Raw genomic sequence first — 72,089 nt, 5'->3', positions numbered from 1 at the left:
ACCAAAGCAGCCACAATACACACTTTTTTGAGTCACATCTGTATACGACATGCTGAGGTTCCAACAAATTAGTTGATGATGAAGGATACAAAGTTGGACCAGATGGTAAGGCTTAATTAAACGATCAGGAAAAACTGAGTCAACTTTCAACAGAAGCCTGTGTCACAAATGTCTCTCTCTTACAACCAAGGCTACCAGGGTGATAGAGCTAGCTAACTAGCATTAACTCTGGCTTAACAGTTAAAAGAAATAGATGACATGACAAAGATGTGCTTCATGAAATCACCTGATGTGTTATTCTGTGAGGATGCTCGGAGGATTCTCACAGATTGAGACAATAAAATACAGCATGACTCTGAGTCTGCGTCTTAACCCTTGGTGTTGGTTGTAGATTAACAGGTAGAGAAAGGTGAGCGTGCCTCGTTAGAGGTTAGCAACATTTTGGATTATCAGGTGCTGTACGTTGACTTCAGCTGTATGAATGCAGCATGTGTGCAGTCAGCATCACATTCAAGGCTGACCCTGATGACTTCTGTTGTCTCTTTGTGTGTACACAGATGATTGCTGTTAAATTTATGAGCTGCTACACGATGAGTACTGTATATAATGTAATTTAACCAGCTGTGTGTTTGTGTCATCTTGCATAAGAGCTTGTTTAGCCTATACTGTTACTGTTGTTGTGTCTTTGGATTCAACAGATATTGTGGATTAGCCACACATACACTCGCTCACTCTCTCCTGGTCACAGCCAGCTAGCCAGACAACCAATCCTGACACAGTTTGTTGTGGGGCCAGCCAATCAGGATCTGGCTTTATAGAGCACTTTTAGGATGATTCAGATTGACGCCCGATGAGGATGTCTAATCTGTGATTAACACACTCACCCTGGATCTTCCTTTTTCTCTGAATGTTCTCACATCTTTTAACGTCACCACTAATCCTCCATCCTACCTTCATCTGTCTCACTAGCCTTTTATGTTTTTTGTAATTTTGAGATAATCTGCTCTTTAACGTGAAATAAATACATTCCTAATGGAAGCTTCCGGTGTTTTATACTGCTTTTTGCTGCTGCTTTTTACCCTATACATTAAATAAACGCTGTGGGTTGGGTTTATATATGCTGACATATTCCATCGACAAAGCTTCAGGTCTAAACTCTTCTTCTCTCGTTTCTCAGGCCTTTAAGGAGGAGCTGGAGAGCCTGATCCAGGAGCAGCAGCGGAAAGGGAACAACCCCACTGGCCTCTTGGCCCTCAGGCAGATTGCAGACTTCTTCATGGCCAGCTCGGTGGCCGGCTTCAACACTTCCCCCCTCAGTGAGTATACTCGCTGTCCTGTGCTGCCCTGTTCCCCCGGGCAACCAGACACTAACACTCAGCAGAGCATGCCACCCTCGCCCAGGGTGCAACAGAAGAGAAAAACAAAAACACAGCATCAGCCCTGGAAGTCAGGAGATCCATACACAAACACGAGCTTTGTGCGCTTAAAGGAATAAATACTGTGAGACAATCCGAGCCCAGACTCCGGAAGAGCCGTGCATATTTGAGCAGGGTTTTGATCCTTTGCAAATTCTGTCCAGGAGTCCATATGTGAAGCCTGCTTCTAATCACAGGACTTGGAATGCACAGCTAATGCTGAATTACACATCAGTGACACTATGGCAGCTCAGTTAAACTCGTAATGTCTGCATCTGGAAGGAAAGACGGAAAGTTATTTGTAAATTAGGAACTGATACGTCATTAGAGAAAGATCCAGGTGTCGCATACAGATGTCTGCTCCTGAGTGACTGCCAGCGAAGTTATCAATGCTGTTTGATCTGCAGTTTTTTAATGTAAAAGATTGTCATATTTCTTATTTTTGCCTCGAGTCACCAGTCTCTCCTGCTACATTCTGTTTGTGCTCCCTTTGATCTTTTAGGTCTGGGTATGGTCACTCCCATCAACGATATGTACGGAGTGGAATCCACCACGATGGTGAAAGGCGAGAAGCTGACACGCTGTAAGCTGGCCAGCCTCTACAGACTGGTGGACCTGTTCAGCTGGGCACACTTCGCCAACTCCTACATCACAGTGAGATGCACACAAGCAAAAACACAGACCTCTTTACTGTTTTTACATTTAATGTCAAATGTATGGATGGGTTACCTCTATTAAAAAAAAAAAGTTGCATGTGCACTACTTTCTTCTACCAAACCCTCTGCGTCACCTTTTAACATCAGTTTTCTGATGATTTCTAGTTTCTGTGTCCAAAATTACACAGTATATTCCAGCCAGGAGCTAAAAGAAACAGTTTTTAAAGGTCTGATGGTTCTTGAATCCTGTCTGTTTTATGCTTTTGTTTGTACAGAAATTGTTTTCAAATGCGAGTGAAATGTTTGATCCGAATGGCTTTATTATTATGTCTTGATCAACAATATATCTATCATTTATTTTTACAATCTTACTTACATGTTTTGACCTTTTCTTAGGGTCGAGTCAGTAAAGAGCAAGACCACATCCTCATCATCCCCAGAGGACTCTCCTTCGCAGAGGCATCTGCAGCCAACCTGGTAAGAAGCTCGCTGTCTGCCCTCTAACTTCATTCCTTGCAACATTTAAAACAGGTTGTAAATGTCGGTCTGTGTTAGTGTCCTTTTTCTGACTATAATAAAGCCCTGACTGGAGTCGGATGATGCTTTTCCACTTTGCTTAATCAGACTTTTACTTCCTTCAGTGAAAGGGAAAATAGCAGATGAACCTGATTTCAGTCTAGAAGACAATGTCTCTCTCTCTCTCTGTCTCTGTGTACATGTTCAGTGTCACTGGCTCCTCTTGTATTGACATCAGTGTCGCTGTAGCCTTCGTTCTCTCGTAAGCAAATATTGTGAATGTCTCGGTTGTTTCTCTGTGAGTGTACAGATGTCACATCACAGGATGTAGATGTACAGTTAGGTGTTGGCGACACAGTTTCTTCATGCTTTATGTGTAGCTCTCTTCCTCACCTGCTTTTTCAGAATGCTAAAGACAAGGATATTGAATGAGATTTTTCCTTTTGGCAGGGTTGGACATTCCTTACTTTATCCTTATTTGTGCAAACACACAAGCACTTGTGTATCATGGCTGCAGGTGTGGAACAACGGCTGACAGGGAATTTTCACCACCTGGCTGGCTGGAGTAGTTGGCAGCCAGGAAGGGATGTGAATCTCAGCTGAAGTTCGTGAACCTGCCTGCTAGTAAAGCCATGTGTGGCTGAGTGATTTGTACGTTTTTCATCTTTGTGTTGGTTGTCAATCTGGTGCTCAACAGCGGTGTTATATGTAGGCTCAACATGGCCAAGTCTTTTAGTATTTTTAGTTTGTGTGTCTGGACCACATCCATCTTCTCTGTGGCTGACTGGTAAACTTTGTCTGTATGAGAGGGATGACCACAATGTTGCACATTCTGAGACACAGGACAAAATTAGGTAGAGTTTCCCACACTGTGTTTTAGTCTGTTGGTGTTTTGAAGCCAGTGTTTATCTGCCTGTCTTCAGCCTCCTCCCTTTCTTCTTCTCCCTCTGCCTGCCTTTCAGATCTATAGTTCCATGGTTGAGTTCAAGTGTTTAGAGAGGCAAAGTGATTGATTAAGAGGAAGTCATCCAGAATAAAGAGCATGAGAGGTCGCGCTGGGGCCAGCGGTTTTATGGAGAGAGAGGCTAGACTCCAGTTGGTCAGTTTCCATCTGCCTCTCCTTTTCAATATATCTGAGCTTTGAGGTGAGGGAGGGGTCATTTGAGAACAGAAAAATGTTGATTCTTTTTGTTTGAAGTATTCTAGTGGAGTGATAATACAGACTGAAGCTGGTGGATTTGTTAAAATTGAATTTTTCCAACATGAATCTGCTCACATGTCTCCTTCAAGCCCCACTCTGCTTATCACCGTCCAGCTGCATCACATTTCAGATCCAGATTCCTGACACGTCCTTTGGCATGTTTTTATAATTAGAGGTGCTACATTCGTCAGAAGGGCCTCTCAGCTGTAGTTCTGTCAGATCTGTAGACTGACAGGCAGCTGAATGTTGAAGGACACAACGGGGTGAACTGTGATACTGTGCATGGACATGTGATGTAACCCAGTCGATGTTCGATCGTCCCACAGCTGCAGACAAAGATGGCGGTTGTTACTCACGCTTGGTTTGTGCCATTCATTTTCCTGTGCCAGGGTAAAAGATCAATAAACAGTCATCTGTCCAAACATCCATGTGGGCTGTTAAAAGGCACAGCAGCACTCAGCACTCATATCTCGGGATTTTCAGCATGAGGTGACCCAAAGATCACCAGCCAGCTGTGGATACCAATGTCAAAACAGAATAGATTTCTAAATCAAGATCCGGCCCCAGTTGGGCCTGTTGTTGTGCTTTTTGGTGTGTGTGCATGCAACCATGCTGGGCAATACTTTGTCGATCCTGCAGATGTTTACTGGACAGTTGGACTAATCCATATTTTGTACTGAGAAGCTAATATATACATATTTCTTTTTATTTTAGTAAGTACAAACATGCCAGTTAATTAGGTAGTTAGCGAGCAGCTAATGCTATCAACAGATGATTGTGTTTTATTCTGAAATTTAACTTGTTGAGGTCTTATCTTCTGACATTAGTTCAATAGTTGTAACCTAAGTAATGTATAAATATGCTAATTTGGTGGGTCTTTAAGGATTTCACTGCAGCGCTTTGAGTTGAACTGGGTGTGTTTCATTAGCCGGAGACTGGATGATGAATGCCCTTTCCTGTTGTGATAACACACACTCGGACTTTGAATTGTGGAAGAGAAATGCGAGCCGGTGCGTTCAGGCTTATGGCACAGAATAACATGTGGATTTTGCTCTGCCTGATGTCTGAGGCAGAGCAGAGTTTTCTGTTTATTAGGTTTTACTGCACAGACTGACATCTGCACTCAGTTTTGTTATTGCTCTTCCTGCAGGTTTTATACCACAGTTTCTCCACCCAGTTATTTGTCTGTATTCTTTTATTTTCTGACTTCCTCACTCACCGTCTATTTCTGCCTTGCTTTTTTCGCTCCTGTCATGTAATTTAATAAGTGCTAACTGGCTGGTAATGAAGTTGTCACAGGACATCATGTCCACTCCCTGACTATATTATGTTTCCTGGTAACGCTGCTATTCATTTCCTGGAGAAGAGCAGAGAGAGAGAGGAGGAGGAATCATTGATAATGTGATTTATGTCATCACACTCATTGATTCTGACTTGTGTTTATGCCTTCTTATTCAATGTTGGAGTTATTGTTAGCTGTGTTTGGGTGGATCTGGGTGGATGTTTCAGTCTTTAGCTGTGATTTAGTGCCCAGGCGCATTAGATTTCACTGATTGTGGCATGGCATGGTTTTGCATTACGTCTCTCTGTCCAGCTGTCTGTCATGCACCCATTCCATGAAGCACACACTGACTCTGATTCTGCCCCCTCCCCCTCATCCCCCTCCCAGGTGAAGGTCAACATTATTGGGGACGTGATCGAGCAGGGCTCCACCACCCTGAGGATCGACCCTGCAGGTTTCAGCCCCCACGCTGCCATCTACTCCATGCGTCCAGACATCCGGTGCATCATTCATGTGCACACTCCTGCCACAGCAGCTGTAAGTTCACTGCAACCAGATGACATTTCATATGAGAGAAAATAATTACCTGTATATACCTCTGCTGTGCAGCCATGTATGTGACAACAAAGATGCTGGTGTCTGCAGTTTCTTCACATAGAAGCATGTCATGTCTCACATGTCTTCTTTCTCTTGCTTTAGGTATCGTCTATGAAGTGCGGGATTCTGCCCATTTCACAGGAGGCATTGCTCCTCGGTGAGATTGCCTACTACAACTACCAGGGCAGCCTTGATGACCAGGAGGAGCGCAGAGAGCTGCAGAAGGCTCTGGGACCAACGGCAAAGGTGGGAGATGTACAAAAACAGAGATCTGAATTGTTCCTTTTAAAATAATGACCAGTCAAGCAGCTAATCAGATGTATCTATTCTTTAAACATTGTCCTTCTTTAACAATACCCTCTTTGATCACTCAGGAATCAGGCAGTAATATAAAAAGAAATAAACACATTTGGCCCTGAGGGGTACACATGATATTTTGAAGTAAATTTCAAAATAACCAAAGGAAAGGTCTGCTGTATGTCATCCTTGAAGTCAGGAAACAAAAATGGTCTAATTATTTGTCAGGGTGTGGTGTATTTAACATAGGAAGCAGAAGCAGGACAGTCAAACCAGCACATCCTGTAGAAATGTCCACCATGTGACTTTTCTGTTTCAAAACCAACAAAAAAAAACAAATAATGAGATTAACTGACTTTAAATCTGCAAAGATTTGAGGAATTCAAGGGAATTTCCACTGCTGTCATCATCCGGGGGCCAAACCTTTGTTGCAACCTAAAAGCAGAAATGTTACGGTGGGCATGTGATCGTCGAGACATATCAAAAGCCTGTTGGACACTGTTGATTTGATGTCCGTTGTTTCCATTTGTTGCAGGTTCTGGTGCTGAGGAATCACGGCGTGGTTGCTCTCGGGGAAACCATCGAAGAGGCCTTTCACTACATCTACAATGCCCAGTATGCCTGTGAAATCCAGGTACACACAGAGAGCCAACTGCTGCCCAGCACATTCCTTTGCTTCTGTACACTAGGCAAGCATTAGGCAAGCAGGGCGGCAGATTTCCCTCTAAATCTAATCTCCCCACAGCTGCTTTCACAAACCCCCCCCCCCCCAGCTCTGACTTTTTAACAGCACACCCTAACTCTTAATCTCGTGCTATGTGGGTGGAAAATGTTGGCTAAATAGAGTTTAATAATCAGGCTATTAGGGGCTTGATGAAGGGAGTAACAATCTGATGCGTTGTTGTTGACGTTGATCCAAAGCAGCATTAAAAGAAGGGTGTTGTCCCTTTTTTATTATGACTAATTAAGAAAGCTGTAGGGATTTAGGAGGTTGAAACATGCAGGAGAAATAATTACTTATTGGGTTAACAATAATCTGGCCTTAGTCTGATTTATTATACATATGTATTAAATATATAAATAACATTAAATAATAGCCAAAATATTAGAGATAAGGTGGGCTGCTTTAGCCTTAGTGTTTATAATGTCATATAAAAGAAATCATAGTGTACATTTCTCAGTTTTGTTACACATCTTGTGTGTCTTTGTGTTTCTTTGTAAATACAGAGTAATTTTTGTAAATATGATGAGTTGCGGCCCCCTTCCACTGTAACAGGCATACCAAATCTCCTGATTGACTCTCCCTGGTCATGCAAAAGAAAACATTAATCCATCCTGCAAAGCCCAGCTTAATTTCTATAAATAAATCCCCTCAGACATGTTTGTTGTGTCCCTTGCTGTATGTTGTGTTGCTGCTGTGGTGGAGGTAGATCTCATTTTGGTTTTGGAAAATGGTTGGGACATTTGTTCCTGCTTGTTTTCATTTTAGGTGGATGATCTAATACCACAGATGTTCAGTAAAGGAGGAAAAATAATGCCTTTTTGTGCGTTGCATAAGCCATCAGTCGTCAGTAGAAGCTCACATGTGTCTCCCCTCTGTCCCCACTTTATGGTTTTAGGTAAATGCCATCTCATGTGCTGGGGGGGTGGATAACCTTATAGTGCTGGACCAGGAGAAGTACAAAACCAGAGTGCACGACCTGGCCTCTGCGGGTTCTGTCAACATGAACAGTCAGTACAAGTGGAAGGTCGGCGAGCTGGAGTTTGAGTCTCTGATGAGGATGCTGGATAATCTGGTGAGTGTGCAAACATCAGAGGTGATAAAATGTGCACCAAAAATGCACCTCTGTGCCTTTAACTCGAACTACAAAAATATACCATATAACATATTATCAGGGGGCACAACAGCAGAGAGCCATTCACCACCAGCCAGAGGAGAGGTGTTTTGGTAGCACAAAGATAAGACGGGAGCAACCCCAGTGCATTCTGGGTGTTAAAGTTTTCCTACCTTTTGACATCCTACCTTTTCCAACCCTTAATCATGCTATAAAGGTGTTTTTAAACACACTTTTCTTTCCAAAGAGAATTCATTTATGCTCAATTTTATAGTACATTTCTCAAAATAAAAATAAGGAGGACCACTGGGTCATGAGCATTGGTGGTTGAACAGTTAGAAAAGGACGCCATCTACAGTAATCTAATGTGCACTGATTGAAAATGCAAAGAAAAAAGCTATAATAGTCACAGTGACACCAACAGAAATACATAAAAGAGTAGAAGAAAAACAATCTGCTGTCCTCATACCGCCTGTCCTCCTTCACGCCTTCTCCTCTCCCACCTTCTCTCTTTCTCAACTCACTCCCATCACAGTGAATCACCCGCCTGTTGAGCCTCCCTTCTTTTCTCACACACTTCATAAACACTGTATTTCTATCAGATAAGCTCTTGGATTTAGTACAGACACAGTGATGGGAATGAAAGGGGGGGGTCTCTCCTTCCCTCCGTCCCCACAGCCAGTATATAAACGCAACAAGCCTCCAGCTGTGAATGTGCAGACACTCTGAATATAATGCAGGAAAGATCAGGCCAGCTCAGCTGACTGCATCCGGTTCATTTTTTCTTTTTTTAAAAAAGCCTGATGAAGTCAAGTTGAAAGGTCAGGTCTTTGACCACAGGGTTCACATGAAAAGAAAAGCTGTCAGGCCTGGTGTGGAAACTTGTCTCAGCAACACAGAGAGAAAGGAAATGGAAATGTGAGAGAAAAGGATAGATGAGGATAAAGAAGAGGCTGAGGGGTGAGAGAGGGAGAGGGTCAGACAGGAAATGACTCTGTGACTCCTGCCAGAAACCCTGCGGTCACAGCACTGTGCCTCTCTTTCTTTTCCATTTAACTGACTGTAAAACTGGCAGCAATACAGGAAGGAAATGTCACGGAGTAAATACTGTTATTAGCTCAAAATTTTTCAAAACATTTGATAATTGGTGCTGAGGAGGGACAGTGAATGAAGCAGACATGAAAGCATCATCATATGCTGCTATATTGCAAATCTAAAGTAAACCTGTGAACTTCTTGTGCTCCACAGGGCTACCGGACAGGTTATGCCTACCGGCACCCCATTATCCGGGAGAAGCCGCGACACAAGAGCGATGTTGAGATCCCCGCCACGGTCACAGCGTTTATGTTTGAGGAAGATGGGGACAGCGCCACGCGGCTGCCCTTCAAGTTCCTGCAGCAGCGGCACCAGAGGGAGAAGACACGCTGGCTCAACTCACCCAACAGCTACACAAAGGTCAGCGTGGAGGGCGGAGAGGAGCGCTACAACAGCCGGACGACCATGGTGAGCTGAGTTTGAGCTTGCGAAAAACATAAAAGATCTGATTGTAACATGTAATAACAAAAAAACTGATGCTAGACTGCCATCTAGTGGCTGAAGAGAGAAGAACAGTTGATATTTATGTTTTGAGGCATGTAGCTTGCGGTTAACGTTGGTCTTACTTTTACAGTGGATGAAAGCAGATGAGACCGGAACCCCAATCCGGATCGAGGACCCCAATCAGTTTGTCCCACTTAACACAGACCCCAGTGAGGTGCTGCAGAAGAGAAACAAAGTGAGTCTAACCCTTCCCTTTTTAAACTGTGTGCATTAAGCTGATACTGTGACTGACTCTTAAAGCAGTAGCATGTAGCAGGCTTGATGTGGTCCTTGTAAGACTGTTCTCTTGACCAGCCTGTAAATCAACATTTAAACGTGCCAGATTTATCTCACCATTAGCATAATTGAAATATTTGGCTTCTTGTTTACATTGTCGTTTGTTTTGTTCTATTACAGATCAGAGAGCAGAACCGGCTTGATGTGATGACATCAGGGCCACGCTCTCAGCACCTGGCAGGGATCCCTGTTGATCAACCCAGACAGGTAAGAAACTCGATTTCTGATCTCAGAACTTCATTTTGTTCTGTTGAAATGCTGAAGCAACACAACACGTTGCAAAAGGAAAAATGCTTTGAGACAATTTCTGATTGTAAAATGTGCTATATAAATAAAACTGAACTGAATTGAATTGACAGCAACACATACTTATTGTTTTCTATTGTTTAAAACTGCCTGCTGCATCAAAGAGTGTGGCTGATTAAAGAGTTCTTAAATATCTATTGATCACGTGCCAATTGAGCCAGTAAAAGGCTTATTTCTTCTAATGTATGTTTATTTATCAGTTCATCTTAAAAAAGGTACTCAGAATAATAAATACAATGTCTGTAGACCCGATGCTACACCTTTCAGCAGGTCCATTTTTGAAGGTGTGTTGAATATTTTTCCTTCTCTTAAACATTTGTTTTTTCACTCAACATTTACAAAAAATGTTGTTGTAATGCATTTGTTTTACAACCCATTTTTGAGAATTTGCCTGTGTAACTGGGCCCATTTTAGGTTCTATTCAATGACACATATTCACCACTAGATGGAGGCAAACATGCACATTTTACAGAGGGCAGTTGAACCTCTTAGAAGTTGAAAAAACAGCCTAAATGAAATTCTCTGCTCCTAATGGTTTTGTGCTCGGTGTCTTATTTTTGAAGGACATGGTGCAGATAAAAGTTCTGGTAAATATTCACTAGTGTTTCCCTGTTGTTCCGGTTTGCAGTGTTTTTTTAATGTATTATTTTACTGCCTTCAGAACATACTGCATGTGTTTATTAGAATAACATTGACACCCGTTTTTTAATTTATCTTCATTAGTGTAGACTCATTTTGCACTTTTATTATTGTGAGTCGTTTAAGAGCGATGGTGTGTTGGAGCATGCCACATGTATCTTATGTGGATATGAAGTGTGTGTTGTGCATGAGTATGACTTGTTGCAGCATTTTCCACAGTGTGTCACAAACATGTTTCTGTGCAGAGTCGGTGATTTGATGTGGTGTGTGTGGTGTGGTCAGAGCTTTTGTTTCATCTTCATATGAGCAGCTGTTATTTATGCTGTGAGCTGCAAGCAGAGAGAGAACTATTGTACACATTGGGGTGTGTGTGTGTGTGTGTGTGTGTGTGTGTGTGTGTGTGTGTGTGTGTGTGTGTATACGCACCTCCTGATCATTTCTGTGTGTTTGAGTGTGTTGCATGTGTGTGCGTTTGTGTGACTCTGCTCCCATGCTCACCCCTCTCCCTGTCTCCTCCCCAGCCATACGTTCCCACAGAGGAGGAGCAGATGGCTCCCTTGCCTCCCAACCCCTTCAGCGAGCTGTCAGAGAAGGCACTGGAAGAGTACCGCAAGAACGTGGAGAGGAGGCAACTGGGTCTCAGCGGTATGACGAACACAAATGTGCAAAAACCAAATGCTTACGTAAACAAAAGATGCACGCACACATGGTCAGCTGTTCTCAAAAAATGGGTCAGCAGCAGCCAATTTGAAAAAGAAAAACTTGGATCAATAATCAATATGCAAGCCATTTCATCCTTAGACAATACATAGACTTCTTTGACATCATAGCCATCACTTCTAATATAATGATTCTGGTTAATGTTAAAGTTCTTATTAAGCTACACATGTTACAGATTGTTCCTTTAGTGGCTCATTGTGCTACTTAAATTTAAAATACAGATTGGTGACTATACATTTTCAATTTTCCAACTCAGCTGGTGGTAAACATCCATAAAATCCAGGTGTGTCGCTCTGTCTCCTTAGTAACAGTCCCACTGGACACTCCTATATTTTGCATAATGCTCAGAGTAGTAAACACATGTACGCACACCTGTATACCTTTAACATAGGGGATTTCCCCTTGCTACTTTCAGCTGTGTTAACCCTGTGTCTTCATACACACACACAAACTGAATAATCACTGCTAATCATATTAGCTCTCCATAACACTGCCTTTCCGAGTGAAGTGGGGGTTTGTCCAACATCAGTCCGGAGCTCCTGTCACATTTAAAATGTTTATTTTTATGTGGGTGTCTCCGTCAGTAAGGGCATGTGTTCATGCATGTGTATGGACGGTTCTGTTTGTTCTAATGTGCATATGAAGCACGGTGTAAATGTGCAAGGCCGGTGTGACTAAGATGGCAGACCGAACTGACAGCAGGTCTTCACACCCGCCACATGAGTGGAGCCCGTTGCTATGACACTGTTGCCCCCACAGCCCCATGAATCCCCGGTGACCAATCTGGATGCAAGCTGGAGACCGTCTGGAAGGGCCTGATACATGCTTCGCCAACACACACGCACACACTTATAGATTTAGCCTGTGATTATTTGTGTCCAGAACAGTGTGTATGTTAATAATAGAAAAACATAATTGCTTAGGTTGACATTCATTGGGGAAACTGTTGCATGCACATAACTGTACTTCTGCACACAGAACATATGAGCACTTTCACTGCACACACAGTCTGTTATGCAACCCACATCCTATATGCTGTGCTTGAAATGGCTGTGACAACTGTCAGCTGAATGTGTAACTCTGAATGTGTTAATGAACACGTTAAACGGATATGGGAAATGTCATTCATTCTCACCAATTGGTGTTTACCGCTGGACTAATGAGGCTACTAATGCTGAGCTGTAATATTACGTCAGACTTTTATTGTATAAAGGGTATTGTGTATCTCATGTTGTGACTGAAAAGTTTAATATAGTCTATATCTTACTTCATAAATGACTGCTTCCTGCAGTGCCTTGCCCCTGGTGATCCAGCTGTGCAGTGCTAATCTATCTGTGGAGTCTCTGGGATATTACGGTTCAATAGTGCATGCTCAGCCACCAATACAAACGGATAACAAATCAGAGAGGGCACTTCCAAGAGCCTGATGATCAGTAGGATTTTGGAAATTTTGTGGAAAAACAGCTGTGCATGGCCTGATTCTAACATGTGTGTGTTACCACTAATCTCTCAAACCCCCTCCCTCCCTCCCTCCCTCCCTCCTGACCTCTCATCCCACTCACCCCTGCTGTCGTTCCTCTACTTCAACCCCCTACACCACACTGCAATCCTCTCATCCATCCATCCATCCATCCCATGCAACCCCTCACCCTGCCCCCCACCCCTCCCTGCAGATGGCGAGCACGAGCTAACTTCTGACGACGGCTCCACACTCTCTCAGTCTCTGTCTCTCACCCAGTCCCCGCAAAGCACTCCAGCGAAAGAAGGTATTACTCACTTCAGAGAGAGAGAGAGAGACGTTTTTACAATGATCTTCACTGCTGTGCTGTTTGTTTGTCTTTAAGATTACATCAGTTACTGCATGACGCTGCAAACTTAACTGAAACGCACTAAAAACCTAACAAAAAATGCTGAAACTACCACGGATCTGTGTCACAAGTGTATGTTGTATCAACACCTTTTTACAGGAAACAAGCCAATGTCCATCATACATATATGACAATTTTAATAGTCGACAAGTTTACATTCCAAACGTGATAAAGCAAACTGTTAAAATGCTAAATAATAATTTACACATGTAAGGATACATTACTTCCATTACCAGATATGCTTCACTGTAGCTATAAGAAACATCTTTGAGATGAATGAGCATGACAGGAGAGAAAGGAAAGCTTCCTTTGTGGTGCATTCAGGGTCATCAGCGATTTCACAGAGATGGCTGCTAAAAACTTTTGAAAGTTAAAATTTAAAAAACAGCTTCAAATGGATAATCCCACAAGCATCTGTAAAGTAGTTTTTGACCATATGCACACATAAAAGCAAAAAAAACAACAGAGCTACAGGATTTACATCCAGATATTTTATAACTATCAACAGTTTTTCTGTCCACACAGCACTTCTGTCTCACTTCAGTCTAAACTAAGCCAAACCCCCCTTCTGGCAGCAGATTCATACTTAAGAGGGGTTAATCTTCTAATTTCCAATATGGAAAACAGAGTGGCCTCCACATTATTGTCTCCGTCTAACAACTGAAAAAAACATCCATGTCCAAATTAGTTTGGAAGACAGTGCAGCAGTATATTTGATGGAGAGCTTATGGCCATATATTAAGTTTAATTAAGCTCACCAGGACCAGCTAAAGATGTTTATCATCATCATACCTCAAATATGGTCTTAGATTTCTGGAGTGTCCTTAAATGCAGCAGTAACTAAACTAAATCATCCTGTGGTGTAAAACATCACACACCTGCTGGACCAGTAACATGAGTGTGTGATAACATCACATGACATGCTTTCTGGCTTCTTGCTGGCATGCGTATCTATGCTGTTGTATCTTTTAACACACAAGTTGTTGTGTTTGATATTTGAAGCCAACTTGGTGCACGTCCAAGAAACACAAAGATCACACAGACCACTTTACAAGTTGTAAATAATGAGACTTATGAGATTGACTTCCTGTCGACTTCCGTCCGGCACAAACACGCAAGACCACACAATAACAATTAACCCACAACAACAGCACAGCGGCTCAGGGGACCTATATTTTGTAGAGACACTGCTATGAGGTCAGCCGGTCGTTGTGTTGAAACCAGGTCAGTTGTTGTGCGGACATTTTTTTTTTCTGTCCTTTTTTTTAATAAACCGAGAAGTCATGGCTGTTTTGGCGTTTTATTTTTTAGTGTCGTATCATGACACCAGTGGCCTGGATTCCCTTAACCTGCATTTGCAACCCAGAGAAAAGGGATATGACACTATAGCAGGCCAGTTACGTGAACAGTCATTAAGGGAGTGGGTGCAGTCTGCTGCTCCAAGCCCCATTTTGTTGAGTTGAAAGGAGGACAGACACTCTGGGCTATCAGGTCACCAGGGTTTTTACGCAGGGATGTTATGAAATATGTAGAGCATGGGGACAGTGTGTGACTGTGTGAAGCGATAGTTCATCATGTGCTTTAAATGGAATTAGTGCGTTTGTTTTAATCAGACAGAAGCAGAGCAGTGGACACACGCAGGAAAGGAGGTTTTCCTGCAAACATGTAACAGTGCAGTGAAGGTCATGAAAGTTTAATACTGAGCACTACAACCTGAGTGCTATCTAGTTCCATTAAATCAGAGAAGACCAAAATCTCTTTCACAACTCTAAAATTCACTATATATATAGATGGATAGACATTACAGCAGGACACAGGAAAATATCAATATTTGATGTTTGGGTGAAATGCCCCTTCAACACATATTTTCTCAGCCATGTCATTGCTTCCATGTCCTAACCCTGTGTCCTCCTACTCCCTCTGAACACAGAGAACCACACGGGCCTGATGAACGGCAAAGACAACCACGGCGACGTGGACGAGGAGCTGTCGAGGCGCGTCAGCCAGCTGACCACAAGCGTGGAGAGCATGGAGATCACCGTGCGCCCCGGCGAGAAGATCGAGGAGGCCCTGTCCCCCGAGAGCTCCCCCTCCAAGTCGCCCAACACCAAAAAGAAGAAGAAGTTCCGCACCCCGTCCTTCCTGAAGAAAAACAAAAAGAAAGAGAAGACGGAGGCCTGAGAGCAGACAAGGCCATCTGCACGGAAGAAGAAGAAAGAGGGGCCGCCGCCGCCTTCTCGCCTGTTAAATGTCTGCGTTTTTATTTTGTCTCTGTTTTCAATGTCCTTTATGTTTTTAATTGTATTTTGATTTTTCTAACAAAAGGTTTTATGTGCAGAGCAAAGGATTTAACACAAACATAAGATGGTTTGTAACAAAAAAAGTTAAAGAGAATGTTCGGGACATTTCCTGGTGGGTGTGTGGGTCCGTGGATCAAAGCAGGCGGAGGGTGGGTGTCACTTGGGCAGGTGTTGGTGTGTCTGCACCTATGCAGTGCTCTGAACAGGGCTCCTTGGAAGTGTAATTTGAGGCCGTTTAGAGCCTGATTAACTGGCTCCTCCTTGTTTAAAACCTCCAGTTTTATAAATAGACTGGATCCCAGAGTGCACAACTGCACTTCTTCTTCTTCTTTTAAATATACTGATCACCTGACTCTGCATAGGAGAACTTAGAGGCCACATAAAATTTCAAGTCACACTGGAAAAAAAAAACAGGTCTCAGAAAAAAAACAGCCACAGGGTGCTGATTTATTTACTGTGAGAGGAGCTTTTCTCTCCGTCTGGCTCTCTCACTTTCTTCTTTTACTTCAGGCGCTGCTTCTCTTCGGCTGAAACTACACACGAGTTAAAGGTTTACTAGATTATAGATAGTGAGGCTGGCAATCTATCACAACAATTATCTCAGAATATTTATGTAGCATCTTCATACTTTGTCCTTTTCATCTCAGTTTTTTTTTTGCCAAATTGAATGAAAGAATGAGACAAATCTCATTTTAGTAAAGCATCTCTGTCTGTTTCTAGCTTTTCATCTCATGAGATTTGATCTTTTTAAGTCATCTCTGTTTTGTACTCTTAATCTTTTTAAGAGAATTCTGACGCATGTTTTTTTGCTGACTTTACGTTTTTGTAGTGATGCCCGATTGCTCAAAGTATATTCTAATCTTCAGAGTTACTATATAACACAGATATATGAAAACTGGATATAGATTTTTTTTGTTAACTATATATTTTTATTTTTTATTGTGCAGCACTTTTCTTGTGGTGTATAACATTTTAGTTGCAGGTGGCTTCACCAGTGAAGGAGATTGTGATGTTATTGGGTAAAAGTTGTGCAGGTAGTGAGCGAGGCGTGGCGTCGGAGAGCGATCAGGACCCCGAAAGTGAGTCGAACGAAGCAAGAAAGAATCTTTCATTGGTGTCACACGTGGAGAAAAAAACAAAAACAAAACAAAACTCATTTTTCAATCAAACCATAAGCCAGCTAAAGAGTAATGGGTTGTGGAGGGTGGAGGAGTTGCGTCTCTTGTTTGATGTGTGTGTGTATTTTTTTTAAAGCCATATTTTTTTTTCCTCTTATTATTTTTTAATAAGACAAGGGTTGTGATTTTCATCTGCCTGCTCAGGTGTCATGGACCCTAACAAGATCTCTGTTAAATCACCCCCAGTGACTGCATCCACACCCCTCAGGCTCCCACAAACAGTAGCTTTTCCAGTAGCACTGCAGCTACATTTCCTTGCTGAATTTGCCGTTTATTTCCTCCTTGAACTGGAAAAGAAACATTTTATGAACATTTTATTTTCTAGCCTATTTGATCGCAAGCCCGGTTGTTATTTCGGCTTCTAAAAGCCTGCCCTTGTGTAATTTCTCTAGTAAACACGATCATGTTGTAACTGTCAGATGACCCACAGTTGAACTCTGCAAAGCCAAAGTGTGATGGGTTGCCACATATCCTCCTCCTCCTCCTCCTCCCCCCGCAGGTTTAACCACATGTACCAATATCCCAGCTAGCAATGTGAAGTATTGGATTTGGAGGGAGGGCGGGAGGGTTCAGGGACGCATCTTTAGCTGTGTTAAATGATAGCTTTTGGCTCCGGGCAAAGAGCTGACGTCACACAACTGAAAGATAGAGAGAAAGGGAGGTGTGAGTTTGGAAATGGAAGTGCATATATATATGTGTGTGTGTGTGTAGTAGAGAGGGGCAGGGGGAAAGGACGACACTAACACACCATGTTTTTATCACTCAGAGTTTCTTTTCTTTCATACCACCTCTCCTCCTGCAAAATGTATCTTTTATTTTCATCCTCCATCTGTGTCGCGGTTTTTTTCTTTTAGTTTGCAGAGGGCGCTGAGCTTTTTTCTTTCTTTTTTTATTAACTTACTATTTTACGAGCTCTCAGATGAACTGAATGTGCATTGCATCCTTTTTATTCTCTCCTCTTCTGTTTCTGACTGTTTGCACCTTGCTTTACTAATGCCTCTATCCACCATTTTTTTTCTCTGTTTTTAAAAAAGTAAAAATTCAAAAAAAAAAAAAAAAGTTTTGGTTTGGCATGCCAGAAATGAGCCAAGCTACTTTTGTGACCTGTGAAAATCCTATATAAATGGTTATCTAATGGAGTTGCTTTTAGATGTATTGCTAATCCGTGTAAATTCACAAATAAAAAAAGAAAACAAACAACTGTATGTTAAGAAATGGAAGCTCATTTTTCACATCGGTGCATTATCACAGTTCATGTCATTCTCCAAGTTAAGTTCAACATAATTCATACACTCATTTTATTTTCTCATTGCCATGAATGAAGTGAAGGTCGTTGTATAGAGGGGCCTGCTGACATGCAGGGCTGCAGTGTTGAATGAGCAGGAGAGAAATCACTAATGGTGCCTTTGTTGCATTTAATCTTGATGCTGGCAAAAGAATGTATTTTAGTGTAAAGTTTCAGGACAGGCAGAAAATATGAAAGGACAAATGAGCTGACACTGACTACCACACTGAGATATGCATTGCTGTGACCGTATGGCCAAAGATTATAGAGAGAGAGGGGGGGGGGGACTCGATGAAAGGTGATCTGTCTATACAGAGTGATACACACAAGAAAATTAAGCCATTGCTGTAAGAACTGCTGTTACTAAGGTGCTATTGTGAATCTGTTTACCTGTAAAACTTTAATTATTTTTAAACTTGTGGCTATCAACCTGTGGTCAGAGACAGGATATATCTACCCATAATGCACCCTGTGAGGAAGAGTTACACCAATCGACTGCAACTTTAAAACCACAGACACGTGACAGGTGAGGTTATTAACACACTGTCCTGATGAGGTGAAATCTGTCAGAGGGCAAAGCGACAAAGAACAGTGACAATATATAATATATAATATAGAACAATTAAAATCTGCTGCTGACTATGATGGAGGAGCACATCACATCTGGCTGTGTATGGGGCTCAGAGAGCCAATGCCAGGCAAGACACTGGGACACAGATGTAAGGCTGCAGACCATTTACATCCCTTTATGGCACAAAACCGGTAGCTGTAATGTTGGTTCTAATTCATAACCACTAATAAGGTTACAGCACTTATTTGGAAATGCATGGAAGTCAAAAACTTGCACTTACTTAAAGAAACGACAGCTGTATTAATGATTGATCACTTTTATTACGTTTTGCAAAGAGAAACAAAGTTTGCCATGAAACATTTTGTTTCAAAAACAAACTCTGGGAACGTATGGTTATGTCAGAAGTGTCAATATGACTCCTTGGTTATGTCTGCAGAAGCTCATGTAAAGTTTGCTTTTTTTGCAAAATCAAATGGACACCAGAAGTGTCCAAGCATTCAACCCAGCAGAATTTGTGCACACAAGCAGCCACTGTGCCTTGACTCCATATATATAAGATGCAAACCACAATATGCAACTCTAACACCATGATAATGATAATGTCCTCTAATCTTTCAACTTCTGTTGCTGCTTGACTGAACATTTGAATATTTGAACCTGTCCTCTCCTTTTTTTGTTGCGACCTCAGGTGGTTTTCAAAATCTTTGGATGATAAGCTGCTGATGATATTATTGGTGCAGACTGTCCACAACTATGATGTCTTTTTTTTAAAGAGAGCTTTCTCTCAACACTTTACTGAGTTTATAAACTGAACTTCCACTGGGTAAAACAGCCTTGCAGCCATACTGAAGCTTAATGTTTGGCACTTTAATAACTCTTTAGGAAAAGCTGAGCTTACTATAGATATAGTGAAGAAAACCAGTGCTTTGAGTTGCCTGTTAATTATTGAATGAAGGGAGAAGGGGGGATCGGATGAACCCTATATCTTTTTATCTTGCATCCTGTTGGATCGTTTACATTTACATACTGCTAGCGTAGCTTCCATATATACAGTATTTACCGCAGTGTAATCCTGTCCTGTTGTGGGTGATATCAGTATGCAGCACTTTATTTGCCAACGGTCGTGTTATGAACAATAAAACTGTACAAGCGGTCTCGTGATGTTACATTTTGTGCGTCTTACAGTTGAAGAAGGTGATGTGTGATACAGATTGCATGAAGTGCTGAATTCTTATGCTTATTCTTCATTTTTAAAGGTAAAACAACAGCAGTATGAGAGAAAATATTGATCTCCCTGGAAAAATAGGGTCCCAGATCAATGTTATAAGTGGAGAATGTATTTACATTAATGTTTATGTTCTATTCATTAGAAAGTTAATTGTTCCAAATACAGACATATAATGTTGAAAAGATGTAAGAATTTATCTAACATCTGTGTTTGTTTAGACTAGAAGCTTTCAAATCTATCTACACACATACTGTACACACACTCATACATTATACAACATCCATCCGATTGCATCATGTTCAACACAATTAAAGGGGTGAAGAGGGATTTCTCCTCTCCTCTCCAGACTGCACCACGCTGTGAGTGTCAAAACAATGAGCCTGCTTGCGTCCAGATGGATGCTCTGCTAGAGGAGTATGGAAACAATGATACGCCTTTTTTTTAAGAAGGACAACCCTCCCTCACACACACACACACACACACACACATACACAACAACCCCCATCCAACTCCCAAACACTCAGGCTAGACACCCCACCACCTCAGCAACCAGAGACTGCAGCAATGCCCAGATGCCACTGGGATGAATTAGGGACTGATAAACAACATAAGGGGTCAGTTAGGTCTGAGCACAAATGCACACCCTGTGGGACCACCCACACAGACGCACACACATAGTCATGCAATAAGATGGTGCTGCATTTTTTCATGTGTGATTTGTCCACATGTGAAAATATGATACCTGAAAATCAGGAGTAAAGGCATGCTAAGAGATCATAATTTAATAAATATGAACAAACATTACCTGTAAGATTCTGAAGAGTAGTTGAGTCTGTGTGGCAGTCATGCTATGTTGGCAGCATCTGAGTCTGCTTTAATTCCTGGTTAATCCAAATACAGGCAGAATTTGTTTGGGTTACAGGCAGTCATGTACATGGAAACCTCAATGCTCAGTGATCTGCTGTGTTTTGTAAGCTTACATTTAGCTCTTAGTATAGAGACCTGGCTACCTTCCAGAGACAAAAAAAATAAATAAATCAATTCTTATTCATTTGGTTGCAATCTACAACCTTACCACTAGATGTCACTGCATCCTACATACTGGTCCTTTAAAGGATTCAGGATTCAGGTTATATATTGTATTGTTATTGTTATATATATCAGTGAGATAACATCGGAGCAGCCTACAATGTTAAAAAGGTGCAATAAGTGCTAAGAGTCCATGAAGTGAAAATGTATAGCAGATTGTGAGATGTGGTGTTGTAGGAGCTCAAAGCTGTTGTCACTGTGCGCACCGCCATCTTTCTAGGACTCAAGGCTAAATCCTCTAATGCTACTTAATAGCCATTTACAGTCATACATTAATGATTAAGCAAACTACTGAAAGTCACAGTTTTCATAGCAACAGTGGGTTAGCTAGCTAATCCAGCTAAAACATGTTATGATTGGATTATTGGATTTTAGATATCACAATGAAATATACCTTAATTATGTTACTTTTTTTTACATTTGTTTTGCTGGCTTGAAAGTGGTTCTCTATTAGTTGGCAGGTCAAAAGTGAAAGTCACTGTGTGTGTGTGTTTGTTGAGGGCAATTGTTTTGTGGAGTCACTGTTATTGATCAACTGCTCTATCAAATCTTTGAAGATGTATTGTGTTCATTTGGTGCTGTTGGCCACTGAGGATCTCACTTGTTGCCCCTTAATCTCTAATTCATCGATGTCTTTGGACTGACATAATAGATGTTGTTGAAACCAAGACAAGGAAATTTGCTGAGCGACACTATCTCAGGCATTTTATCATCGTTCTTCCGGGGGCCTTTTTTTTTAGCATTAACATTCAAGGACAGGGGACACAATGGAGTCATTGACAATAGCCTGATGGATCAAGGAACAAGCTTGTGATTGATATGTTGGTGGTCTCAATGCCAGTGGCTGGGAATGACGGACTCTGCATTCAGACTGAACAACATGATGACAGACATGTGCAACAGGTCAACAATGGGTAAAGAACATTTCACAAACCAACCATGTTTCAGCAACAGAACTTGCAGGCATAGATGAAAGAATGCACCTCCAAGACTAGTTGTATGCATATACATTTTTGCAACAGCTACTAACACTGGTGCGGTGGTTAGCAGTCAGAGGGTTCCTGGTTCGATTCTAACTGGGGCCTTTCTGTGTGGAGTTTGCATGTTCTCACTGTGCCTGCGTGGGTTTTCTCTAGGTACTCCGGCTTCCTCCCACATTCTAAAGACGTGCATGTTAGGTAAGTCGGTGACTTTAAATTGCCTGTAGGTGTGAGTGTGAATGGTTGTTTTTCTGTGTATGTTGCCCTGTGATGGACCGGTGGCCTGTCCAGGGTGTATCCTGCCTTTCGCTCATTTATGCACCTAATGCTACATTGCTGCTGAGCTAATTATATCTCCATGCATGTTATCCACAACAGAAACCAAATAAAAGAAGAAATGCATTGGTCTATTGAGAAGTAGCTACAGCACAGCAGTGGACACTCTTTAAAGCAGATCCTGAGAGATTCCCACTGATTAAACTTGGGTCCAATTAAATTCAATTTGTTTCACTTTCTTAAATGTGCCTAAAGTGAAATCTTCAGACTGTGATACTCCAGAATGGCTTTTGCCAAAAGAGCATACAGACAAAGTCGACAGAAAGACCATAATTATAATGTGCAAGTACAATGTAGACAATACAATCAAGATCAGTAATGCAACAATGATAATAACAGCTAACAGTAATGGACCGTGCAGCAGCTGTTACTGACTGCAGCTCAGGAAACAGAAGGAAAGCTGCTTTATACTCTCACAATTAAGAGATCTGTGTGACAAATGTGGCAATTGCTGAGAGGAATTAGTGGCATGGATTGCAGTTAGCCACAGTATCATTTGTTGTCTTAGCTATTGATTCTCTGCTATGGGTTATATATAGGCCACTCTGTCATATGCTCCTCCCACTGTACAATGAGACATGTATCCTTTCCCTACTGGAAATCTAATCCTCCATTGGAGATCAATAGCATCCTATTTCCTCTTTGCTTGTCAAGGATTCAATAGAATAGTAGCATGGATTGGAATTCTGCTTAGTACTTTGTTTGAATCCCAAACACACATGATACTATAAAGATCTTATTGCACATAAAATTCAATCATGCCCTGACCTCTTTAGTATATTGACAGGCGTCAATGCTATGTCCTCCCTCTGACCTGATCACCTTTTAATATTGCTGTTTTAAGGGTCAATGACCTTCTACAAAAGGGGATGTCAGAAGGGTGTGTTTGTGCATCCTCAGCAGAAAAGTGAAGACGAAGTGCTACTCATTGTGATCTATAGTTCCTTGTCAGCTACACACACCCTACACACTACATATAACCTCCTTATCACTGGAGACCAGGAGGGAACAGGGAAGGAAGAGAAATAAGTGTTCTGATCACTGCATCACTGCTTGTGCTGTTGTGCAGGTTAAAATGAGGGAATCAATTGACAGAAATATTCTAAACCAAAGTGGGCCACACATCTCTAAAGTAGGATAAAGCAGGCTGAATTGTGCTGGATTTGATCGCCCTGGGCATGACTCCATTCAATGAAACTGACCAGAGGAGGGCTGGATTTAGACTGAGAGTGCAGCTGAACTGGCTTTGACTGGACAAGACAGGAAGTTATTTGACAAAGTTGGTCCAGTGTGACTGGGCGGACATTATATTAGTTTTAGTATATGGAAAAGGTTTTTTTAAGTTAAAAAAAATCTTCAAAAGTTAAAAAAAAAATTTGAACATAATAGCTTAACCATAAACTCTTGCCTGACGCAATTGAATTAGCTGGTGACCAGGGACGAGACATCCTAAGCCCTTTTGGCATGGAAAGAAAAGGGAAAAACAACGATCCCTGCTAACCTTTCTGACTGTTTCGCATGTATTTATCCCATCTATCTCATCTCTGTTTGCAAAGACCTGGCCCAAAGTTTAAGTTTAAGGCTTGACTTCCGTGAACACGACAGCTGCACATCTGAATTTTTCTTTAAAGTTTTGCAAACAGTGCAGACCAAGCAGTCCAAGCAGAATCAGAATAAAGTCTGGTTCATGTCCAATGAAATGGTATTATACTTTTGCATACTCACAAGCACAGATGATATCCAAGCAATGTCAGGAATGCAGCATGTTTGAAAGAGAGTCTGGATATATTTGGATATTCCTGCCTTAATGATTTTTAGTCAACTCCTTAACACTTCCTTAAACCTTAAACTTAGTGTAGTGTAATGTGTACTTAGAGTGTTTTCTCTGCAGTCCAATTTGTGTGTGTGTGTGTGTGTGTGTTGAACCGAGTTATATCGCCTCTGTGTCAAATTCCAGGTTCAGGAGGCTCCTGAAAAGAGAGTGATGTACACGTTTCCTTAATAGAGACACTGCATTGTCTTCCATCTTTCTTCAGCCACACCCCAGTGAAGGAAAAAAAGGGGATGAGGGAGGAGGGGAAGAGACAGCCAAGACAGACACCCCAGCTCCTTTACAAAAGGGGTGCATCTGCCATAAAAAGGGGTCAATACGGTACAGCCAGTGAGTTGTGTCTTGTGGCCCGATCCTCCTCCTTTGTGTCACCCACTATCTCTACAATAGGAGGCTTGGATTTCCCTAAGTGACACTGATTAATGGCTGAGAATGCAGGCACAGATCCTTCTTGTCCTTATCAGTATGAGAACGTACTTATCTAGCCTTCAAGTATAAAGAGAAGTGTGCCTTTGAAGGAATGTTTTGACTTTTTGGAAGCTGAATTAAAACTCTTTAAAGTGCAGAGTTACAAATCACGGTGAGTTAAAAGAAAAAGCTGTAAATGCAAAACAACACATCATGACTTCATAAACTTTGTTTGCTACACCTGAAGAAAATGTACCTGTTAACTTTAGTTACTAAATTCTGTTCACCTATTTGTTTACAACTTGGTCTTCTATTTTGTCCCGGGCTGTTAGCTGCTGGTAACAGGCTGATGTCAGCAGGCTGTAAAACCAAAACAATGAGCTAAAAGGCAGTGAAATGCTCAATAAAGTTAAGGGATGTCAAGTTGTTTGTGACTCTAACCCTTTATACTGCATATCTGGTCCGTTAAATACATGTCCAGATGATCTTGTTTGATGTCCAATATCTTACTTAAAGGAAACCCTAAGGTTTTGAGCTGTTTTTAAAGCAACCCAATCATTTAACCTCTGATATTAGCGGTTGGTGTGGATCTCATGCACACAGCACATCAGCTCATCACCTGCAGTTCAACCGGGTCACCTGTTAATCACAAGTTCACTGCTAGCATCAAACTTTGTACTTTACAACTCAACAATGTCAAACTTACCTCTTCATCTCTTCACTTTCTGCTACTCCAGAACTCCACCAGTCAGCTTTAAGCACTAAACGTAGTCTGAACCCACTGCCAACCATGTGCCCTATTTTAGGGTTAAAAATGTATAATTGGCCTTTTTATCCAAGAGACCAACACACTAGGCTAAAAGATGTTAAACTGGAGCTTTTTCTAATTGGTTAAAAAGAGCACTTGATTACCACCACTATGCAATGATACCATGAGAACGCATATTTAGAAAGACTACATACCCAAAAGTCTTAAAGCACTTATCCTATGTAATTGATTTAATTATTGGCAAAATGGTGCATGAGAGGAACTGAGGTGGGCAGGCAGATCTATGATGGTGCCCACTTGTCATAGTGGTTAAATCACCAGTTCTGCCTCAATGTAAATAGTTGGCAGACGTAAAATAAGTGTTCATTACAGTACACAAACTACTCAGCCCAGTCTCACCCCATGACGTTAAAGCCGTTGTTTTGTGTACAGTGACAGGATTTGTTTGTTTGTAGCAGCAGGCACAAATTTACTAACTACTGCATTTTAACTGGAATTGTGTTTTGTATTGTTTTGTTCAGACTGACACAAATAATATCCACAAGAGTACGACAACCTTCACTTCGCTTTACCTTCCCCAGTTGGATTACAATGCCTAACCACAATTGTAGGTGGAAAGCCAGATGGAGGTGACAGTCACAAGAGTCATGACGCACTCCACCAACATGAAGCAGCAGTGGCATAAGACACGGTGTATGCAGACCCAGGACTCTTGGACCGTCCACAGCCGCTCCTGCCCTGACTCTGAACATGGACTTTTCTATCTTCTTACCAAGAAATGGCTGATTTTCATATGTGCACAAATTACATTAGGTGAAAATTTTATTATTATATGAGGAAAACAAAAAGGTTGTACTTTTATTTTAGTTTTACTTCAAAACTACTACAAAAAACTAGCGAAAGCAAAAAAACCTCCTGACAAAAAGAACAACTTAAAAGCCCGTTCATGATATTCATTTCAGTGAATACAGCCATACAGCCATACAGACATACTGTGTAAGCCTCATAATGCTATTCATTTCCAGCACTTGAGATGTGTGTTATGTATACACAGACATCATATCGTCCCCCTGGGAGCCGCCAATCGTTTTGTCTGGCCTGGATCCCTCTTTTGTCTCTCTCTCTGTGCACTCCTGAATTCTTATCCTCTCCCAGCTCCTTGTCCCACAACCCGATATTAAAAAAGGATTACCGCAAACAACATGAGTAATTTCCTGCCGTCCTGAGAGCCATCCCCCTGTTGAGAATACTCTCCCTCTTCCTTCTACCTTCCCTCTCTATAGACTGCCAGGAGAGATTTGGAGGGGTGACAACAATAACAACAACAATGGGGGATGGTGGGGCAGGGGGGGGTGAGCAGGGAGATAGAGGTCTATTTCCTCCTGTCTGTCTCTCTGCCCCTACATAGTCTGCCAGCAGAGATTTGGAGAGTAACAACAACAACAGTGGGGAACACTGAAGGGTGGAGTGAGGAGAGACAGAAGTGTGACTCCCAGGTGGCCGACTCTGCTGAGGAGAGGAAAAAAAGGAGGGAGGTGGACGGTGGATGGAGAGGATGAAGGGCAAAGGTGATGTTAGAGGGTTATGCTACTGAAGAATTTAATGGTCTCATAACCCAATATTGTATTAAGAATTTCTTTTTGTAATTCTAACAAAATGCAAGTTTTTATGCATTCCATTAAAAAAAGTATCTCTTGTTTGACAGAGACTAAAACTTCTTTTCATATACAAAACACTTGTGTATGATGTCACACTCAAGCTTTCAAACCACATCTGGCCAAACCTCAGAACGGTTGTCTTACACGCTCATACCACAGCCGAGCAGTATGTTTCACATAAAACACAGGTGTGGTCAAGGTCAGAGGTCACTTTGAGTGTTGACCTCCGGTGTCACAGCTCGGGTTGTGAGTCTGTGTTTTCAATCAGGTTTCTTGCTGTATCATTATGTATGTATTGACATTTCTGCACTCAGTCCAGTAACTGGGGAACATGCAGATCATTTCTTTGTAGACATCAGTGACCTTCAGAAAGTGGTCCACAGCAGCAGTGACATCATCAGAGTATAGTCCTGGTGAAAGATCACTAACCCTGTCAGCTTCATGTGGTCAGGCTTTTGATTTTCTCCTGTAGCTGTCTCAACAGATCAGTGCTGTAGACCTTAGTAATACTGTGCTCCTTTCTCAGGTAGTCCTCCAGCACTTGCTCAGCTCCTCTGAAAACAGTGGCCTTCCTCTTTATGGAGCCTCCTTTGATTACAGCTTTCTTTAAGGTTTAAACTTTAGCTGTTTGCACTCTTGTCTCAGGCTGGAAATGGTGAGTCCAGAACTCAAGAATGATAATAAATTCCTCAGATTCTGCCTCAAAACAGACAAACTGTCCCATATCTGCCCTTGTCCCTTTTTCTGTTTGTATCATGTTTTTCTTTCTCCCACTAGCCTGCTACTCTGTCACACTGACCTCCATTCACAAGGCCTTCACTGCTGCTCACTGTAACGCTACACTCTGAGACACTGCACACACGACTGCAACACAAAACCTTGTCTTATGTACTTCATTCCAGTTACACACAATGTTTTCATGCACATAATCCATCCTTTATCCACGCTGCTTCACAATGCATGCACACAAACACAGGCCGTATAGTACCAACTATCCTTACAAACATTCCAGGCGTACATATGCACAGCTGTTTAATATGTATGGATGTGTCCCTCTCTTTACCTCCGTGGGAGTTTAAACAAGATTCAGACATTCTTTTCACTCACACTCCATCTTTCTATAGTTGAGAGGACGCTCATTGATATGATGTATCACCACACTATCTAAACCCATTCTTACTTTTAACCTAAATACCAAGAGTTAATCCCCACAAAATGTCTTACATACATTTACCCTTACATGCCCCTACATACACACACGCTGCACATGCCTCCTCCTTTATCCTGCCTTTTCTGTCCCTATAACACACACTTAGGCTTGCAAACCATCCTCCCTACCTCCTTCACACACACACACACATTTACCTTACTTTCTGTACAGTGTTTGGGAAAGCTGCTAGCGCGCCAACATACATCCCACACTGCCCATTATAATGCACACATTGTGGTCACATCCCCCCTGGATCAGCAGTGGGCTGACAAGCGGCTCACTGTGCCCGAGGTCCCTCCAGATAAGCCATTGTAAGCCTTTCAGTATCACAATATAGGCCCCCTCTTCTACAAGACGGGATATGGGTCATTGGGTCAAAGGGACTAAGTGCTGCGTATTACGTAGGAATTATGAATGTGTCTCCCATGTCCTCTTCCCTATCTACCACAGATAATCACCTGCAGATTATCCCTTATCGAATCCTGCCCTTAATCAAACTCCTCTTAGGGAAAGTAGACGATGTATGTTGACATGTTTTAGCATAGCCTAAACACGGGTGGGGACGGCTGACTGCTAATCAGTTACTCCTGTGGATCTGAAGCAGAACAGGCTATCTGAAGTGGGTTAAATAAAATAAAAAACAGGCAGCCTACTCTGGGTCAAGTTAAGAGGGGGGTGATCTGACATGAATACGAGTACAAAAAACAGATAAAACTCAGATATTTCAGATAGCATTGGCATTTGTTCCATGAGTTTATCAGTTATTCTGATTTTTTTTAACATATTGGTCAACATTATGATTTTTCTTTTTTACAATAGGAGTTAGATGAGGCTGTACCACATGGCTCCTGTCTGTACACTCAATGTGGCTAAATGCAGCTAAAGCCAGCTTAGCTTAGCTGAACATAAAATGGTAGACTAACAACTTATATCTCATTTGTTTAATCCAGTAGGTTCAAATGTAAAATAAAAAAATGTTTTAACATAAATTTACACGCTGAAGCTATTGCTTGGCCAGCACAGCCAAGTTAAGCTAACCACCCACTGGCCTATGGTGCATATTTAGACCTGTATTGGTGTAACTTTCAGCAAGAGTGTGGCCAAGTAGTTGTGAAAACACTTGTGTATAGAAAGTTAGATACAGATAAAAGGTGAGTACAGCCTGCTTTTGGTCATCTGCTTGCTTTAATCACAAGTGTTTTTCTTGTGGCAGGCTAGTTTTAACATCGGTACACTTATTACACAAATCAAAATATATTGTTGAGTTTTAAAGGTAACTGGTTTCCTAAGCCATCAATTCAACATGTTCAACAGGTTAAAAAGCCCCTTAAACGGCCAATCCAGACACAGAGGGACACAGTGGAGTCTGAGATACTCACCGATGACCAGCCCAAAAAACAAACAAACAAAAACATTGGTTTAGTGGTTTGGGCTGTACTAGAGTTTACTTACTTGTATCACAGACCAAACCTCTGAGATACAGGCCCCCTGTCATTTTGTATTACCAGTATCTAACTAGTAGAAGCTCATTTGTCCCCTCTCATTGGCTCATAGACATCCAAACATATGGTCTGCCCCCCTCTCAATTTTGCCACTGCACGCCAACATGTCTCACCACATGAATAAGGAACTTCTTAAGAAATAGATAGTGAAACTTACAGTAGTCTGTGTTTGTTACTCTTTTGGTAAACCTCTCTTACACTCTAGTACCCAATTAAGATGATTAGACTCTGTTACAACCAGTCCACTCACACAGCACAGTCTGGTCTCTTTTCATGCACAGGTTGGCTCTCTCTCTCTCTCTCTCTCTCCTTCCCCTGTCTGTGTGTTGGCATTCCTCCCACCTTCGTATCTGTGCATGTGACCTCGTGAGGACCAAGGGGTCATGGGCCAGTGGGTGTCGGGGTGTCGAAGTGGGGGTGAGTTCAGGATCTCTAAGCTCTTCTTGTTATAAGCAGGGCCCCCCGTCTGCCGTCTCTTTCAGTGGGGAACTGAAATGAACTCCATGGGAGGGCATGGTGCTCCGTTTGCAGGCGTCTGCTTGCACCACCCCACCCCAAAGCTGAGGAGGGCCAGCCATCTGCGCCCTTTGTCTAAGGAGGGGGGGGTGGATAGTATACCCTGTTTCTTTTCTAGTCACATGCACACAAAAAATATATAGGACAGCTTGCGAGTAGAGGGTCAGAGTTAAAGTGGAGGAGATCTGCAACATTTTCATGTCTATGAATTCTTCTCAGAAAGAAAGAGTCACTTCTTTTCCTCTGCAGTTGGCTCTGTCCCTTCTCTCTTACTCATATCAACTTTTCTCTCTTCTTTTTCCCCTCCTCAGTTTCTCCCCATCACACTGGCACACAATGAGTGGCTGTGTTTGCCTGGGAGTTGCCGATTGACTCGCTGAAATTGTTCACATAGCTCATTGTCTCTGCCCAGACTTTTTGGGAGTAAAAAAAAAAGACCAGACACCCCCCTCAAAGATAATGTTTGAATTATTCAACGAAGCAATAACTTCTCACAAAGTCGTTTTCACCAATAATCAGTCAATTAAGAGTTGTACAATTAAATTTATGATGTGGTCCAAAGGGAAAAAAAGAAGAAGACAAAATTCTTTGGCTTCTTTGGTGACAGCTGTGGCTTAACTCATAACTCATTTTAATGTCCAGCAAGGAGCAGAATGGACCAAAAAGTGTGGAAAAAATGTGACATCTGACATGTAATCAGCCATGGAAATGGGACACTAAAGGTCCATTTCACTTTAAAAAAAAAATCTCCCTGGGAGTAAAATATCACAGAGCTGGGTTCACGACCAGAGGGCTGAACAATACACATCAAATCACCATTCAGAGGCCACAAGAGTGGGAGATGAATAGAGGAGAACGTTTGCTTTGGATAAAGCGCAGATGTCCAATAGGAAGACATATTTAGACTGCAGAGGGCTGCCTGGCCCTGCTGTTGGGGCTCCTTCTGTCTAAACATAAGTGTATTCCTTTAGTAGATCGGTTCCTCTTGAAAAAAGGAGTGCACTCACATGCACACACGCCTTAAACATTCATCCATGTGCTTGCCTGGCAATCTCAACATGAGCATAAAAAAGTCTTCACCCCCATCCAGTCCCATTGTTTGTTAAGAACAACTCAGTGAATGGAAGACCTAGTTTTGGCTGCAGAGACCTTTCCCTTTGGCTGCTATTGTTTGGCTTGGTCTCTGGCTTGCTCGAGGCCCATCCTGGACCTACTTTTGCAGAGAGAGCCAACTGCTAAGGTCACCCTATTTATACTGGTGGTCAAGAGGAGGATATCTCAGTTACAGATTACATAAAATATTCAGTTTAATCTATACAGTCTTGGTGAAATGATACCATTTTAATGACAGTATAACTTGGCTTAAAATATGTACATGGGGCTGCCAAACCTTCTGTCAGATTAAAAAAAAACATTTCATTTTCATTTCATAGTGCAGCTAGAAAGCTCAGTATGACTCATTCGTGATCAGCATTCTCACAACAAGTATTCAGTGGCTGATCTGCATACTGTCTTTACACAAAGGAGACAACTGTAAAGACAGAGAGGAAAACAAAACATAGCAGTAAAAAAGAAAGCACCATTGCCCTAAAGTGTGCTGTGGTGCTGTGGCTTATTTGTTTTAACTGTTTTGCAGCCACTGGGTGTCTCTAAAGTGTCTGTATGCTTGGTTAAAAAAAAAAAAACTATAATTGAAAAGCAGAGATGTTGTTGGTTTCACACTGAAGTAGAAAATGAGCCCAGAGTGATCTGATGTGATCAAAACCACACTCTAAAAATCTGTTTAGTACAGGCAGCCATATTGAATGCTCATCAGAGGACGATGAAGAATTAGCAGTCAGTCGGACCACAGAGGTGGCTCATGCTGTGATTAGATCTCATCCAGGTGTAAATGTGATCAGTACAGTGTGAAGACATTCTTAAGGGGAACTGGAAAGGTTAAAGGTCACCAAACACTGCCTGCACCTGCTGGCTTAGGGCAACCCAACAAATGTAGTAGTGATCTGGCAAAAAAAAAAGTAGTTTAGAACTGAAAACCCACACACTGCTGTCAGGACAGGCCATTCAGAACGGCTCTAAACATTTGTTTGATTTCAGATGTGTGTGGACTTCATACGAAACAGTTCTGTTCAAACATAACCAATCCCAGAGGGGCTATAACACATGAATCGTTGTCAGGGAAAGATCCTCGGGAGGATAGAAGTGTGTGCTGAGTAGTGACACTTGATCTTAAGCTCCATGGTTACCAAAAGGATAACAAACAGCATGCCATGGGCTCAACTCTAAGTGCAATATTGGAATTTTATCAACAAGTTATTCAATCTTGTCCAACCTATTTGTGTGTTTCTTTAGATTGCAGATTGAAACACACACACAATTCAATACAGTTTCTCCGATCATAGCTTGCGTGACCCAGCCACCCTGTAATACCCGTTTCATGGCAAGATGGCCATGTAGTTTGCTGACAGCAACATTGAAGTATTAGACTTATAAGGATTTGGCAGCTGCGGTCATGTGTTCCCCACTCTGTTTGTGCCAAAGGGCCTAGTGAGATTATGTATACTCTGTGTATTTTAAAAGTGTTTGTAGTCCATTCCCTTTAGGTTTAATTGAGGCTCTTCACCCCTCCACCTCCTCCTCTTCCTCCTCTTCCTTCTCTTCCTCCTCCTCCTCCTCCTCCTCCTCCCCCTCACATACTCATGCAGACTACAAAAAAGGCTGCTAAATGGGGGTGTTTAAGCTGTCAGAGTGATGAGTGCTGGGCGGGAGATCGGCTGCAGATGATGATGTTGTGAGGAGGCTTCTGAGGTTCCCATCCCCTCACTTCAGTGGTGATTCATTGGCTGTTACACTTCTTCTCTGCTCTCTCTGAGCCTCATTGGAGATGCAAAGAAACAAAGGGATGCAGACTTCTAAATATAAACTTATATTAAAACTCACTCTCAGATTCATTTAGTGGAGTCTGCAACAATCTTTGTGAAACTTGCTAAGAATAAGAATAAAGAAGAGGTGTTGGTAAAGATATTCTGACTATGAACATCCACCAGATGCCAGGCAAGCTACAAGGTGTACATGCACGTTCTTGTGTGACTCCAGGTGAAAGTTCATTGTGTTAATAGGATTACACTTACATGCAGCACAGTGCTAACCTTGTGTCACCTGAAGCCATAGAGTACACAGTTGTCACTTGAGTTATGGCTCAGCAGAGGTTTAGACAACTGCTAAAGTAAAGCACAACAAACCCCACAAGAATGAAGGAGACGTTTAATAAGCCCCAGTCAGCGCAAAATGTTAGTGTGCCCCATTGGTTCAGAGACACTGAGTACACGCTAGTATGAGGTCACCCAGAGGTTTCATATGTAATCTTGTGTTCTCTTTAACCTTACTCTGCAGGCACACTGTGAGCACCATAATAAAATGTCACCATGAGTCATTTCTTTGTCTGTGGAGCTTACCAGCTACTGCTGGCTCAGGAATAGAATTGCCACTGCAAGAAGTTTGTACTTTAGTTGTTCTTCAATTCAATACACAACATTTGTGTAACTCCATTTCTTAGTTGTCGCTGTGTACTTTTTTCTGGATTAAAAGTCTCCTTCCCCTTTCTCATGGCCTGCTTAATCCAGGGTTGTTGCATCTTTTATGCACCTTGTTCAGGTAGGTTGGCAGTGGAGGTAGCATGAGTGTCGAATCGGCCTTTGAAAGGATAAAACATGTTGCCTTCGATGACACTGCTGATTTCAGAGCACTCAAGTAGCACCATTCCTTAGCTTGTTGTTTGTTAACCAGTTGTGCTCAAAGAGTCAACATTCATTGCTGCATTAAATCTCTGTGGAATAAGCAATACTTTCTAACACACAAACTACATTTGCGAATTTGGTAAGAACTGATTAATTCAATTAAATTCTTTTGCCTCCAATGCTGCTACAATTCAGTGCCTTCAGTTTAAATGACACTAACCGCTGTAGGAAGATCTGCAGGACAATGGAAGGTGAACAGGTTGTTGGTGTTTCTGATGTTTAGCATTTCCTGCAGACTTGGGTGTTTTCTACCAAAACACCAGAATCCTAATGACACCCACACTTATTTTGGGTGTGGGTGGAAAGTCTCGCTCCATCAGTCATCTCGTCTGACGTTATGTTGCTGCTTCTTTTTCCTCGGTAATCAGGTGGATTCTCGCCACTTACAGTGGAAAAACTATGTAGAAATTTTGGATGTGAGGGGATGCCTGTCACTATTATGTCTTTAACTGTTTCCAACCTTTTTTTGGTAGGAGTTAAAGGGTGGCGAATAGCCAATAGGATCACTTTACATGCCTGACAATACATAAGCAGTGTCTGTCTTATAGACAGTTGCATAAGCATTTTCGTGATTTAGACCCCCTGAAAATCTGGATAAATACAGCCATGCTTAAGTTTAGTCTTTTATCCTACAGGACATACACACACACACACATTCAACAACCCCAGGCAGCGTGCCCTCTCCTGCTGGGCCTCGTCTTATCCTAATGGGATTGTCATGGTGGAAGTCTCCCAATAATGAAAATAATGAAATCAGCAAGGACCCAAAGAAAGGTTACCGCAGTATCCCCTAGCCAGACTAAACCCCCTCCAACTACCACCACCACCACTCCCCAAAAAACAGACAGAAAACCACAGAGGGAAGGAGGGGGGAGGAGAGGGGCATGCAGACAGACCCTGAGGGGAGGAAGATGCAGGAGTGTGAAAGGAAGAAGTTAGTCAGAAAACAACAAAACAAGAAAAAGAAGGAAGATAGGTAGGAGAAAAGGTGTGTGACCCAATCAGATCAGTGATTTGTTCTGTAACAGTGAGAAGGATTATAAACATCTGAAAGATCATATGCATCAATGCACACCTTTTTCTTTTTTCCTCGTTTTGTCACTTCATTTCTTATACTTTACTTTTGATGTGTTATTTAAGGGTTGAATAAACTTGATTTTCTCTTTTCACACATGGTTTCACACAGAAAAATCAGGTAAGACAAAAAAAGAAAACCACTTATCAGTCCAGGCTGGTAAACAGAGAGAATTTTGGGATGTGTGAGGAGTTCCTCTGGGACAGGAAATGGGAGCAGTAACAACAGGAAACCAGTGTGAAAACGACAGAGGGAGGATTCCCAGAGCATCTCCTCTCCTGTCTCCCCTTGTTTCCTCGTTGTTTTCTTCCTCTCACGTGGGTTCTCTTCTCACCTCTCCTTCAGCTTTGCTGAATGAGTAAGAATCGGATGATGGTACCATCATCTGGTGTCTCGTGGGGTCTGAGGCTACATGTCTTCAAGAAAGATGAGAGCAATAGCTGTGCCTGCATTGATGTGTGTACTGGGGAATAAAGTCATGTCCGTGTGATGTTCTGTGGGTTTCGGTTGAGGACTATCCGATGTTGGTATGGTTAATTACTTTCATCTCAAGATGAAAAAGAGTCATTTAGTGACTATGAAACCACAACTATCAGTCCATACACGAAAAAACATCCAACAGTTTTGTTTGACAGATGTTAAAATCCAACTTAAACGCAAAGAATTTCCAACCTGATGTGTTCCTCCACAAGAAAGAAATCTGCCAACACAAGTGATTGCTGCAAATCTGGACTCATGTTTTCCACCCAGTGACCAGGAGTGAATCATCACAAACAAGATTCCAGTAGCACCTGCTAAAAAAACCACATCTGAATTCCACTATGTCGCTTTCTGGTCTGATCAGGCTAAACTAGTACCAGGGGTGAGGTCACGTCTGTTTCTTGTCCTCATTCTCCGCTGCCTTCCATTATTGCCCACCTCCTAAGCAGTTCATCAGCTCTTTGAACCTGTAGTCCCCCTCTTTCTCTTTGTCCCATGCACACCCTTTGTTTCTGATCTTCTTCTGCCCTCTCTCCTCTCTAATTTGCAGAGGAGACACACTGCCTTAAGGCCCTCCTGGCTAATTTGGCAATATCCCACATCAGAGACACAGGGTAAGAGGTGGGAGACTGCTGGGAGGGTTGTTTTAATATTTTAAGGGAGTAAAGGTGCCACACCTCCAGTGGAGCTGCAGAGACAGAAGTCTGAGGCCCCTGTGGATAAATGACAGCTTAGGATCTGAACTTTTATCTCTCTGGCCCCATTGACAGCAGAGAAAGGACACGCTGGATGTGTGTGTTTGTCTAACTTTCCCTTTATAATGTCTATGACGTGTGGACATGTACAGTATATGCCGGTTTTATGCAATCTCTTAAACTTTTAATAAGTAACCTAGACATCTGTCTGCGTTTCATTTTATGGTGTTCTCCATGTACCAATGACTGTGTCACTCTAAACCCCTCTGTGTCTTGCCCCTCCCATTCCTGAGGGATTGTGGGTGTAATAGTCTGCAAATGTGTGTTTATTTACATTATCTTCCTCCTTGTGTGTGTGTGTGTGTGTGCGTTTCTGTCCACACATGAGAGTGTCTCAGTTTCTGTCCTTTGTTTGAGTTTTGCCTGCGTGTATGTCTTTGTTGCCTGTAAATGTGTTTGCATGTATGTATGTGTGCACTTGCTTTCCTCTTTCTCGCTATGGCTATATTCACCAGATGTCAGTGCCTGGGAACAGAGGCAAACAATGGTCACTAAGAGCCAAAGGGCAATTGCCCGGGGAGGGGCGACGCCGGTCTGTCGTCTAACAGGTTTATGTTTCAGCGATGCTGTCATTTCACCTGCATATTCGTGTGTGAAAGGGTGCTATGTGTTTCAGGTGTGTTCTCTCACACCGGGAACCCTGAAGTGACATGTTTTTCTGTAAAAAAAAAAAAAAAATGCCGGGGGGAAGGAGAGTGTTGAGACAGGAAGTGAGAATTGAGATTGAAAGGTGCAGTAGTAGCTACATCAGCATTGCTGATTTGAGGAACAGGGAGGGGTGGAGCAGTATAATGTGTTGTTTTGATACTGTATCACAAGGAAGGGCTGAGAATATCCTGGAATGGAGATAATACCCAGGAAGCTTTTCCCTAGTGGCTGCACGGTTCAAGCCAAACAAAAGAGAAGCCTGACTACAATCTTGATGGAAGACAGATTAGTATCTTGGCTAGAAAGTCCTGACAAAGCAGAGAACCACACAACGTGTGGCCCTTGGGGGGAAATAAGCACATTGACAGTGGTGTAGCCTGCAGTGTCAACATGAGGTCAGGCGAAGAGGCTCCCAGGAAAAAGATGCTTCGTCACTCTCACCCAGTCATTTTCTAACTGACGGACAGAGCTTTGAACAACTAGTAATTATAAGTGGGGGGGCTGTGCTAGCTTGCTGTCAGCTTGCACAGTGAGTTTTGTAAATACAACCTAACACACATGAGTAGATATTTGTTGCCCAGCTAGTACAATTCAACCTGGGATTTGCAGATTTGTGTGTGTGTGTTTGTCACATGTGAGCCAACGCTTACAGTAATTGATCTGTGGAGGGGGAAAAAGTCAGCAGGCAGGACGTATATTTAGTGTTTGTGTGATCAGGCTTGACCTCCCATGGAGAACAAATACCTATTGTGGCTGACGAGGAGAGGACATAAAGGTTAAGAATGAGGGTCTCTTTCAGAGGCCTTGTTAACCAAAGCAGTGGACAGAGGCCAAAACAAAAGAAAGAGCGGCTGATTGAGGGCGGTGCTGCCCTGCAGCTGACACTCACATGCTCTTTGGGAAAATAACATTTTATAATGTACTTAATTGCATATCTTTTATATTGCTAAGCCTACAGTATTTGGTATTTAAACCATGTTGCTGGGTGTATTAGCATAATCCGCATAGTTAAAATTAAGTAAAAAAAGACAGTTGGTTGTGTTTTAAAAGTGAATGGTGAATGGGAAGCAAAGGGGTGCTTTAGCTGTTCTGGAAAGCAAAGCAGGCAGGAAGACAAGGCTGGAAAAAGGTCAGCAAAATGAATGGCTACTCTTCAAATCTCTGTGCTCCACTGTGGACTAAAGTGTCACTCAGGAGGGCCGTTGATGTTTACTTCAAACTGATTCATTAATATTTGCTCAGCCGTTACTTCTTTCTCATCTTCTTTATGTTACTGCCATCATCCCTCTTTATTTCGGTCCCTTTTCTCCCACTCTGCTTTCCTGAGTGCGGAGGTTTGCATAGTGGATGTTGCGTAATTACCCATGAACAACACCAGCTGAAGTGGTCCTCCGAGAATGATGTAAATCTGTGACATTTATGAAAATGTCAGTGAGTTTTCAGAGGAAGCAATAATGTTTGAGAGAGGCCCATTGCAGCAGGCATTTTTATTGTGGCCATGTGTCTACTGTCTCTGTGTTAAAACCTTCAAAAGATCTGAGAGTTTCATTGTGCCGGATGCTAATACGGCGCCAATCTACAGAGACTCGGGTGATGACGTTGATCATTAGGGATGATGCACAATGGCTCTTGCAAACCCTGAAATTTGTCCCGTGTTGATTAGATCAGTGTTCAGTACCCCTCAAAGGCCTCAAAGTGTTTTTATATCCTTTGAAAATAGAGCTGATTATGAATCTAGAATACATTTTACTAGTTCTAAATTCAAGCCCTGCTTTTTGTCGAGTATCATGTAACAACACTAAGAGACTACACCTGTGGCTTTAGCTTGACCATTACAGCTGTACTCAAGCACTAGTTGGACATCACCAGACAAGCATGTTCACTCTGGACATTGTTAGTTTGACTGTGTCTGATTTCATAGCTTCTGGCTAATTCAAAAAGATGGGGAGTGGTGGTGCTGAGGCAGGAAGGCAACTGTAACTGTATGCACTGTAGACAGCTCGCTACCTGGCAGCACCACCATTAAAGTGGTCATGCCCTGATGCATGAACAGAAAGCTCAACTACAACATCTCTTTTGGGGCTGTAAACATGTTTATTTCTGCTATAAATTGGATCTTAGGAGTAAATTATTTAGGCCTATAGTCTTTAAATGTGTAACATAACCATCTCCACACAGTCATAGGATCAGACTTGTCCCAACTAATTCCAGGGTACACACACAATCACACTGCTTAAATGCATGTTTAATGTTTAGCATGTCCACCTAACACATGCTAATGAGCACTAAACATGATGTACAACACAAGAATTTGGCCCCGCCTTGAGAATGTGAATCCAATCATACGATATAGCTGAGATATTTCTGGACTTAAATGGTGACCCAGCTGCCTCAGCTGCCTCACAGCCTGATGTTGCTGCTATCCCTAAGCTGTGCTATGTGTAGAGGTCCAGTAATCCTGGTTTTCTAATGTGAGGATTAACAGATTTTCTATCATTTTACATTTTTTATGACAATTGATGAGGAGAAGGCATCTAGAGAAACTTTAGCATTGTTTTGCCATTTATCTGATTTCCCCCGTTTCACTTAGGAGCTGGTGGTTTTTGTAGTTTGTCCCTTAGGCCTGGAAAAATGAGCTTGCCCCCTTAAAATTGCTTGACTCCCTGCCTCCTGTCTGGATTGGCGATCTCAGCTAGTTCAGTGTGGCTTGGTTTCAGAATGATACAGGGATGAGGATCATTTGACCTCCCTACACAGGAGGGGGCCACAAACAATGTGTCTTAAACATACCCATCCATATCCCTGAGCTATAGTCTCTTTAAAGTGTTTACCTACTGGGACACATGACTACCTCCTGCTTTGCAGCATTCCTACTTTTTCCCTCTTTGCACCATGTGACCTGGGATTGGCCAAACAATGACTTGTGACCATAAGGAAAGAAAAGAATTAATGATTGAGTCTTAACAGCTTTGCATGCTGCTATATTTTTATTCTGTACTGTTACACTTAAGTGTGTGTGTATTGAGGAGAAGTTGGCCTGAAGTGATGCACTGCAGGAGGCCACAACCTACAAAACTGTACACACTAACCTAAAATTAGGAATCTGGCCTAAAATACATGCAGCCTTTTCAAAATCCACACATTTTGTCACATGCTGGCAGTGGCACCTTTTTAAACTACAAACAGGCTCACTCTCGGATGGGTTTCCTTCCTCTACAGCTACCCTGTGCACTAAGGGTGGAGAGGTGGTGGGGCAGGGGAAGGAGAGACCTTCAGAGATTCCCCTGTGCGTTGGACTTGAAAGTTTCTGTTTCTGTGAACTTTACATCAAACGATCATGGGCTGCTGCTGGCCCTTTGAAGTGGCAGAGTGGAGGGGGGGGTATCAGGGCTGAATACAGGCCTCTGCCTCGACATGTTATGGTTCAAAACGGACTCTGCTGTGGCTCAGCTAAAGGTCTACTGAAAATGGCACAAGATCAAGGCTAAGAACTTATCTCCCAGTTCCCTTTCACATGGCACATACTGGAGGATCTATGGACGCACTACACTAGACACAGAACTCTTCCTTCTTTTTGTGTACCTCCCTGTTTAAGTCTCAGATGTGTGTGTGTATTAGTGTGAATGTTGCTTTTTAGTGAAGTAGAGTACCTCATATAAATTGAAAACAATACATTTGTGGAAGTAGTTGCAGAAAAAGGCTTATTTGTCAGTACAGAAAAAGATGTGGTTTCACTACTAAATATAATGTCTAGGTTTCCCACTACAGGAACTCTGATCTGAACCTATCCTGGTAATTTTACATGCCTAACCACATAATACATGAAGGGATTATTGGTAAAGTTGGTGGACAAAAACATTAAAGATAACTCAAGGTCTAGGACCACCATAGCACTGATGATATTAAAAAAATCTACGACTAAACAGCAATGACTGAGCACCTTCACCTTGGGTAAGAGGTAGTAATAGTCTGATGGTGCCAGTTTTGGTAAACAGGGCAGGTTTGGATAAGTTGCACACCATGCTGCAGGAAGTAGTCTAGATTAGTGTTGCCACCACGTCCCCATGTCCTCATTGACAGACCTTGAAGACTGAGGAGGATGACTGCATGATGAAGGCCACGTTATCATTATCTGACCTGCGATTTTCAGTTAACCCAGACATACAGTATACAGACTTCAAACTTTGTGCCAGATCAGTCCATTACGGTGTTACATGTCCACATAACACTACACTCCCTCTGCCTTAGATTGCAAATTTAATAGGCTAATCACTTGTAGTCATAGCTTATCAATAATAAGTCAACTGATTATATTTCATGTTTTCAGTACATTCTCTGATTGTAACACTGCTATTTCTGTTGTTTGTTCTAAGATTCCATATCATCATAATTACAAGAGCTAATAGAACTAAATCAAGGTTGTGCGAATAGTGTTTCATTCTGATAAGACACAGCTTGTCTTGTCTTGGCGGGCACAAGGACCATGCGGACTCCTCAGACACATTGGGGGGGCGGGCTCTTGTTTCCCATGCAGCACCATCCACTGACATTGGCCGCTGCTCCACATTAAACACCCCGCATTCATAAAAAAAAAGGAAAAAGAAACGAGGAACCATCTGACAAGAGCAGCGATCACTGGTAGCTGCCTGCCTCACTGTGTGTTTGCACGTCGCCAGAAACCAGTTAAAGTAAGAAGAGGGGGGGAAAAATGGCCAAAAGTGAAAGACAAAGAAGAAGTTTGAAGCCTGAGGAGTTCTTCTTTGATTCCGGGGAATCTCTCTTGGATCAGCAAGATTTCGAGATGTCTAGTTGTCCTTTCAATGACGTCTTCAACTCCAAAGACTCCCACATGGAGCAGATCAACACTTTTCTGAAAAACGTACAAGTTTTGCTGGAGGCTGCTAGGTTTCTTGACAGCGCGGAGAGAAAGGACGGAAGTGAGTTTTATTTGTGCTGCGTTTTTTTACTTGCATCTGATTTTCAGGAAAAAAAAACACAAGACTTCATTGTCAACAGTCTCAGACAACAAAGGGCTGAGTTCATTCAACTAAGCACCACTGCCTGCAATAAGCATAGCCTTTGACAGGGCACCAGACTTAAACGAGTGATTTACTCAATGCAATAATAGGAGAGGGTGCAAAATATGAGCTTTCAGTATTTTTCCGGACTATTTTTATCTGCATTATCTGCGCGTTGGGCACTGATGTCGCTTTTTCGCCTCCACAACTCTAGGAACCTGCAGTCTGCTGTGTTTTTTTATTATTCCTGCAGCATAGATGAAGAAACATGACATAATGATTATGTGTGTGTGGGTGTGAATGTTGGCTATCATGCCGATATAATAAATCTGACCACATTGCAGCGCCCTCCAACTCAGTTTAGGATGATGTCATTCTGCCCCTGCAGACTCGATGGATGGAAAAACCCCGAAAACTTTATAGATAAAACGCAAAGAAGCGCACAGAGCAATGTCCAATCTGGCTTTTATAGAGCCTCGCAAGCCTCCCTGTTTAATTTGCTACTTTATAAGCCCATTATGTATTGTGCCACACTAGATAAGGTTGATTGCAGATGGCATGATCTCGCACATTGTAGTGGACTCCGGCCTAGGCCTGCATATATTTTAATGCCATGACAAGTAGGTCGTGCAAAATTCCACATGTGTATATATAAGACTCTTTAGAGTAATGATTAATGCACAATACCAACACATCATTTTTATAGGCTACAGACTGTGAGCAGGCTGTTTTCCTGTCCTTTGCGTACACGTCTGTCCGTGCCGGGCTGTTTTTTGTGCAGCTCACACGTGCTAAATGCGCGTCGCTGGAGTCCTTTTTAAAATAAATCGGATATTTTAATCTAAAGTAGGAATTCTCTGTAAGTCGCAGCTCTCCTCCAGATTGTTTGCTTCCTGCAATTTGTGGGCGTGACGCATCGCTCTCCACATGGCGCAAACTTCCTATACGGTTGGTCAGATGCGAGCTCAACCCTCCAAGCCCCTCAAAGCCATCAACCAATCAGATCCTACCCTGCTTGTGACGCCACGTGTTGCTGGGCCTGGCTTCAGCCGGCAAGTACACACCCACGGTCCTAGTGTAGGACGGGACTTGTAGTGTCTTATTTTGTAGTGACAAGTGACTGGAAAGAGCTTAATGTCGTTAAGTCATTTGTGTACCTGCTACAATTATATTTGTATTATTTAAAAGTCACGGGTGGCACTGTACTTGCTAAGCGCAGTAAATGTTGGCCAAATTGTGATGTTTTAATTTGTGTTTGGATGCATTTTGCCATTGCACCATAAGACTCATATTCCCAGAATGCATTGCGCGTAGACCGGCCTCTCGCCGTCATGTCCCCGCCTCTCAGCTGGGCAGCTAGGTAAACAAACAGGAGAGGAGAGGAAACGAGCAGCAGCAGGGACTTTGCTGGCTCCGAGCTCCCTCGGGAAAATTTTATATTCTTTATATCTGTTTTTGTAAAAATTTGATACCGTGTTTCCTAGATACTTTAATACTTTGATACACTGGTTTCGACATTTTCTAACAACGAAGCTTGTCAAGTATTGGCTGTAGCTTGCTAGCTTGCAAACACTGGATTTTTTTCCCTCTTGCCTTTCGACAAAGGCTTCTGATGAGCCAGCAGAGACACTAAAAGTGTATTTTTTAAAGTCATCCAGTGTAGAAATTACCGATGTACTGTCTTCCTTGTATTTAAAAGCGAGTGGTCGCTGCTGTTTGCAAAGCTAACGTTAAACGTCAAAGACAGGTTTGCTAACGTTAACGGCAGCCAGCCTCGGGATAAAAATGACGGCTGTTCAGCTAATAAATATCCAGCGGTTATTGGAAGCAGCGGAATATCTAGAAAGAAGAGAAAGAGGTAATTGTATGTTCAAATGTTTTAAGTTAACAACGCCAAAAGATTTTAATGAAATGCGCAAAAAAGGGAAGTGCTGCCAGAAAACGTTGTACACCATCTATAAAGTGATTAATTACTGGTATCACAGGTATACGGTGTTGAGGAAAAAAGTGTCCAAAGTTATCCACGCTTGACATTTAACCAGTAATTTTTTCTTCCAACAGAGTGTGAACACGGATATGCCTCAACATTTCCTTCAAATCAGAACACAAACTACCAGAGGCAAAGAAAATTCCGAAATAAGAAGTTCAGCAGTAACCACAATAGGTAAGATATCGCAGTTTTATGGTGTAATTATGGTGTTTTAATAATAATACGATTCAAACGTGAATTTCGTTGATAATGAGTCGCAAACTCGCCTTACATGCACGCTGTCATCGAGCGCAGGCAGCATTACTGATCACAATACTGACCTCCTTCGTCAAGAGAAGTTTGCATGATTTATATAAAAAAAACCTCTGAAACTCGACGTTTTAGAGGTCAATGCAAAAAAATGTGAGCGTCCACCGCGCTGTTTAGCTTTAGAGGGCAGCAGCAACGGCTCTGCTAGCTTTTCATCAGCTGATTGTTAAACGGACTGCAGTGGCCGAGGTTAGGGATCGTGGAGAACGTGACGACTCGACAACGAACAATCACGTGTGGAGTTGTGCCATCGTTTTTTAGTTTATGATTACAAACATTTTAAAGAATTGGCTGTGGCTTCAGTGACGTCTTTAGATTTTGATGAGACGTGCCAGATTTTCATCCATGTTAAATGTAATTTACACGGTGAGAGAGAGAGAGAGAGAGGGATGTTTAGTCCGTCACCCTAAAGAGGAATTGCTGCTATTTATGGCTGGTGTTGTTTGCAGACATCCAACAGTAAATAATGTGCAGACTCTGTTAGGACTAAATGTTGTTAGTGTAATCAGTAATCAGTATTTATATTCTCTAAAGATACACAAAGGTACACTTGTGTAACACATGTTTAGTAATCTGTTCACTAGTTCAGCTTTGATGTAAGACTGTCTGATAATCACATCATTATCTGCCACAAAGTGTAGAGAGAGTCCTTGTCGAGCATGTTGCTTTCACTGATGACAGGAACTTGTATTTAGTAGCAGAAGCAGAGAGAAATCATCCAAGTTAATACTCACAGGCATTGTGTTTTCCCTTGGTGCTAGGCTGCTTACATTAATCTGTCCATTGACAGTCATACATCAATTGAAAGCCCTCCTCTTTTGGTCTCTGAGTCTTTCAATATTAATGCATGTATGAGGGCCACAAACAGGAACTGTACATTACTCATTTTGAACACACAACGCTGTTCTGCATGGCAACAGTCACGATCAGATATACCGTAAGTCTCAGGGTCTAAACAGAATGTTGCATGAGATTTGGTCCCAAAAGGAGAAAACGTATGAGAGTCCAACTAATCATGTTTTGGAACAATTTGAAGCTTCAGGAAAATGAAATCCCAGGAAAGCAATAAGCTTTTACAAAGCACGTTAGCCCTTAAATCAGCTTTTAATACGGGGGAATTTCAAGAGTCAGCAATGGAATTATTTTCATATGCAGGGGAGAAAATGGCAGCAAAAGGCACAAAGAAAAAAATTGTTTCTCAAAATGTCTAATGTTGAATGTTGGACTTGCTCTCTGCAGAGACATGCTCGCGACTTACCCAGTGAATCAACACGTTTTTTTTTTTTGGGATCACACCATTTCACAGGCTGGTATAGTAATGTGGTTTATGTTACTCCCCCTGGAAGATCACAGTCTGAAAGCCAACAGTATAATTTGGATATTGCCACTGTTGTCACACCACATGCCTGCAGCATTAGTCAATTACTTTTATTTGACATTCATATATATATATATATATATATGGTCTACAACCCAGATGAGAAATCCAGCTAGTGAGTCAGTTGAGTAGTTTTTATTCTAATGCTGAATTGCAGAAATAAGTGCTTCCATTTAGAAGTTTGTGCATGACATCTACAACACTGTCTTCCTCTGTGTGTGCATATGTAATGATAAAAGGCGATTTCATAATGGTGTCTTGATGAAAGTAGATGTCAGGCGCCTCTGTTTTTGTCCATTCCTCTGTGGACACCTATGAGCATATCCCAAAATTGAATTATAATATTTACTGTTCCCCTAAACGCACTTTATTTTTCTGCTTTCTGGCACTAGCATGCTCCAGTAATAACTTCCTTCTCAGTAGCGTGTTAAGGCTTAAAGTGATAAGCTTATCTGACTCTGTTCTCTCTTGCCTACTGTTTATAGCAGGGTTGCTTTATCTCATCGACTCACTCTGCATGCACATATACATGCACACACACATATAAGCATGCATTCCTATAGAAGCAATCTTGCTGCTGTGTGGGGCCTTCACCTATTTTATTTACAATCAGTATGGCATTGTTGTCAACCTCCAGACGAGCAGCATATATCTGATTCGGAAGGGGTTTGTAAAGATAAAAGACCACAAAGAAATAATGTGATTTGGAGTGATTTCTCTGAATGTGAACTAACATATAGTTTTATGTTTCATCAAGAGAGCTCGTACTAGGGTTTACCTGCGGCTTGACATCATTGGCAGTTAGTTCGTGATGAACATTTTGCACAACGCTTGGTACACTGACATGCAATCAATTGTTCTTGCATCCGTTCTACATCAGGCTTCCAAGAAATCATCTTTAAATGCAGCAAAGAAAAAAAAATCACATTAGGTAAAACACAGAGTTAGGACAGAATTAAAAACAGGCATGTGGGTTACCAAGCAACACAGATGCAGTGCAACCCCTGTGACAGCTAATGACGCAAATTATGCACTCTAAAGTATTCATCTTCTGTTACAAAACTATTGCTCTGTCTCACAAACAGCTATAGAAATCAGCAGTCCTGAAAAGAAAAAGAATTACAGGTGTACACAAGCCTGCACAATACACATATTCATATATTTATCTTCACAGTAAAACACTGGTTCTAGAGCTGTGTGCTCATTTCTGATTTAATGTAGTAGATGAAAAGAGATGACGCTGGCTTGGATTTATCATTTATTTCAGTGTATGTTGCTGGTTAGCATAGTGCAGAAAGCAGTCATGCATGACTACTCCAAGTCTGTAGAATATGTAAGTTGAAACCTGTCAAGAGCACACGTGTGAGCACTTAGGCCCTCACAGGTTTTCAAGAAATGGCCTGCACCAGCTTAGTTGTGAGCCCTGTGTTTTGCTGTTACAGCTGCTATAGACCTTGTCACGTTACGTCAAAAATGCTGCCACAGTTGACTTAACATCCAGTCTTGCATATCCAACTACATAACAACTACATGAACAGTAATGCTTTCTAATGTAGATTTATGGTGTTCCTTATTGGTGTGAATAATTAAACTTGAAAAAATGAGGCCAATTTCTGCAGACAGAGCCACAATCTTGACCAGTCAGCATTTCCTCTGTTCTATTCTTATCTCTTGGTTTCTGCATCCACATTAACAAGATGGCTGTTTTGTCAACTGATACCAGGTTTCTTTTTTAAAGAAAAGAAAATGATGACAAAAGCACATTTCAGCAATGATAACATACCTTATAGAGAAGCACTTGACCAGGTTGCCTGCTCACCCCCCCCCCCCTTTAAGTCCTGTGTCCCCTGACAGGGCACAGTGGTGTTTGTGTGGATAGGAACTCGGCCATTAAAGAATCAGGAGGAGGGCTTGTCTCCCTTCAGTGTGTTGCCATACAAAGACACTCTTAGGGACCAGCTGATTCACTTTACATTATTAACAGAGCACTGAACCCTGGCTGCCTGTGTGTGTATGTGTGTGTGCATGCTCGGAACCGTCCAGCAGTGTGCACACGCACTTGCCCGACACACACACACTTAGTTATGGCATGCTTTGCTAAGGAAAATGCTGTATATTGCCCAGATGTCCTGTGATATTTGTTGATGTAAAGGCAGTGGGATACACATAACATTAATATTTAATTAATCCATAAATAAAATTGTACATGCCAATTTACGATGCAGCTTTAGCCCATGTTTGTCAACTTCAGTTTCTCCTGTAGAGTGCAGTACTTCTTGCTGTTCTTGCATTGTGCTTGCAAATGTCTGCATTTGCATTTGTTCTTTATTTTACAGCTTCTGTTTTCTGTTCTTACAGGTCAACACATAATGAGCTGGAAAAGAATAGGTGAGTTGTCAATAAATGTTTTAAACCTTCCACAGAGCACACACATGCATGTCCTAACCTGACATTTGACAACAAGTCAGTCATGCTCTACTTTTATTTTGCCCAACCAGGTTTTTAACTAAGAACTTTCCCTTCAAAAGGTCTAACCCTTTAATCAAAAATTTAAGGGGTGGCCTAGAGGGTTTCAGGACATTTTGTCCTTTATTTTCACTCCTTTGCTTTCGCACACAGACCTGACACTTTTATGTGCTTGTTTTTTGCATCTATGTGGTTATTTGGTCCATGTGATTTCCTCTTTCGTCCTCGAGTGTCATGTCAAAACGTGGGCGGTCGGCACAACAAATGTGCTGGACAATCATTCTTGCACTGAATTTATGCACGTCCTTGTGCACGTTGTAGTCTGTATAAAAGTCAGCAGCTGTCAATATTTGCCCTAAATGTTTGACCTAAATCTGCAAGCAGCTGGCAGTGTTGAAGCTAAAGTTAAAAAATCAGTGCTTACAATTTATTGGTTACAAAGTCAGCCCTATAGTTAAAAAAATGTCCTTTCAGTGGCTTTCTGTACTGAACATGGTTTTGAGTTATATCTGCATTCAAGATGATATCCACATTAAAGAAGTGGTACCTTTGGTGAGACATTAGTTTGTGATGGTTTACCACACCATCTTCTGAAAAGAGCAGGAAGAGCTGGTTTCTTAGAAGCCCTTATCAGATTGAGTTCACCACCCACATTGCTGTGCGTCGTGGTGTTTATGCTCTGGGACTTCTGCAAGCTTCAACAGTCAATCCACAGGGCTTCCTTTGACACCATAAATAAGACCGGCTAGACTTTCAGGATTTATGGTAAATAGACTCTCCTTCCATTTCATTATCTCTGAGCGTGTGGGTACAATGAGAGGATGTGGGAGGCTGGATCCATTCAGTGTAATTACATATCACCTCAGCCTGTTTTTCTCACCATACTCCCTGGCAGCCTTCTGAAAGGATGGGAACATTGGAAGGAGAGCCGTCCAGTGTGTTAAATATAGACAAGAGTTGATGTGTCATTTTGGTGCTCATATGCGAAGCCAACCAAGGCCAGCCGGTCGGCTGACTGGCCTCGGCAGATTGCAGCACTCATGTGGGGTTGCATTTTTTTCAGTTTCCCACCCACACAAATACATTTCAAAAAATGGTGCCAGCTCATTTGTTTGTTCCTACAACACAGTGTGAAGGCTGTTGTCGTCACTCCTTTCACATTCTTGGTACTGATCTTTGTAGTATGGCCTGTTCCTCTGGCCATGTATGGCCTGTAGCCATCTCAGATTGTTCTAGTGTAAAGCCTGTAGATGGCAGAACAGAAAGGATCAGCATTAACTCTGTCCTCATTGGTGGCATACCACTGAGTTCAGGCTGCCAATGGAATAATGTAAACCTCCATACGTTAATACAGTTGATAAAGCCAAACATAGAAAAAATATGACAGTGATATACCCACTCATTTGACAGCCTTTTCATTCCTATCATGTTCCTAACATCCAGTGGAACTTGCATCATCTCCCTCTCCTTTTTTCCTGGCTCAGAAAGAGCAGAGCAGGCTGAGAACAGACCGTCCTGTACCACACCACTGTACCAAATCCAGATACCCTTTTTTATCTTCACTCGCCTTTGTTTGCAGCTCAGTTGAGCCTGATGTTGTTGGTGTTCAGTATTTGAAAAGTACAAGACTAATTTGAATTTTCATTTGCAAAGAAAGTGGGTAAAAATTGAAATGGTAATCCATCTTTTTTAGAGTCACATTTAGAGTCAAAATCATTTATAATCCCCCTTTTTTGCCAGCATCTAATCCAATTCCCTTTAAGCACGTGCCCATTGTAAGTTACACTGTATATATCAGGCATAGTTGTTCACCCAAGTGTGTCAGGCTTATACCATGATTCTACAGCAGCAGCGCGGCTTTCGTTTCATCTCAGCAGACTTTCAAGCCTTGCAAATTAAAGGCTGCTCCTGTATGGTCCGGCCTGACTTGTGATATTGTCCAACGCTTATCGCCCCTGTGTATCTACAGTCGGCGAGACGATATGCCTCGCATGGCTACCGCAGGTCTTGATAACCTCTGTGACATGCAGACTCGTTGTGACAGCAGAGACTTCAGGATGTTGATAAAAGGCACAGAATGAAAACCCACATTCCAGATCCTCGCCCTCTACGGCGGGACCAGATAAGGGGGTGGCTCTGCTGCTTTGATCATGTACCTCTTAACAGTCTTATTTCACTTCCACATGTCACTACTAAATTACGCTGCCTTAGCAGGATTTAACAGTAAAAGACTTGTTTGCCCGCTTGATCCCGGAGCCGTCTGCGTATAGTGATTTTTTTTTTATAAACATGTTGATAGTAAATTCCTTAGTTCAGGTGAGTTGTCTAAATAGCTAAGGGTTTTTCATGGCTCAGTGTTTGATCTGCAGGTGTTTAACCAGTTGTTTCTCCTTCAGGACGATGTAATCATTTTAAAATTCTTAATCAAGGCCGGGTTTATAATACCAGTGTAGAGGTAACAGTGTTGGTTTTTCTGCTCTTCTCTGCTCTTTGTGAGTAGAGCTGGTTAAACACGTTTCACTGTGTGTTTGTGGAATATTAAAAAGGCCCACTGCACATCATCCTTGGGTGGCATGTAAGGAGCATTGGTGAGGTTAGAATTTGTTGTGGCTCATTGGTTTCACTTCATTTGTGATGAACTTTGGATTGGTGTGGGTGTTTTTTGTATGCGAGTTTGTTTCTTTTGCATGCTGCGAGGCATATAAAATGCTTTTTTCTTATTTGAAATTTAGTTTTTATGTCTCAGTTAACGTGTTCGAAACCACTAGAAGACTGTTACATTTTTTATGGCACATGGCTTTGTTGCATTTGAAGGGCTTCATGTGTTTCCATTCTTACTAACCAGTGGGCTATAAACTCAGTACTGTTGTCCCAGCCCTGGGGTTGGATGAGCAGTCAAACATGAATAAGCCTGGGTTACATTTTCCGGCTGTACTGATGCTCCTTAAAGAAAGCAAAACTGCTTCACCAGTCTTCCTGTTGTCTGCCCAGTGAGTGCAGCCTATTCTTCGGCTCTGCTGCAGGGCCTAAAACTGGAACCATTTGTTCTGACCAACGTGACAACTTGTAAGCTTTTCTTGGCTCAGAAAAGCAGCTTAAGGGACTTGATCTTTGGTCTAGTGAGCCCTGCTAGAGCACACACACGTGCTGGGACATGTCACCTCCCCTCGCTCTGAGACCAACCGGTCCTAGTTCCTAATAGCCTAGCTTGGCTTTGGCTTAGCTAACGACTGTGTCAGAGGGGAGGGAAGTAATTGACAGGCTGATGGGATGAGCAGAGGGATTGGTCAAACACACCTGACTAAGGGAAGCCTTGAGCTGCACGCAAAGCTGAGTGTGTACCGTTAGTATTTCCATCCTTTAATTAACACAGTGGGACATGATCCTTTATTTGGAGTGGTATATTGGGTTGAGTAAGAGGTTGACTGAACTACTTGTCACAGATTTATATTTCAGTCCCACCTTCCTGCATGGTTGCCAGATTTCTTTAAGTAAAACATTTGTTGATCATCATTATCAGCAGGCTAGTTACATATGTTTTTCTCATCTGCAACATTAATAAAATGAAAACGTCAACAAGTGATAGATAAAGAGCCTAATAAGGCGATGTAAAAACTTCAGAGGTCACCAGTGTTTGAGTTTTAATCCATCCCTACACAGATCTTCAGTACACAGGTTAATAAGGCTCCACACAGAGGACTGGATTACTTGGTGCCTTCTTGTTGTGCCCGTATCCTGCAAAAGCGCACATGTACAGCATTCTGAGGAAGGACATTGTAACCAAATAGAGCAAAACTGGACAGGCTTAGGAGCTGAGTCAGCAGGTGGCAAGCTGTCAAACCAGCCACTTTCTCTGAGTCAACGTTTGTTTTTTTTTATCATTTTCAGTGATATCACTTTCATTGTAGGTATTCAGATTAATCAATGTGGAGCAGGGACTGTGTGTTCAGGCTGTACCACATTATTCTGTTCAGTTCCTAACGACGTTGTGTTGAGTTTAATGATAAGCCCTCTTTGGTCCAAATAGATGAGGCTGTGGTTACAAACTGTTCCAGGAACAAATACTCCATTTTCCTTCCCCTTTCCTGGAGCAGCTCATTACATTGTCGGACGAGCTAACTTATAAAGAGAAAGAAATAGAATGAGGGGGAACTAAGAAGCCCATTGAAGATGCAAGCCAGACTCAATTAGGCTAAATCTGACGATGGCTTCTATTTTTAGCTGCACAGCTGGGGAAAAAGGGGGAAACACCACTTTCTTCTGACCAATCATAGAGGTTATCTTTTCACCAATCAGAGAGCAGTGTGGTGAAAAAACAGTGAGAGCAGTCTCCACCCCTTCCTCCCACAACAGCTTCCTCACATACTCAGCATCAAAGCTTACACTGAATGTCATGATTTGCAATTTCTATGATGGGGAGTAAACCCCCTGGACCCACCTGCTGCTAACTGGGTTAAGTGACTCTGTTAAAAATGTTGGTAAGTGTAACCCTCTGTACACCAAGCTGTTCCTGGACATTTCACAGCGCTTCTGTAAAAACAGCATAACTAAGAACACACATGCTGTAGATATTTGTAGGTTTACAGCTTCTACAAACCAGTTTCTCTTTGCAAGTCTGCAAAACCGCTCCTGTTTCAGTCAGACACATTGCCACGCCACACTTTTTTATTTGCAATTTTTGAGCCGTGGTGCATTTATTTATATGGATCAGGTATATTTCATTTTCCTCTCGTATTTTTCCTCTGTGAATACAAAGCAGTTCAGTTGAATATTCACAATGAGTTCCGAGTTACATTAAATGCCTAGATTTAAATTATTACAGAATCTTTTGGCAGTATGGCACGAATAATTATGCACTTAAAATATCATAGTTGTAGTTGTAAGTGTATATTTGGACACCATATGTCACACATGCTGATGTTGCATTCAAACACCACATGAAAATCCAGTAAATCTCTCTATTTTTAGTTTCTGGCTTTACTGTCATTTTGACTTTTTTGGGTTCACCCATGGGTGAGTGTGTGTTGACAGTTGGTAAATATTATTGTAGGATATTTGGATTACACGTGTATTCCCCATCCTCAATTGGATATATTAAAATACATGGATGAGTGTAAGAGGGATGTGGTCTGACAGGACAACCCCCTAACATGCACACATAACACACATAGACCAGTCCTCACCCTGCCCCCAGAGTAAACATCTGGCTAGATCTCGCTGGCTTTACGCTGGGCAGATTTTTGGAGCCAGGCCATGTTTTTGTTTTAATCCAAAGCTTCTGCCCAGTTACAGAAGGCAAACTGGGTAGGTATTTTGGTTTTGGAATAACTTTGTGGGTTGGAACTTTAGAAGGAAATCAGTAGAACAGATACGCATAGGGTTCAGCTGATGTTAAAGGTTTTCTTGTGTCGCATGATCTGTTTATGAGCAGGATTTGGTTTATTTACTGTATACAAACGTATTTACAACATTGCATTTTCACTTGATACTGGCACAATTTAGTGCAGCGCGTCGTCCATCTCTCTTTCCTTCTGTTCTACTAACTTCATCCCGCTCCTTCCCTTTCAGCTCTTTGGCTCTGTTTCTGTAACTATCCCTTTTCACTCAGTCCATCGCTTTGTCTCTCGCCTTCTTTCTTTTTCTCTCCCTTCCAACCTTTGTCAGTGGAGCAGATTAAAAGGCAGTGTGCACGTGTGAACTAATCCGTGTGTTAGTGATGGGTTTCAGCCCCAGAGTCTCTTGGTCCAGCCACACAGAGACTGCACCCCCCTCTCTCTCTCTCTCTCTGTCAGTGTTTTTCTCACTCTCTACTCCAATGAACTCTGCACGTGTATGTGTGTATGTGTATGTGAGCACGTGTTTTTTTCTGTAATAGCTGCTTTAAGAGGGTAAATTGCTGCATTTTTCTCTCAAAGTCACTTGTTTTTTCTTCATGTTTGTCCCCACTTACGTATCCATCATCCATGCATTGTCATCATGTAAGCACAACTTGAGTGAGTTGAGTATAAAAACAGCATTGACCTGTCTCATAATCAACTGCATTTCATGTTATTTACAAGTTGTGGCCATGGGTATGGTGGGATAGCTTCCAGCGGGTTCACATTGATTTTTTTTCAACTACCATTTGCGTTTTATAGCACTACAGTTTCCTTTGTGGCTCAGCCCTGAATCCATATGCATTTTTACAGGGAGCCATTTGGAAAGATTCTCTCTCTCTCTTTTTGGGATTGAGGTCACAACTGCCTGAATGCTCAGAAGTCTCATTCCCACCCACCCACAAGCAGCAATGCATTTCAACCCATCTGCATTTCTTTTTTGTTCTCTACCATCCAACCAGAATATTGGTCCTCATCCAGCATAGTTCCCATGGAAATCCCAAGACTTGTTAATAATTGTTTCCTTAGACAAGAAGTAGTTCTATTCTTCTTGAGTTTTTTGTTAAGGTTTGACTTAGCCTCATAGGAACGTGTACATCCCTGTCAAAGAGAGTAACCTTACTGGCTCATTTCAATTAGTCCTCTCTCCCTAGTAGGACCATGTGGAGTCACAGCTCTTAATCTTTCAGCGTTCCGCTGATGTCACCCATGCATAAAATAACTGCATTCATGCCCAACTCAAAGCATGAGTGTCTTTTTGGTGCTTTCCTATACTTTGTTGCTGCAACTTTCAAATCAAGTAAACTGACTAGTCTTTTAGTTTTACTATCACTAAAACCCAATGGAGTTCTTAATAGGCAGTTTTTTTTTTCGCTCGTGCCCATGGCTAGTTTCTGGGCAGATTACACTGACAGAACACTGCCCTTCCTCCCCTACTCTCTACAGTATATCTCTCACCCTCTCCATTTCGCTCTGACTCCCTCTGCATCTATCCCATCTGTCCATGTTTCATAGAAGAGATGATGGAAGCATCAGTCTGTCAGGGGAAAAAAAGAACCTACAGTTGCTGTAGTGCTCTAATCTTGTGTGTGCATGTAGGATGAGCTGACCCAGTAGAGAAAATAAAATTGTCACCACACTGGTCTGCAACTTTTATATTTGTTAATTGTCGTTTGTTGTTATTTAGTAGAAATGATCATATAATCTTACAGTTCCATTGGTTTTAGCTGTTAGTCCAGTGCGTTGTCAGGCAGGTATTAAAGATATTACAACTTGGGCTACTCGTCACATGCCAGCCATGGGCTAATGGTCGAACCATCTGTCAAATCATAAATCATCAACACAAAGTTTTCCACCAGAAGGAGAACCTAAAATAATGATGTCGCTGCTGCCCATAATGAGATGTTTTCAAGATATCACTTCTTTCTGTATTTGTCATTTCCTAAGCATGCCATTTATAGCTCAAATAATAAAGCAGTAATTGGCTAAAGCACATACAGACAGCTCCGGTTTTGCAGCCAGGCTGGTGCCACTTTGATGACTGTTCCAGCAGTTAACCAAGGGGAGTAGTAGTTTCCACTATGAAGAAAAAAATCTATTTAGACAGGTGCCATTTTCTGTATGGGTAAACATGTGACCTTAGCTACAGCCTGACAGTGGTCATGTTAGTGAGAGAGAAAGAGGGAGGGAGAGTATGACCCCCACCTCAACAAAGAATGAGAGAAAGACACGGGGGGCATAAAAACAGAGAATCCTAGAAGAGGCATGTTTAGCAGAAAAAAACAACCCTGTCCTTTGTGTTGATACAGCTATCCAGTAAACAAAGGTGGTGAGCAAACACAGAGAGCTGTTGTGTTCCCTGTTGTGTGTGTGTGTGAAACATTATAAATGCTTGTGTGCATGGGCAGTGCATAGGCGCACAGTTGTTTATACTGCATTTTCCTTGGTCACAAGATAGATATATATGCCTTATATGTATATGATTCAGCTATGTATGTTTTGGGTTTATTCTGTGATTATAAAAACAAATTGTGTGTATGATCATTCCACCTTGACGTCTCCCATATGTTCACACAGCAAAGCATCATGGGTTTGGGTGGGGCAGATGTATAGACTGCCATTTGGTTTGAGCTCTACTCCCATGTATATTACATGCCACCATCTGCAGAGTGTGGATCAGTGTGCCACATGTTCCCATGCTGTTTCACTATGTATGATCTGGGAAAAGGAGGCTTTCATGTCATTTGCCTAGTGACAAGGCTGGACCATTTAAGCAATCAGCATGTCATGTTTGCTGTTTTTAACTGTGAGGTAATGGATTAAGAATGATTTGGAAAATAATGCTTCAAAGCATAGAAAGAACAAAAAACATCTTTGTCCACATTTTGTGTGATTTTAATTACAGCCTCCTCCTCCACGTTGCGGGATAATTTGACCTTGATTTGATGTAGGGCCGAATAGACGTGCCTTAGTCTGCTTTAAATGTGGCTTTGCATTACAAAATACTCTAATCACTCTGATAATCTTTTGACATCGCAGTGAATCATGATTTGCGGTCGCTTTAAATGAGCCTTGACACTGCAGATGGAGTAAGGCAGGGGGAGGAACAAAAAAATCCCTCATAAAGTCGACTTTTTTTTCTCCCTAACGGCACCAGTGTAATGATGCCTTAATTTCCTTTCTTATGTCAGTTTAAGAGATTTACCACTGAGACAGTTATTGGTGATGTGTATTTAGTGTAATAACTGGGTGAAGGGTCACATTTCCTCCTCCAGCACATATATTAGAAGTAGGTCAAGTGTGTGTGTGTGTAGTGTGTGTGTGTAATGTGTTTGAAGTAGTGGGGAGGGATTTGCCAAAGAGACGTGTATTGACTGGTATCTGGGCTGGAAATCTGACCCTCCCCTTTAAAAGCATGTCCAGTAATTATGTCAGACATCTTGGATGGCCTGAGAAGTTGTCCATTATTTATGTATTCACAAGTTTGGAATCTAGGGCAGCTACATTTTTTGCTCTATAGCTCTTCCTCCAACTAACTGTGTTGGTTACAGAAGATACACAGAACCACAAAACCCTTTGTAAGTACTGTTTTAAAATGGATTTTATTAAAGAGTATAATATAGGAAGTCTTTTGAAGTGATTAGTACATTGCACAAAGCAGCATAGTTTTTTCAAAGCTTTATATCCCAGGAGTAGGGACTTCTTGGAGAAGAACTGCAGACAACAGAAAGTCCCACGTTTCATAAAAAGGGTTTTGGGTTTATTAAAAACAGATCCTGTGGTTCAAAAGACACCATTGCTCAGTTTATCACCTATAAAGGTCATGACAGTCTCTGTGTTGGTATTTCAACAAGAGTGGGGATACAAAAAGCTGCTTGTGTCTGTGTCTGTATGCCACTGGGCTTCACTGGTTCACAGTATTCGTGCATTGTTCTTAATGGAATATTTTCAGGGATACCATGTATCTCACATTGTTTCTGATTGCCCTTGGAATTGCATATTCTTACTGATTGTTGCATTTTACTGAGAGAAAAATGTTTTCAGGCAATGCTATCAGATGTATGAGATTATATGTTACAATACATGGGAAAGCATGTGTATGCTGTGTTGTGTTTGCCCTTTTTACTGTTCCAAAGGCACATGCACCGTGTGCGTGTGTGCGTACAGATGATACAAGAACAAGGCTGGTGCGTGCAGAGCTGCTGTGGTACATAGGATGTGCGTAGGTTCTGTAAGAGCCATGGTGGGCAGCTCTTCCATACCAACAGAGAGCTTCAAAGTGCTGCTGTAAAAAGGCCTTGGCTTCAATCACGTTGGAGGCAGCTTGATGCATTTCAACAACAAGTGAAACGGCTACAGGGAGAGGGAGAGTAGTGCAGAAATGACAGCAAATTTTAGAATAAATATGTGTCTGTTACTTGTCATGAACAACTGTTGTTTGATCAAATGGTTTCACTTGTACTCTAACTATATTTGAATTTATTGAATTAAACTGGAGCTAAATGGTTAAAAATCGTCAGATCTGGGGGGGACAGGGGGTATGCACGTGATTCATGGGGAGTCAGGATGGATACAGAGGAAAGGTGTGGTGCAATGACCCAGGGCTGGCTGGCTGCTCGCTCACATGTCAAAGCCAAAAGGCAGAGCTGCGTGGCTGCACACCCATCTGGGGCCCATCAGGGAACACAAGCCACAGGAGCACACACGCTACACTGGAAGTGTAGTGAGTTGGGTGTTAGCACCTCATTGTCTCAAGGGTGTGTTAGTGGTACATCTTTGGGGAGTGCATACATGGGTGTGCTAGATGTTGGTTTGATATACTATAAGTTTGTATACTATAAGCCCTGTGAGTGTTTACTCTGTGAATTTCAGGAAACACCCATGAACTTGTCGAACTTGTTTAGATGTGGTTTACTCTGAATAGCCAGTTACATCAGAAATTGATCTGTATTCTGACTCCTGCCCACAAAAGCTCACTGCTCCACGGACAAAGAGAGCGTGGGATTTCAAAAGCAGCTGTTTGCTAAGGTATCCACAAGGCACAAAAAAACATGTTGTTATATTTGCTAACATTCCCAGGAATCTCTCTGTCTCTCTTGAATACAAGGACAAACATGGCTGATTTTGCCTGTTGACTTATTGTCAGTGAGGGATTTGATATCCCTGCTGTGCGTGACAGTTTGGAGCAGAGGTCCTGGTAGCAACTGGCCACGTGTTATGTAATCCGCCACAGATGGAGAGTTCCTCATTCAGGCAACCTACAGCTCACCGTGCCATTCATTTATTGTATCCTGGAAGTGCAGAGAAATAGTCACCGCTGCAGTGAATGTACTTCTCTTACTTCTCTTTAACCCATAATATTACAATATTTTCCACATCCAGTCGTATACAGTTAAGTCAGTTATTAATCTAGTTCAGTGAGATTTGTGTGTGTTGAATTTGTTAATATTTCTGATTCAATTTAGCAAAAATATCATCATTTATCATTAATTATTTAGCTGTTTAAATGAATTTAGAAAGCGTACTTCCTGTTTTTTTTCATCTTATTTTATTGAGAAATCTTAAAACTACAATTTCCACACATATTGTTCTGTCCATAAAAACTTGCCTCTGCTATTGAAGCTTCACTCAGGACAGCAGTTTAACCCCTGAAAGCAACTCCACATCATTCTACCTACCTGCCTGTTATTCTGTGATGTCACGTCATTTATACTGAGTTTCCTTAAACAATCCTGTTTCACAGCAGCTGAGGACATGAAGTTGTGCAGCTTGCACAGTAAATCCATAGCTGTTTATGTAACTAGAACACCAGTCTTTTCTAAGAACTCCAGAAACAGAAGGCTCTGTTGCCGGTTGCATGGCTGCAGGAGGGCAGAGGCAAAAAGATCCCACCTGCAGCATGCAGGTATTTATGGTCACAGGTCGCCACTCATATTGTAAGCTGTGAATAGCGTAAGCTGCTTGGCTGCAGGTCTAGATGATAAGAAAGCCTTTTCAGGGATTAGAAACCTGTCTTGGAGAGCATCAGCAGTAGCCCGGAGCTTATGACCTTTCACCTGTAAGTGAGGCAGTCACACCTCATTCAGACTGACACAAAGGTAAAGGGGTCTGTCTCTGTAGGTCAGACTGTATTTGCCGACCCCGCCTTTGACACTGGTGACTTAGTATTGCTACCAGGAAATGCAATTGAATGCATAACACCAGCATTTAAAAGCCATTTAACTCCCAATTGGTCACATTAGGTATCTGTATCTGCTTCACATGTGCCTCTGCTGTCTGCTGTTAGAGATAGTGCTGGTGCTAGAGACTAACATGATAAACCTGTCTCCGCCTTTATCTTGACTTGCCTGCTGAAATTTAAACTTTCACCAAGCTGTGTGACCATGAATCAGCTCCTCTAGCCTGTCACGGTGACACTCTGTTCCTCAGATGCTTTTTTGGGTCTTCTTTGCCATCATGTCTATCAATGGGACTCCTCATCAACATCATCATCATCATTGCTGAGTGCAGAAGGGCGTTTTACAGTGGCTTGGCGAAAAAATGGCAGTAACACTGCTCAAGATGCTAAAAGCCATTATTGGATATTTCCCTCTCTGCTGTGTCTGTGCGGTCAGTGCACCCCGACTTTTCTCTGCATTTGTCATGTCAGTAGGTCAGGGCATAGGGAGTGTGGAAGGAGTGGTTGCAAGTGGGGGTTATCATGGGTTGTCTGTCGAGATGGTGGTTTTAATCTCCTTCTGTGCGTCTCCAGCATCTGGAGTGTGTTGCCTGACAGGCTAGACAGACAGGCAGACCTACACATGACCACTGCCTCCTCCTCTGCCCTCACAGCCTTGGTTATCAGGCAGTCCATGGCCATCTTTGGAGAAATCTTCATATTTGTGAAAAGCAGTAAACGTGTTGGACACGTATGTGGTTGTTCTTGTGTGGAATGTGCAAATACATTTGTCAGCTCTTCTGCTACAGCTGCACAATAAATATTTTATTGGCAAATCAGCAGTGTAGTAGCGTTCCATGTGCATGGCCCACTTTATTTTGAAAATGGTTATATATGAAACCTAACAAATTGCAGCAAAATACACTTAATACCTTGTTTCAGATATTATCAAGTCACAATCTTGATTATTGTGTTGAGCACAATGAACAGAATTTTAATCACTTTGAGGAATCTTTAGCCCTGCTGTCGCGTCTGAGTGTATCCCCGACATCTTCCAGGTGGAGCTGAGTGTGTATCCCCCCTCAAGGCTGCTCTAATCTGGCAGCTGATATCTGTGCACGTGCAGATGAGACACGCAGATAGACGTTTCACAGATACAGGAAAAAACTGAGGCTCCGCTAACTCCTGTGAATAGAACTGATTAATCAGACAGATGACATGGGCCAGGCTGATAGTCATCATGCAAACTCCCAGAATAATGTGTACGTGTGTGTGTGTGTGTGACTTTTAACAGTACAAACCGAGCCAGGGCACCTCCTCCTTCCCTCCCCAGACATTTAGCACTTGTCTTCTTCACATAGTTTAAGCACACACTCAAGCACACAGTACTGGTGTAATGGCTGTAATGGCTTGCTCTCATGTTCTTATCAGCACCATCCATGCATAGCCTAACCCCCCACCTCCGCCTACCTTTACCAGACAGATATACTCTAGCTAGCACTCGCATGCATTCACCAGTCTCAGAGTAGCATAGCAGAGAGCTGTCTAATGCAGTGCAGGGAATTCTTCTGTCGTTCCCTGGGGTTGTCTTCTTTGGGCTCCCCCCTGAGCCTGGGTCGCTCTGCTGAGCCTCTTCTGACTCCTGATGTCTCTCTACCCTTCCTGTCAGGCCAGCTGAAAGGCCAGCCCCTACTAATGGAGCACTGATTGTGTTATAGCTACAATTATCTCTCTTTACCTCTCAACTTGGGTCCATTAGCAGGATAGATAGTACCTAGGGCCTGTCTCCAGTCACAGAATAAGGTACTGTCAGGATGATGGAGCACACAAGTGGTGAAACTTTGTAATGTATGTAAGAGGGAGTAACTAAAGACGAGTGCAAGAAATACCTGAAGAATATATTGTATTACCTTGAGGGGTCACATTAGAAATGAATCATATGTGATGTAATGTCTTGACCTGTAAACCGGAGATTTAAAATACATGAGCAGCTAGATTGTCACAGTAAGAATACATTTGTATTGGTTTTTGAAATGAAGGTAAAGGGAGCTGAAAGGGAGCAACTGTTAGACAGTAGAGATTATCAGTACCCACAGAGAGCAGTTGTAAATTAGCTGCTGTTGTGAAGATTAGTCGTATAAATAGCTTAGCATCTGTATAGTGGAAAAATACCTACTGCAGCAGAGAAACTGTATTTAATTTAACAGTGTTTCAGCCTTTGATAGCAGGCTACTGCTATACATTTTACTGTTTAAAGCCAACACACTACAACCTCGCTACCAGGATGCATTTATTCCCATGCCATAATTCCACCGTATTGTAAAAGATCTTTCTGATATCTGTTTTTCTTTCTGTTTGTTTGTCCTTTCTCTGTAGACGAGCTCACCTGCGTCTATGTCTGGAGCGGTTGAAGTCCCTCATACCCCTGGGACCTGACTGCACCCGCCACACAACCCTGGGCCTGCTCAACAAAGCCAAAGCACACATAAAGGTACATAATACAAGCCAATAGGGTTAGGGCGATGACCCTTAGGGCGTTGTTTCATTTTTCACTCCTGATTAAATTTAGTTTTTGGTCGTAGCTGGGATTAGGCATTTAAAACGACTGGTTACGGTAACTCTCCACTAAAATACTTAAAACACTTTGTTATCCAGTTTGTTATCACATGACTGGCCTGAGACCGAGCAGTCACTATGTGCAGACCGGGCTGTAGTGTGCATTCAGCAGGGAGGGAGAAGTATAAAGCCGATATTGTTGTGCACTCCTACCCCCCTCCACCACTCTCCACGTCTGCTGTCAACTTGAGTCTCTCCATTGCGTATTGATGGCCTATTGTTTTGGCCCGTTGCTGGGAGTCACGCTCATCTGTCAACAAACGTGACATAAGGCTACAAGGTTAGAGCACAGCACAGCTGTATCAGGCCTCGCCATGGCCCTGGCTTACACTGTGAAGGGCTTGAGACAGAAAAAGTCAACACGGTGTAAACAAGGCAGGTGAGGAGAATCATTTAGGGCCTGGCAGGAGTAAGATCCGAGAGGACACAACAGGTTTAGTGACAGAATGCCTAAACACTGACTTTTATCATACTTCTAACTTTTGTTGTTTATTTTGTGTCACTGAAGACATATGTTTTTTGTCCACTGTCAGGGAGGCTTTATTAAGTCTTATTTGTTCTGTCCTGCCATGTTCAACTCTCATTCTGTGGTATTAAAATTTCCTCCTCTTCCTGACCAGAAACTTGAAGAGGCAGACAGGAAGAGTCAGTACCAGCTGGAGTCTCTGGAGCGTGAGCAGAGGCACCTCCAGCGTCAGCTGGAGCTGCTGAGGGGAGGCAGTAGTGCTGCTGCAGCCCAGAGCAGCCCAGGGGAGGGAGAGAGGATACGCATGGACAGTGTGGGCTCCACCCTCTGTTCTGACCGCTCCGACTCTGACCAAGGTGAGTGAGGGGGTAGTCGTTCAACAGGATTTTAGTTTGGCAGGTACAAGGCCATCAAACCCCAAGCTTGATACAGCTCTCAGGGTCAATTTTATGATGATGGGGGCGAAGCTTCTCTGTCCGTGTGTGTGTGTACATATAGTATACTGAGAGCTCTATGCTGTCACTCTAATACTGTGATATCTTAATAAATGCAAATAAAATGCAGAATCAGAGATTCTGTGAAAAGATCTTTAATTTCTCTTTTCCTCTCTTTCTGTCCCTCCTGCAGAAGAGATCGAGGTGGATGTTGAAAGCACGGAGTTCTCCCATGGAGATCTGGACAGTGTCAGCACGGCCAGCACCAGCGACCTGGATGACCACAGCAGTCTGCAGAGCATGGCCAGCGACGAGGGCTATTCCTCCTGCAGTGTCAAACTTGCCTTCTCCTCCTAGAGCCCCGCACCACCACAACCGCCACCACCTCCCCCGAAGCCAAACCGGCCCACCCTCCTTTCTGTTTATTCATACAGCCATGCCTACGAAGACACACCTTCGACAACAGCCTCACAACCCCACCCCCCAACAGCTATTGGCGTTCCATCTCTTTGGCTTCTTAGCAGAGCTTCCCCTCACCCACTCTCTACGCCTCAGCCTTTCCGTTTCCAGCCCACTTGACGCTGTTGATGGAGGTCCCCACCTCTGAACTTTGAGCCACCCTGACCAACACTGAAACCAGAGACCCAGGCGGCGGTAATGTCAGACTGCAAAATAGTTTTAATCTTATTTTAAAGGGAGATCAGAGACTTCACAAGACCTTGATTTTAAAAAATGAATAATTGAATAATCTTTCCTAAAACCATCAAATGTCTGTAAATGATACACAACCCCAAATTTGACTCAAAATGCACTTAAACTCACGTGATGTTTGGTTCTCTCTGTGTTGAGCTGTGTATCTTAGCGTTCAGTCTGGCCTGGATCAACAGGAGCACATCTACTCTGGACTTTAATGAACACTGTGGGTGATCCTTCCCATATCAACACACAAGCGCAGCCAGGAAAAAATCTCCCTGCAGCCCCATATTCGATCTTCATCTTTTGTTTTATTACCTCTGCTCAACACCACAGAAGCTCGGACACTTGAATTGGTGCTATTGTGGAACAAACCAATTAACCAACGGGGGGGGGGGAGCAAATCAGATTCACCACTACTAAGCTTTTAAAGCAAACACAGCGCATCTACTGTGATCGTTTCCAACCAAGCATGGAAGAAAACGGCCACAAAAATGGAGGAAAACATTCCTGTCGAATGTGGGTGCATTTTCAATAGAGTGGTAACGTTGAGTGTGTGTGTGTGAGTGTGTATGTGTGTTTTGTTTTGGTTTGGTTCCTTTCCCCTCAACAAGCAGCTACAACAAGCTATCCTGCACTTGCCTACTTTAGAGCTGTCTATAGAAACGGCACAAACACATACACACAAAAACAGCAGCAAGGAAAAAGTCCAAACAACAACAACAACAACAACAACAACAAACTTGGGAATAATGTCCACCTTTTCTCCAGCAGTAACAAGCAATAACTCTCTCAGTTGTTTTTGTCTGGTCAGTTTGAACTCCTTCCCGTTTTTTTTTTTTTTCTCCCAGAAGAAAGACTTGTGTGTGACCGTCCAAGATAAAAAGAGAACTACTTTTTTTGTACATACAAATAGCTTCATAAGTGAAACTTTAAAAAAGAGTTTTCAAAAAAAAGGTAGAGCTCATGGATAGATCTATTGCCTCTGTTGCTGTTTGACCTGTGTTTTATTGTGCATTTTAAAAAAATTTTATGGAAAGATTTTGATCCTCTAAAGTCGAAAGCTGAGAAGGAAATGCAAAAAATTTAAAAAGAAAAACAGAACAAAACAAACAAAAAAAATAACACACTGAACAGCTTCCCCATCCAGTCGTGGAAAAGTAGGACTTTTGTTGGAGAATGCAGATTTTGTTTGGCACTGTCTTTATTTATTGGAATTCTCTTGTTTATATTGCTTGTGAATGGTGCGTGGATGAGGGTGTGTTTAAAAAAAAAAAATACTAAAATAAAATAAAATTTTAAAAAAAAAGCTGCAAATGGCATTCCACTGGTGGTCAGGTGATCTGTGGAGGAAGAGTTTGAAGTGCGTCGATAAGTAAAAACGGGTTGTATGATGATGTCAATGTTCTCCATCCCGGCTCCACTGGCATTAAGAATTGCACTTCAAGCCTGTTATCATTTTTTTTTCATTCTTTTCCACTGTCATGTTGAGCTGTCCATCATTTTGTGTGTGAAAGGAAAAAAAAAACACCACCATTTTGAATATTTATTTTTTTTCTCAATCCCACAAATAACACAAGCAATGGGGAAAAAGAAGTTAACTTATTTTTGGTTCTATCTTATTTTACTCCTCTTTTTGATGCTTATTCCTCATTCCTTATTTTAAGAATTGTATATTTTATGGGTTATTGTTATAGTTTTTGGTTGTGTCGAGGGTGGGAGGGGATAAAAAATGTAGCCATTTTTTTTCTTTTCATTTTTCTGATGTTTTATTCAATGGACACTTGAAATGTAATTGGCCCCTAAGCTGCTCCTATAGTGCTGAGCCTTGCCTGTTTAGAGTCACTAGCCTTGTCCATTTGCTGACGCACATCTGGATGGACCGATGTTCTCCATCTTGTTTTTGGGGGTCTGTGCTGAGGGGAGTTAACTCTTCACAAGACTCTTAACTGAACGCCAAGACTTTACTGGCAAATATTAAGCCAGCAACTTCACAATGAAAGGGGTCTAAAACTCCACTTTCCTCTATTAGGAGGATTGTAGTCTCTATTAGACTTGTGTTTTAGTTGACAAAATGTGTCTTACAAAAGGCCTCTGATGGAGGAATTACAAATAAAACACAAAAGATCAAATCCTTTGTTTTTTCTGAAGGACATCATTAAAGGTGTAGATTTTTGACATGTGCGGAGCTCTGATGAGGTTGTTGGACTTGGCAATGAATCAGAAAGTCACCACTGCTGGTGCTCGATTTATTTGAAAAAACAAATGCCAAAACCACCTCATAACACCTCAGTGTCCTCTTTCTCTCTCTCTGAGGGACAGTTTACATTAACTCTGCCCCTGGTTTAACTTATTAACCCTCATCTTCTCTTTGTTTTCTTTCTTCATATGTTGGTTGTATGAACCTGCACTGCTGACGGGAGAAAGGCCCCATGTTTGATGAAAAATGAATTTTAGAGCCTTGTGTTGTTTCAACCTGCTCGCAGTACAAAATCTGGGACATGGCCGGAGTGCTCTGGCTGTCTCATGTGTGGTAAAGTACTCCGGGTCGGGTTAAAACATGAAGCCTGGCCTGTCCTCGCTCATGTGAGTGTGCAGTGTGTCTTCTCCATGTTCTTACTGAGGCTGAGCTTTACAGAGATGTCTGACCCTGCGACTAGTCTGCACAGATCATCTCTCTTTGGGCTGCAAATATCAGGCCTCTGGGGAATATTTGTCTTCTAAAGACATCAAGGTGCTGATGCACAAACTGCAGTTGTCATGTTCAGTGCAGGCTGGTCCTGGATCAGTTTAATGTGTGAGGTCTGATGCTGCAGATTCATTAGCATATCTTCATAAGCTGGTGGTTACAAAGCTATATTTTTACCTCTGTTGTTTAGACTGTGGTTCAGGCTCCGGGTTGGCAGCTCGGTCAGAAGTGGACTTTGCAGTGTCTTTTTGTAAACCACATGTCAGTGTCTCAGGAGGTCGATTTGAGCAAACGGGTCCATGCAGTTAAGTCAGCCCAAACCAAACGAAGGCAGTCCCATGTGCAGTATAGGGATTCCTCCTGTTGTTCTGAACCTGTGGCCATCCTTTGTCAAACACTCTGATGGATGATGATGATTGATGATGATGTTGATTCTAGCTGTGTAAGTTGAAGATGCAATACTTACAATAAAAACACCAAGATTTCAAACCTGAAGGACTGAAGCGGGCTGTTCGTACCATGAAATGTCTCAATCCTGAATGTACTGAGATAAATAAAGGCTGTCACTGCAAAACATACAGAATATTTTTCATACTAGTCATCTCTTATTCAAACCAGCAGCTTATTTGCATGATTTATGTGTTTTTGTCACACTGAAAGACTGCTTGTAGTTCCCAACCTCGGGATCTAGGTCCCTGCAGGGGGTTACACCGCTTTTATAGCAGCACAGTGAAGCAACAAGACCTGCTTACATTTGTCAGATTTTTTATTTTTCTACATACGCAGTTTTATTCTAAATGGATACCATAGGTCACTCTGCATTAACATCAGTAGGAGAATATATTATGGAGGCTGAAAGCGCTCAAATACATGTAAACAAACAAAACAAATAACCCACAAGCAAATACTCCGCAATGTAATTGTTTCCAGGTGATTTCCAGGTTTCCAAGCATTAAACAGGAAGTGTGTCCCAGCTATGTCTGTCACTTTCTGGGGTTTGGTTGCATTAAACTGGAGCATATTGGAAAAAAATAGACATACATGCTATTTGTTTTTTAATTTGTTGTTGACAAAAAGAAAAGTCATTGCTGCTTGTTTTCTGTCTGAATTGTTTTCAGTTTATCCCAGATAAAAACATATCAATATAATATTGGATTTGATGCATTTTCAGCTTTAAATTCAAATTGCTGTTCACAGAACATTTCTTTGTGAATTGGTTCAGAGAATCCATTAAAAACCTAAAGACATTTAGAAACGGCACGTTCTGAACTCTAAAATTGCTCAGAGCTGTAATTTAAAACTGGAAATCGAGTGCAGACATTGTTATACCAGAAGGAGACATTGACAGCCTCTGAGCCTCTTTAAGTTTCATATTTTTCACACTGAATTCTGAAGACATCCAGCAGTCTGTAAATCTGTTTAAATTTGTGTGTGTGTGTCTGTGTGTGTGTCTGTGTGTGTGTGTGTGTACACAGACATATCTACTACACAGTTTCTCCTGAGATCATACAGCTTGTGAGGGGGGAAAATGATTAAGAGACAAAACCAGCATGTTTGATTGCAGTGAGGAACGTGTTAGAGAAGCTCCCTGTGTGTGATGAAGAACTCTCTGTAACTACAGATAATCTGGGTTTACAACCCCACAGAATGCTGCCGTAGTCAAACTAGAATCAATAATGTGTCGAAATGAAAGCACTGTTTTAGTGGAAAATCCCATTAGTTTCAACATTTTGTATAAATGCTGACACTGATATTTTTGCTTTTTTAAGTGATCGTTTTCCACAGTAAATCTCAACAAAAAAGCTCCACAGCCTCTCATTTGTCATGCTTTTTATCACTATGTGAGCACAATTTAAACTACAAAGACTCATGTCCATGTCCTTTCTGTCTTCCCACAGCTGCTGAACTAATTTGGAACATTATCATAAAGCCATTTTGTTGTTTGTCAGAGGGAAGTCGGCCCTTCATCACAGTCTCACAGTCAAATTCACTGTGAAATGCTGCCGCCTAGAGGACATCCTGCTCTGGTCCCCTGTTCAGGTTGGCATCATTTCTCTTTAGCCATTTATCTACATGATGCTGCAGCACTAACCACTGGGTGGCAGTAGATGCCCGCAATGCTCAATTGCTCTAACTGTCGCTGATAAATACAATGTCTGTACTGAGATGTAGCTCCATGAACACGGCAGGCTGTCCTTAAAACATACACTCTTAACACAAATATTTAGTAGAGCTGCACAGTGCAGTTGTTTTTATTAATTTTTATTATCTTTTAGCATCTTCTTCACCATGTTAATACATCAAACATCAGAGATCCTGGCCCAGAATTCCTCTCCTTATGACTCAAGATGATGGCGTACATTGAATCCTCATGTGGGTCAGATGTTGTCACCTACATGTGTGACTTCTCACAGGGTGATCTCAGTCTGAATGTTACTGTGTCTTCTGCGGAGTCTTCTGCACAAACAGGATGGAGGTGAATGTTATGTGATTACATGCAGTGAAGCTGAGGCAGAAATAACAATGTCTTTTAAATTATTTCTTATTAGATCTGCCACTCACACCTGATTTGATCGGGCCGGCCCTCTGCACCCCTCTTCAGTATTTATATGTATTTGCCAAACTGTCCTTCTTCTCCATCTTCTTCTTTGTTCTTGCTTTTTGTTAAAATCTCTACATGTCTCGAATGTGGTGTTAAAAATATGAATATGAATTTGACTGCAGCTGCAGCACTGACTCAACTAACTAAAACATCATTTGCTCATGTTGTATTGCACCACTAGGCTGCACAAAAGCGCTGCAAATACTCGCCAATACTGAGAAAAACTGACGCCCACACCAAAACAGCTGCTGTCACAGAGAGCATTAAACAACAGCATCAGAGGGCTGTATGTTTCTCTTTTATTGACGGCATTTTCTTTGTCCTCCTAAAACCATCAATCAAGTCAATTAAACAAGACATCCAGCCGTAAATGTACCCATAAATACAGTGTGTTCATCAGCAGACGTGCATTTGTAAATGTGGAAAAACACAGCTTGAATACAAATTTACATTCATGGCAGTTTCTTTTATCTTCTGTTCTGAACAACAGAGAATCCCACTGAGCCCAGTCTGAGCGTCATCTTTCTACAGACGGAAACCCACACAAACCAGTCTAAGAAGAAGATAATGATCATTAATGTCACGCTGATGTTTCCTAAAAAAGGAAGTAGCACATTTCTTGGAAATCCAGACAGTTTAGCCGTGGATTCTCTCATGAGTGTCCACTCCAGGTCTTAACTGGGTCAGTTCCTTTTAGAGTAACATGTCCATTTGCCCTACTTGTGTTTGTTTGTTTGTGCTGTGAGTGCTGCAGGAGAGATTTTTATTCCTTAATACAAAAATACACTAGCAAATAACTCTGTGATGATTTTTTATGATGTGGGTGGCTCAATAGGACAGACATCATCAAGATGTTTAATCAGTCAGTGGCTGATAGTCTCACCTGATACAGCAGGTGAAAGCCATCAAGCTGCTGTATTTTACAGAGATAGGCATTTTTCTGCAAAGTCAAAAGTAGAAAGTGATTTTTTTTTATTGATAAAAATATGGTTTTATTCCCCGTAGGCTGCACTTCAGTGTACGTAACACCAGCAGTGAGTGGAGGATTTCTGTGGAAAAGCAAGCGGGTGGTTGTTGAGAGGAATGTGCTCCACTTTCCCTCCCTGCTTCATGACTCATACATTGGACCCTCATCTCATCTCCATATCGTAGTTGTTGTTCAGCCCCCCCTGCTCCCCTTCAACTTGCAGACAACCAAGCCCATACAACCAATTACTGCTCGGACAGCGCCACAGCAGGAGTCTACGGGGGGATTATGAAGAGGTAAAATTAAGCAGGCCAGTGGGGCTGAGCATGGAGTGGGGGTGGGGTGGAGTGGTGGTGGTGGTGGTGGTGGTGGGGTTCCTCCAGTGATGAGAATGAGTCACCATCCCCACGGCGACTGGGCTTCTGACATCACAGCAGCCTTATCAGAGGAGGAAAAGCAATTCCCCACAAATGTCCTTCACTGCTGATAGATGAGGCAGAAGGGGGCTCGCAGCACAACAAATTATGACCTGAGGTGTGTTGTTATTCTGAAATAAAGAGGCAGGTGTGTGTGTGATATCAGAGTGACAGGCAGTGTAATGTGATGTAGTTGAAAAGAGAAGGACTGTTTTTTGGGAGGCTGGTAGACATCATGGCCTAACCAGACTGTAGGGCATCCAGTCATAACCAGCCCCTTCTCCCTCTCTCTCCCTGTCCCTCTCTCTGTGTCTGTGGGTTTAGTCATGCTGTCAGGATGAGAAGACCCAGCAGGCACGTAGTCCCTCCCTCACCTCACGTAGTCCAGTCCGTCGACAAACACAATGTGAAAAGCCTGGATGGGAACTGTTGTAACCCGACTCAGACAAACAGGAATCTTTGAGAGGTTCTCATTAGTGGCTTGTTTTGCATAGATGTATTTCTAAGGTGTCAGCAATAGTAATCCTTTTGTCCAGGCGTGGGACCAAAAATGCACAAATTCGGTCAGCCAGAAAGTCATTCAGCTCCAAGCCTGAAGTTTGATTTTCGTCCGTAATTGTTTTTGTCAATAAACATCTTGTTGCTCACAGAAAGGTGTGATTTCTGTCATTTGAGCATCCATTAATGTGTTTGGACATGTGTGGAGCTGCTTAATAACACGAGGACAGGTCCCTGTAACCCATTTACACTCATAAATACATGTGCTGTTTAGCAGGTGGAGAAGCCTGAGATGAAAGGTGGGTCTTTTTGGTCTCCTTTTCAGATAATTTATATACATTTTAAAGGTTCTAAATGTAAAACGGAGGAAATCTATGATAGTAGCTGATGATTGAACTTTGTGAGAGCAAGTGTCCTGGTTATAGTCGGTCATTCTGCGCTGTTATGTAGCATTATTGCATTTTGTATGTAAAGAACAGCTGGTTTTAGTGTCTACAAGTAGTTTGTTTTATAACACACACTGAGACAAGAAAATCATCAACATCAAATTCACATATTAATCAATTTGCAGAAAACTACAAAGTGAGGAAAAGTTGTATGATCTTAAACCTATTAGGACAGCGAAGAATAAGACACTGTATGGTGAAGTCTTTTTTTCTCTTTGGCAGGTAATTCAGAGACTGTCAGGCCTATTGAGCGCCTCACATGGAAAACGAGAAGTGACAGCTGCTTCCATGTTATCAGCAAAAACCCATCTGAAGCTCATTTTAAAGTGGGATTGTGGCTGGTGAAGATAATCAGATCAGTCACCAATTTGATAAAGCAGCAGAAATGATCATGGATCACTCTCTGACATGACGTCTTTCTTGATTAACAGCCAAGACTTCTTCACTAGGTTTAAGCACAGAAGATTAAAAAAAATGTCTGCAGCACGTCAGCTTTATTTTTATGATAAGACAAGACTTTCTTTGCTGTGCAGTGACCCGGGACTGTTTCAGCATTGATGGCCCCTGTAATAGTTCAGTCCTTGATGACACAATGTGTGGAGGAGGAGACACAAGGTGTGATACACATTATAACATTAAAAAACAGTGGTTTATATTAGTCACCAAAGGTTTTATTCATGGCAGCCCTCACGTCAAAGGCAGCTGCTTCTTGTGTGATTATCACCTGTGTGTGTGTGTGTCTGTCT

General features: G+C 42.1%; 2 protein-coding genes across 10 annotated transcripts in view; both read left to right on the top strand.

Moving 5' to 3' along the window:
* The window catches only part of add3a (adducin 3 (gamma) a), an 80,516-nt gene extending 62,631 nt beyond the window's left edge, over positions 1-17,885 (top strand). For 5 of the 8 annotated variants that reach the window (XM_028400941.1, XM_028400942.1, XM_028400940.1 and 2 more), the window contains 14 exons: positions 1,178-1,316; positions 1,918-2,069; positions 2,468-2,548; positions 5,458-5,607; positions 5,770-5,913; positions 6,500-6,598; positions 7,584-7,760; positions 9,048-9,302; positions 9,469-9,573; positions 9,795-9,881; positions 10,544-10,567; positions 11,141-11,264; positions 13,013-13,105; positions 15,138-17,885. In XM_028400941.1, the coding sequence (XP_028256742.1) occupies positions 1,178-1,316; positions 1,918-2,069; positions 2,468-2,548; positions 5,458-5,607; positions 5,770-5,913; positions 6,500-6,598; positions 7,584-7,760; positions 9,048-9,302; positions 9,469-9,573; positions 9,795-9,881; positions 10,544-10,567; positions 11,141-11,264; positions 13,013-13,105; positions 15,138-15,388 (1,881 nt within the window). In that variant the 3' untranslated portion in view covers positions 15,389-17,885. The remainder of the gene's footprint in view (positions 1-1,177; positions 1,317-1,917; positions 2,070-2,467; positions 2,549-5,457; positions 5,608-5,769; positions 5,914-6,499; positions 6,599-7,583; positions 7,761-9,047; positions 9,303-9,468; positions 9,574-9,794; positions 9,882-10,543; positions 10,568-11,140; positions 11,265-13,012; positions 13,106-15,137) is intronic. The other 3 variants (XM_028400944.1, XM_028400945.1, XM_028400951.1) reach the window with 3 other exon arrangements.
* A 23,535-nt stretch (positions 17,886-41,420) lies between these two features.
* Positions 41,421-66,990, top strand: mxi1 (max interactor 1, dimerization protein). Of its 2 annotated transcripts, none has more exons than XM_028401382.1 (6): positions 41,421-41,760; positions 43,903-44,005; positions 47,877-47,906; positions 61,893-62,007; positions 62,753-62,954; positions 63,226-66,990. In XM_028401382.1, exons 1-6 carry the CDS (start codon positions 41,532-41,534, stop codon positions 63,387-63,389), a joined length of 843 nt encoding a protein of 280 aa, XP_028257183.1. In that variant the 5' UTR covers positions 41,421-41,531; the 3' UTR covers positions 63,390-66,990. The 2 variants fall into 2 exon arrangements, with proteins under 2 accessions (XP_028257183.1, XP_028257191.1); XM_028401390.1 differs by lacking the exon at positions 41,421-41,760 and adding an exon at positions 43,222-43,699.
* Positions 66,991-72,089: the final 5,099 nt, after the last annotated feature.

Source organism: Parambassis ranga, chromosome 1 (assembly GCF_900634625.1).
Source record: "Parambassis ranga chromosome 1, fParRan2.1, whole genome shotgun sequence".
Lineage (NCBI taxonomy): Eukaryota > Metazoa > Chordata > Actinopteri > Ambassidae > Parambassis > Parambassis ranga.
The sequence above is the reverse complement of the archived record's forward strand: the minus strand, read 5'-3'. Positions and strand labels throughout refer to the sequence as shown.

Bases quoted from the DNA above. Each gene is read 5' to 3' on its own strand.
- mxi1 (XM_028401382.1), top strand. From the start codon at position 41,532: ATGGCCAAAAGTGAAAGACAAAGAAGAAGTTTGAAGCCTGAGGAGTTC. The intron at 47,907-61,892 runs GTGAGTTGTCAA...CTTTCTCTGTAG, and splicing joins AATGAGCTGGAAAAGAATAG to ACGAGCTCACCTGCGTCTAT. The intron at 62,008-62,752 runs GTACATAATACA...CTTCCTGACCAG, and splicing joins AAGCCAAAGCACACATAAAG to AAACTTGAAGAGGCAGACAG.